General features: G+C 32.8%; 1 protein-coding gene and 1 long non-coding RNA gene across 5 annotated transcripts; one reads left to right on the forward strand and one right to left on the reverse strand.

Moving 5' to 3' along the window:
• Nucleotides 1-12,571: 12,571 nt before the first annotated feature.
• Nucleotides 12,572-18,870, forward strand: LOC117926979. Its single transcript, XR_004653257.1, has 2 exons — nucleotides 12,572-12,971; nucleotides 15,377-18,870. It is a non-coding gene; the product is annotated as an uncharacterized LOC117926979 (long non-coding RNA).
• A 47,835-nt stretch (nucleotides 18,871-66,705) lies between these two features.
• Nucleotides 66,706-71,073, reverse strand: LOC117927081 (transmembrane protein 45B). Of its 4 annotated transcripts, XR_004653285.1 has the most exons (5): nucleotides 70,846-71,073; nucleotides 70,159-70,638; nucleotides 67,808-68,303; nucleotides 67,176-67,240; nucleotides 66,706-66,985 (listed from the first exon to the last, which is right to left on the reverse strand). XR_004653285.1 is itself a non-coding variant. In XM_034846494.1 (4 exons), the coding sequence occupies exons 2-3, from the start codon at nucleotides 70,503-70,505 to the stop codon at nucleotides 67,814-67,816; spliced, it is 837 nt and encodes a 278-aa protein (XP_034702385.1). In that variant the 5' UTR covers nucleotides 70,506-70,632; nucleotides 70,846-71,072; the 3' UTR covers nucleotides 66,706-66,985; nucleotides 67,808-67,813. The 4 variants fall into 4 exon arrangements, 3 of the variants coding, with proteins under 3 accessions (XP_034702385.1, XP_034702378.1, XP_034702392.1); XM_034846494.1 differs by lacking the exon at nucleotides 67,176-67,240 and having other exon boundaries at nucleotides 70,159-70,632; nucleotides 70,846-71,072; XM_034846487.1 differs by lacking the exon at nucleotides 67,176-67,240 and having other exon boundaries at nucleotides 70,846-71,072.
• Between the last annotated feature and the right edge of the window lie 1,016 nt (nucleotides 71,074-72,089).

Below are 72,089 nucleotides of genomic sequence, written 5' to 3' on the forward strand. Positions count from 1 at the left end.
CTGTATGAATGACATTCAAAAGTGGAATAGTTGGACTTGAATGTTATTGATTGAGTTATTTTAGTTGATCTTATGTAAGTGGGAGATGTTGGAGTTAGGTTTGGGTGCTCAAGTACGCTCACGTGACCCAACCCATTAATAAAAAAAGAAGGGAAGTAGTTTTTGGGAGTTTGAATACTACCCAGAAATTGCCACTATAAAATGAATGGTCCTCTCTCTTTAAGAAATAAAAACGGAAATAGCATTCTCTTCATTGCCACTACATGATTCTTCTTTCTAAAACAAAGTCCTTTCTTGAAATTTTCTCATTTTCTCCATAAAAATGAGGGTTAAGGCTCTTGTATTGGAAAACAAAGTGATTTTCGTATTTACAATTCTATTCATGTCTTGGGGTAGTAAATTTATCAGTGAAACAACCAATTGAGATTCTTGGGCATTTCAGAAGGTAACATGACATCCTTTTTCCTTCACTATTAAAAGTGTTTTTGAAGAAAATTGCTTATCCCATATTTGGTTGCTGGAAAATATCCAAAAAATAAATGTTAAAGACAATAATTTTCTTAATTTGGTTTATTGTGCAAAATATAAAAGAAAATTCAATATAATCAAAATTAGTTAAAAAAAATATGTATTTTCAAATTGTTTAATTTTTGGAGAGAAAAGGAAAAATTAGTGGAAATGAATTGGAAAAAGTATGCAAAAGCAATTTATTAGGTTTAAGTATACTTTTTTTTTACTTTTTCTTTTCTTCTCTTTATCCAACCTGTTCATGTTCTTTGTATCATTACTTTTTAAATATAAATTAACAAAGTGTTTTGATATTGTTTTTGGTAACATAGATAATAAAAAAAATTGATTTATGGAAGAATCACCTAATAAGCAAAATTTCTAAAGAATCACTTTAAGTGATTTTTCAGATTTTTGTAAGTAATTTTTAAAAATTTAGTCAAACACTTGAGTGCGTTTGATAGTGATTCTTAGAAGTGTTTCTAACCTTTATAACACTTGAAAATTTTTATTCTTCAATTATTAAAAATGTTAGAAACTTTTCAATAATCACTGTCAAACACACTAGGAAATATTAATAGATCTTCTAACACTTGAAATTTTTTATCTTTCAAGTATTAAAAAAGTTAAAAACACTTCCTAAAATCGTTACCAAACACACACTTAGAGTTCATGTGAGAGTGTTTCTATTTGGAATACTTTTAATTGAAGTGCTTCCTCTAAAAGTGTTTTTAAAATAATCACTAATTAAGTGCTTCTTCAAGAAATACTATAAGTGATTTTTCAACTTTTTAAAAATATTATCTAAATTTTATAATTACCTAATTTTTCTTTAAAAACATTTTTTAGCAACATATTATTAAATGAACTTTCAGTTTCCAAAAACATTTCCTAGTATTAAGAAACACTTTTAACAAAATTACTCTCAAAATAGCTCTTAAGACGTTTGTTTTGGTTCAACTAGATAAAACACAACACATGTAAAAAATGCAACCACAACACATGGTATACCATTTCAAATGTTTGAAAATTAGACTAATAAATAAAAACACAAATGAATGAATTTATGCAATTAGTGGGAGAGTTAATAATAGATCGATTTGAAGTGAGTGAGATATGAATGGATCAAGAAGAGACATTAAAGTAAGTGGGCAATTTTTTAAGTAAATTATTTTAAATAATGTTTAAACATATTTTAAAAATAAGTGATGAGTGAAGAGAAAAAGAATCTCCAAGCTTGGTGAGAGAATTAATATATAAATGATTGTAGGTTAAAAATTAGTTATGAAACCAAAAAATTGATTTTTTCAATGATATGTTTTGAGAATTTCCTCATAAATAAATGTACTATGAAAATGAATAAATATTTTACAAAATCAAATTTATATTATAGGTTCTTTCTAAGAGACAAAATTTAAGTGAAACAAAAGACATTATTGAAACCTATCCATTTATCGGTTATCTTTGATTACCCAAAAGTAATAAGAAAGAAAAAAAAAAAGTAGTAAGATTATATTTGGTTCTTGAAAATTTTGAGGGAAAACACAAAAAGGAAAAAAAAATAAAAAGTTAAAAAAAATAAAAAATAAAAAATAGATGTATTTCCTAATATCATAGTTTTGACATCTTCATCACTTACTTGAAAAATGTAAAGTAATGTAATAAAAGAAATTCCTAAAATTAAAGGTTCAGTCATAAGCATAAATTAAGTTCTAAAACAATAATTATTTTGACATATATGAAAATTTTGAAGTTTGTATTCTATTTCTAATTTACCTTTATTTGCATCGAAAATTTCTTGTCTTGTTTTTTTTATAATATTGAGTAGGGATTATTCCTTCTTATATACAATTCATATCAACTCTTGAATCTACTAGTGCTACCATTCCTACTTCAAAATCTTCAACTATCACTCTTATATTTGCATACCATCTTTGAAAATCTATTTTGGATATTATATTTATAAATGCTTTATGGGAGTTTGTTTATTGGGGATTATTATTCCTGGATTTTGATTATTAGATGTTTCAGTAAATTTTTTTTTGTATATATTATATTAAAATTTTTATTTATTCATTTTTTTTTGTTTTATCTGCTCATTTTCTTATTTTAATTGTTCTATTTCTTTTCTTATTTCTTGTATTTCATCTTTCAAATCTTCAATATTTATGGGTTTTTGAATCTTTTTAAATCTATTAAATATTTCGTCCATATAGCATTGAGTTGGTATGATTTCTTGAGTTTTATTTGTGTTTTTCATGAGAATTAAATTTTCTAAGTTTTGTAAATATTTTCTCTATATCTCTTCATCATCTATTTTGAGTTTTATTTATTTATGATGAGTTATTGTTCTCTATTTTATTTGTTTCTTCTTTTTGAATACTTGTACTATCTCTTTCAATCTTTTCAACTTTTTGAAATTTTTTATCTATTAATGTTGATGGATTACCTACCATGCTTTCTTTATCTTTTTCTTTTTTTTTTCTTTGTATACTACTACATTTACTTCACTTGTCATGTCTTCTTAACTTAATTCAAATTTTCCTTGTTGATAGATTGTATTACTTTTCATGTGAGGAATTTACCAATTATGTCATTGATTTTCTATTTGTGCTATGTTTATTTTTTGACTATTAATGATACTTTGTGTAAGTGACGTGAAGCAAAATTATCAAATGAGGATGTAGAACTATCATTAGCCTTAAGAGATTTAGAAGAACTAGATCTAGTTAATCTCTTCATACTCATTGTCACAAAAAATAATCACAATATTATCCTTGATTAATTCAAAACTACAACTTGCCATCTTGCAAAAATTTATTTAAAAGATTAATTTATAGGACATAAAATCAAAAGATTAATTTTGTCTATGAATCAAAACATAAATTAAATGTCTAATTTATCTAAAATTTAAAACAAAAATTGAATTTAAAATAAACTTTTGTATTGAAAAATTATATCTTGATCATAAAGCTGAATCTTCAGTACAAGGTTGTTGATAACAGAAGGATATGAATACAAAAGAAAGGTTTTTGAAAGGAGAGGGATTACAACAGAGTAGAGAGAATTTTTAGAGAACATTCTTGTTAGCTCTTGTTTGTCTCTTTTCACCTTTGCCTTATGATGATCTCTATAGCTCTATTTATAGATAAATTTGTCAAACTTGAAGCTCGTTTGAATCCATGGAATTGAGGTTGGTTGAAATCCGTAATAATATCGATTGGACAGTTGGAGCAAGAACAGATTATGTTTATAAGAATGTACTAACATTTAAATACGTTTTCGAGAATGTACTAACATTTAAATTTTCTTTACAACTAGAGCAAGAATGGATTATGTTTGAGAAATTCACTCTTCCAATGTTTCCTAAAAGTAATTGTCTTTTCAGATTCATAAAGACAGAAAATTTAGACATATTATAGAAATGCATTTTAAATAACCTTTAGAATGCACGAAGTGATATGATATCCAAAAATTAGAAGCTTTAAATTCATTTTTTATTTATTTATTTTAAACAAGTTAATAATAATTTAAACAGTTTCTCTAACCCTTCAAGTTTTGATATATATCATGCCCCAATAGATATAGATCTTGAAAGTTTCAATTTTAGGAAATAAAATAAAAGTTTTGAAGCCGCATTTATCAAAATGAATTTCCAAAATTGTGAAAAGAAGATCAAGAATTTCAAAAATCAAGATTTTCATTTTATCAACAAAATATTTTAAATCTCCCCCAAGACCTTAGACAAATGATAAGTCTAAAGGCCCAAGCTATAGGGGAAGCTAAGCAAGAGCATACAAAGCAATTTCTTGTTTACTGTAACAATTTTGGAGTTACTATTCAAGGATGAGTTTCATTTGACAATCTTATTATGGCAACACCAATAATGAGTATCCAAGTAGGAAATTTGGCATTACAACCTATTGAAAATTGAATGAATCATGAATGCTAATAACATTGCAAATAAAACATATTGTACCAAGCATCCATTTAGTTTATGTAGTTGAAGCTCATGGGATGGAAAGGTTGACTAAATGCTTTGCCAATGAAAGGTTTTTTTATTCCAATCAGCAATAGACAGGACTCTTAGAATTTGACATTTAAAGAATGCACTTCTTTGAGAATTGTTTTTATTAATGATATGAGTAATTTCTACTGAATCAATATCAACCAAGATTGAATATAAAATAGTTCATAAAATCAAAAAGTTTTATTCAAGCTTCAAAATCAACTTTCAAAATTTTTTATGTTCAAAGTCAATCCAACCCTAACACTATTTCAACACTTTCTTTGTCCTCTTTTTTTTTTTTTCATCTAATCAATATGTTAGAAAACTATGGACCCCGCATTTTGTATGATGGGTTCCCACTCGATGGCGTGACTCGCTTTTTTATTTATTTGGTAAAAAAATATGATTTTTAGAAAAGACTTAGAGTCGCCACTTATTTTTGTTTTATTTTTAAGGGAAAAAAATAAGAAAGAAAACCTTAGTGTGACTCCTTATTTGGAAAAGATAGTCTGTGGAAAACCAAAGTCGATTTTGGGGGTCAGGTTACCTATTAGGAAGGTATGGTGGAGAGCCGTAGCACCCTTCTAAGCCCTATAATAAGGTCTCTACTAAATAAGGTGAGACAAGTGTGGCAATTGATAAGGAAATTAATGGATACCAATGAAATGATCAAATAATAAAACAAATCGAGTATGAGAATGAATAAATAAATGAAGTAGGAGTGGGAGTGTACCTTAGTAGCAAATAAGAACGTGTTATCATGGAAATAAGGTTAGCTCATAATGATAAAATTAACACATTCATGTCAAAGAGTAAGACAAAGATCAAGCAATATTTATTAAGCATAACAATTGACAATTAGAAAAGAATAGTCATATGTAGGGCCCCCACCAAAACCCAATTGATTTTGTATGAATTAATCCCACAAATTCCATTGTTTTGGAATTATGAAAATTGCATTCATGCTTATTTAAAATCAAGATAAACAAAAGATTATTTGAAAATCAAGAAAAATTTGTGAAAGTGCTTACCTGAAGGGAAAGATAGCAAGTTTATTAAAAATGAGATAAAATCCTAATAAATGATGAAAAGTTGTAGAATTAAAAATATTTGAAAATTGGAGTGGAATTAAAACTATTTGAAAGAAAACTAGAGTTTTGAAATTGGAATTTTGAAAATGGAAGTTTTGAAAATTGGAATTTTGAAAAATTATTTGAAAATGGAAGTTTTGAAAATTACATTTGAAAATTGGAAATTTGAAAAATTATTTGAGAATGGAAGTTTTGAAAATCAAATCTAGAAATTGAAGTTTTGAAAATTGGAATTTTGAAAATTAAATTTAGAAATTGAAGTTTTGGAAATTATTTGAAAATTGAAGTTTTGAAAATTAAATCTAGAAATTGAAGTTTTGAAAATTATTTGAAAATTAGAATTTTGAAGATTAAATATAGAAATTGAAGTTTTGAAACTTGGAAATTTGAAAATTATATTTAGAAATTGAAGTTTTGAAAATTAATTTCTTTTTTAAAATGGAATTTTGAAGATTAAAAGATGAATTAAAATAACGACATGTGGTCATTGGATGGTGCACTAGAAGGATGGCCAAGCATGGCCATGCAGGAGTGGGCCTAAAGAGGTAGGACAGTGAGGCCTGGTAGGGGCCTAAGTACACGTGATTGGCTACATGTGACTATTATCTCTCTCTGAATTTCCAAAAGTAGAGATCAAATGCGTCGGGTTGCCCGATATGGAATCGTTACAGACACACAAGCAATGTCAGGTCCTAGGTAGCCATTGATCAAACCCCACAGTAAAACCTACTACAATGGGGTGAGAAGAAACGGAAATGGGACTTGCGAGACCAGAATAAGGAGATGTATTCAATCAGCAAGTGCCTTCGTGAAGTAAGCAGCAATGCACTGCATTGTATCACCATCAATAGAGGCAAGTTGGGAGATTTGCTCCATGGCAATATTCACATTTTCCAGGCTACCAGAAGCTACACGGTTTGCACAAGTGAGTAGCAAATGGATCAAATATAGGCCCCGCTCCTCGGATTTTAGCTCTCTAAGCCATGGATATGGTGATCCCAAGCTAGGTGAAGGCGACATCATGGAGAACAATTGGAGAGGCGAAGAAGTAACAGACGAAGATCTTTCATCCATTGGTGCCATTAACACAAATGGAGAGATGGTAATTGCAATAGATGAGATAAAAAAAAATGGACTCAACAAACCAAAGGAATGGATCTCAAATTCCCCCAACCAAGAACCAAACCAGAATTGAATAAAATCACATCACAAAACGAGAAAAATGTGCATCTCTTCACAGCAACTACTCAAGAATGATCAAATTCAGAGCAGTTTGTAGACCAAAACAGACCCTGGTATAACAAGAACTAGGCAGTGAAGAGCATAATAGGCTAAACAAGAAGCAGAGGGTTTTGGGGTTTTGATTCAGCAACAACCAGAGCCCAAATTTGACAAAATTATGAAAGATGCAAGCATCATAACACAAACTCAAATGGGTACCATAGATTTCATGAACTCATATCATATTAACACTGAAAATAACATTAAGGCATGCATGAAAAAAAATAGAGAACTGTACCAGAGGCAGAAGAGGTGGGAAAACAAAGCAAGAGCCACCAATCCCTTTGTGGATTTTTAAATCAATCAAAACCCCATGAAAAGCCTATGAAAATTAGGGGAAGCGATGCTTGAATCTGAGTGCAGAGCTGCTGTGGTTTGGTATATGGGAGGATGTGTGTCAGTTTGTGGATGTGGTTAGAGGAAGAGAGAGAAGGTGAAAACAGAAGAGTTAAAAGGCGAGGGGGTTCATGAGGAGGGTCCGTTGAGAAAAATGGTGAAGATGGCTTTTGTCATTATTGTCGTGGTGTCCTGTCTAACTAGTGGAATATGGAATTTGTGAGAAGACGAGTCTTCCAATTTCTCTCTCTGTTTTGTCTCTTTCTCTCTCTGGTCCTATCTCGCCAGAACTCCTCCTTCCTCCTTTCCTGCAGCTACCCATCTCTCCACTTACTTTGTTTCTTCTTCTTTTTCAATTCCCTTCTAAAAACCAATTTTCTGCAACTCTCTCATTCTTGAATCCCTTTCTTTCTGACACCCCTCCGGACTCCTCCTTCCTCTCTATCGAATGCTCAAATCATCATCTGAAGCTCCTCTCCTCCAGCCATCCACCCATTCTTTCTTTTTTGCTATGTTTTTCTTCTCTTCCAAGTCTCTACCTGTTCCACTACTCCAACCACCACCATGGCAAGGTGGTCACGTCCATTGCTATGCATCCCATGCAGGTTCACCTGGAAGCCATCCCCCTCACTCCAATAACATGCTGCCAGCTCCTCCCGGGTTTAAGAAAAAAAAACCCTTGGTTCAAGAGGGGTCTAGAAATATGCCCCCTCTTCGATAGAGTTCACGAGTGCAAGGAATATGAATACTATAGTGAAAAGAAAGTGTGAATAATGAGTGGAACAAAGTGAACTCTACTGAAGAAAAAGAAAGACCCTCAAAGGTACACAAGTAGAACACAAACTCGTTCAAACCAATAAAGAACGAAAGGGGTTTTAAAATTCTAAGAGAAGGGTAGCTTTCAGAATGCCTCTAAAGTTGTTATGGATCCAAACTCTCTCTAAGGTGTCTCCAAAAGTGACTTGAAATCAATGTCAAAGTTGAGTAGTAGTCAAACCATCTAAGAGCACAGGAACAAATGCATACAAAGGGAGAAAACACACATCTACTGTACGAAATAAGATGGAATATGAAGTTGCGAGGACAAAGTGTGCAAAGATTAAAGTCACCTAAATCTAAAGGAATGGATGGGACGCGGTCGCAATGACCGAAATCATCAAACCAAAGGAAAGACAAGGCACAGTCACAATGACCAAAAACACCTAAAATAGATGGGACGCGATTGTCATAACTGAAATCACCAAACTAAAGGAAAGAACGGGACGTGGTCGCCATGACTAAAATCACCTGAAATATATGAGATGCAATCACCATGATCGAAATCACCTAAAACAAACAAGATGCGGTCGCCATGACCGAAATTACCAAACAAAAGGAATGAATGGGACGCGGTCGTAATGACCGAAATCACCAGACAGAAGAAAGGAACGGGACGCGATCGCAATGACCGAAATCACCTAAAACAAACAGGACGCAGTTGTCATGACCGAAATCACCTAAAACAGACAAGATGCAGTTGCCATGACTGAAATCACCAAAACATATGGGAATGAACGGGACGTGTTCACAATGACCAAAATCACCTAAAACAAAAGGAAAAATGGGATGCGGTCTCAATGACCACCAAAAACAGACGGGACACGATCGTCATGACCGAAATTACCAGACCGAATGAAGGAAAGGGAAGAGATCGCAATAACCGAAATCACCTAAAAACATATGGGACGCGGTTGTTGTGACCGAAATCACCAAACTAAAGGAATGAATGAGATGTGGTCGTAATGACCGAAATCACCTAAAACAGACGAGATGCGATCGTCATGACTAAAATCACCTAAAACCAAAGGAAAGACAGGATGTGGTTTCAATGACCGAAATTACCAGACTGAAGGAAGGAAAGGGATGCGGTCGCAATGACCGAAATCACCTAAAAACATATGGGGCGCGGTTGTTGTGACCGAAATCACCAAACTAAAGGAATGAATGGGACGCGGTCGCAATGACCGAAATCACCAAATAGATGGGACACGATCGCCATGACCGAAATCACCTAAAATAGATGAGATGCGGTTGCAATGAACGAAATCACCTAAAACATAAAGAAAATATGAGATGCGGTCTCAATGATCAAAATTATCAAACTGAAGGAATGAAAGGGATGGGTTGCAATGACCGAAATCACTAGACTGAAGGAAGGAACGGGACGCGGTCGTAGTGACTGAAATCACTTAAAAACATATGTGACGCGATCGCCATGACCGAAATTACCAAACTAAAGGAATGAATAGGATGCGTTCGTAATGACCGAAATCACCTAAAACATATGGGACACAGTCGCAATGATCGAAATCACCAAACAGACAAGACGCGGTCACCATGATTGAAATCACCTAAAACAGATGGGACGCAATCGCAGTGACAAAAATCACCTAAAACATAAGGGAAAGATGGGACGCGGTCTCAATGACCAAAATCACTTGAAATAGATGGAACGCGGTCTCAATGACCAAAATCACCTGAAACAGATGGAACGCAGTCGTCATGACCGAAATCACTTAAAATAGATGGGATGCTATTGTCATGACCAAAATCACCTAACGAAGGAACGAGATGCGGTCACCATGACAGAAATCACCAAACACAGATGGGACACGGTCACCATGACCGAAATCACCTAAACCCAAAGGAAAGATAGGACGCAGTCTCAATGAACGAAATCACCTAAAACAGACGGGACGCGGTTGCCATGACCGAAATCACCTAAAACATAAACAAGACGTGGTCGTAATGACCGAAATTACCAAACTAAAAGAAAGAACGGGATGCGATCACCATGATCGAAATCACTTTAAATAGATGGGATGCGGTCGCAATGACAGAAATCACCTAAAACAAAAGGAAAGACGGGACATGGTCTCAATGACTGAAATCACCTAAAACAGACGAGATGCGGTCGCCATGACCGATATCACCTAAAACATAGACGGGACGCGGTCGTAATGACCAAAATCACCAAACAAAAAGGAAGGAATGAGATGGGATCGCCACGATCGATATTACTTTAAACAGACGGGACGCGATCGCCATGACTAAAATCATCTAAAATAGATGGGACGCGGTTGCCATGATCGAAATCACCAAAAACAGACAAAACGCGATCGTCATGGCCGAAATCACCTAAAAACGGATAGGACGCGATCACAATGACCGAAATCATCTAAAACATAGACGAGATGCGGTCACCATGATCGAAATCACCAAAAACAAACGGGACTCGGTTGTCATGACCGAAATCATCTAAAACTGACGGGACGTAGTCGTCATGATCAAAATCATCTAAAACAGACAAGATGTGGTCGCCATGACTAAAATCACCAAACTAAAGAAAGGAACGGGACGTGGTCACCATGACCGAAATCACCAAACTGAAGAAAAGAGTGGGATGCGGTCACAATGATCAAAATCACCTAAAACAAATGGGACGCGATCGTCATGATCGAAATCACCTAAAACATACGAAGAATGGGACGCGGTCGCCATGACCGAAATCACCTCAAACAAATGGGACACGATTGTAATGATCGAAATCTCCTGAAACATATGGGACATGGTTGCAATGATCAAAATCACATGAAATATATGGGACGCGGTCACCTTGACCGAAATCACCTAAAACAAACAAGATGCGGTTGCCATGACTGAAATTACCTAAACTAAAGGAAGAAACGGGACATGGTTGCAATAATTGAAATCACCAGACTGAAGGAAAGAACGGGACGACGTCACAATGACTGAGATCACCTAAAAAAAAAAAAAAAACAGTGATGTGACCAATCGTATAAGGTGCGGTCTACGTTAAAGATAAGACTGAACTATCATCATGATGATCTGACCAAATGGCTCGAAGCCAAAGGATATTGGAGATAATGATGCAAACAAACTCGACACAAAAGGGGATATGCTCCAGTATGATAACTCATAAGAATCGACAACTAGATCAAAATGCAATGAAGTCTACTAAAGATCTAATGATCTCAAAGAAGGGGGTATGCCCCAATATGAGCCTCGTAAGGGTCGACAACTATATTGAAAGGTAATGAAACCTGCTGAAGGTCTAATGAACTCAAACAAGGGGGTATGGCCCATCATTCAAATCATGAGGGTCGATAATTAAGTCGAAAGGTGAATGAAAGTCTACTGAAAGGTCTGGTGCCCTCAGAAAAGGTGGTACGCCCTAGTATGTGACGGTGAACAAACTGAGATATGAAATGCCACAAAACTATCGTACTCTGGAATATACTCATCAATCATGTAATGAAAATGTCCAACCTCAAACAAGAAATGCGAAATAGGACCATGTATCGTGATACCATGCTGACAAAACAAAATTAATTGATGGATAAAAACAATGATGATTGATGCTTAGAATGTAAAGTGTAAGCAAGTCAAAACTCAGTATGCCAACTGTCAAAATGAGAGCATCATCATTAATAAATTGACAATTTGTCAGGCCCTGCCATCATGGAAGATGATGAACCTAAAGTCCAAAAGATGTATGAAAGCACAACCAAAGAAATCGAGGACTAATCTACATCCTCTCCTAATCGAGAGAGGGGTGTGAGGTCATGTGTGACGGTGAGATGTGTGGGATGGAAGGAAATGATCAAGCTTTGGTAGGATAGATATAAGTATGAAAGTATCACGGGTGGAATGTTTGAGTATGAAATGAAAGGTAGGTAGGTATTTGAGATCATCCAAGTATGCGAAGAAGACTAAACCTAAGGTGTCAATAGCTCCATAATCCATCGAAAGCAACAATCATAATCAAGAAGTTAAGTCTCGAACTCGAAGCATCTAACAAAGTGGCTATTTCCCAGTATATAATGAGGACAACATGAAATAATCCAAAGATGGGGCATGGAGCTTCACAGTGTCAATCTCAGTCATTGGGGAAGGAAACTGCAGTAGAAGGCCAAGTGTTATCACAAGGGTAGGTGGTGGCAAAAGTTTGAATACTGTTGATAGCTGTCTCCCATGAGCCCTTGTTGCCTCTTCAATTCTTGGGTCATATGAGGCCTTAAAGGAGAGCCCACTTGACAATAAAAACCCAACCATCTAAAGTCCACAAAGACAAGAGGAGGGGCCTTTATGAGGAAAAGGGCCTGAAGTCTCTTGCGGTTCAAGTAACTGAACCATGGGCCTTGGCCCATCGCTTTGGAAGCCCATTTTGTGGAAAGGAGCAAGCCCATTTTGGGAAAAGAGATAAGGCTTCCACTTTGTGAGAGCTCAATGCCTATTTGGTCTCAGGCCCAATGTGGAGGAAGCCTGAATAGAGGGTGTAGTTTTGGGCTTTTTTCTTCTTCAAAAGAAGGGAGCGCAGTTCACACAGCCGCAAGGGCCTTCTGCGAGTCTTTTAAGGGTAGGTCTTTGTCCCCAAATTATCAGGGCATAGCGGTTTGCTTTGCGAAGAATCAAGGTGATGTCGAAGAACAAGAGAAGCCTACTCAATGGGTACTCGAGGCTACGCGAGGGGACAGGTGAAGAGTTGGCCTCCGTGTTTCAGACTCTCGACTGTGGCAAGCAAAAACGATCCAATCTTCCAATCGACTTCCATGGAAACCTTTGTGAGTGAATGCGGGTTGGGTTTGATGAATGGAAGAGAACTAAAGGGTAGCAATAAAAAGCCTCTAGATTTCGTAGGGAGTAGGGGTTGCGAGGGTTTCTTGCCTTGTGGTTTGCCAGGTCAGGTGTGTTCTTCTACCTCCGGAAATTCCGTTGAGGATTGTTCCTTAGGTGGGGCTTTTGATTCAAATTTTCTCTCTCCCTCTTCCTTTTTTGCTTCTCACACTGTTCGGCGTTAGCCTTCATTGTCTAATCTTGTTGAGTCCAACCTTTTCACATAGACTGTAAATCATAAGTATCGGGTGTTGAATCTATCCCTAATGTTGGCATCCCCTCTGTTGCTGGTACGGAAGTCATTGTAGTGGTTAATAATCAAGAGCTAAACGACCATTCTTTTCTTGGGTTTTCACTCTGCCACTCTAGTTAGCATTTTCTCTCAGGGAATGGCTGTTCCAAGGATCTAGAGTTCTCTCCATTGGAAGGTTTTCTGGTAGAGGGTCTTTCACCTAGTAAAATGGTTAAGGTACATTCGATTTTGGAGTCCATGGAAATCAGACTTATCAAAGGCAATGAAAAGGGGCTTTTTGAGGACAAAAGCAGTGGTGGTTCATTCTAGAAGGAAGAATAAGCCTTTTCGTAGACCCAATGGGTTGTTTTAGGTTAGATGTGGTAACTGGAAGGGCTCTCATTGGTTTATATGAAGATCATAAGTGGGAATATTAGAGGGTTGGGATCTAAGATGAAAAGAAGGACAATAAAAGGCTTTTTCAAATCTATAAATCCGAAAGTCATCATGCTCTAGGAAACAAAGAGGGAGACTTGCGATAGGAGGTTTGTGGCTAGCGTATGGAGTGGAAGAACCAAGGAGTGGGCTGCCTTTCTAGCTTGTGGGACCTCAAGAGGTGTTGTGATTATTTGGGATTCATGTAAATACAATGTTCAGAGGTTGTTTTACGATCCTTTTGAGTGACTGTTAAGTTGTGCTCTGAGGAAGAGGGTTCTTTTTGGTTAACTTCAGTCTATGGTCCAAAGAATTCTAATTTGAGGAAGGATCTTTGGGTGGAGCTTCAAGAGCTCTTTGGTCTAACATATCCAAAGTGGTGTGTAGGTGGGGACTTCGATGTCATAAGAAGAATTTCAGAGAAAATGGGTGGTTCTAGGTGAACTCCAAGCATGAGTTGTTTTGATGAGTTCATAAGAGAAAATGAGCTAATAGACCCCCCTCTTAGAAACACAACTTTTACTTGTCAAATATGCAAGCCTCTCCTATTTGTAAAAGGTTGGATAGATTCTTGTTTTCAAATGAATGGGATTTTTTCTTCCCTCAAAGCCGTCAAGAAGCACTTCCTAGTTGGACTTCGGATCATAGCCCAATTAGTTTAGACACAAACCCTTTTAAGTGGGACCAGAGTCCTTTTAGATTTGAGAATGTGGCTACTCCTTCCTGATTTTAAGGAAAGATTTAGATTCTAGTGGTAGGAGTGTCAAGATGATAGTTGGAAAGGTGATAGAGTTTGCTAAAACTAAGTTGAAAGAATAATATTCTTTTAGACATTGCAAGGATTGATGTAATTGAGAAAATAGTGGATAAGAAGCAGTATTTCTGGAGCTGCACTAATTTGTTAGAAAAGGATCTGTACAACTGCTATGAGAATGATAAAATTGATGGCTACTAAACAACATGGCTAATACTTCTCTTCTGATATATTACTTTTTTTTCCTAGTCTAAAATTTATGAGAATGCAATTGTATTTTGTACAAGAAATGGAACTTTATTTTTAACCTTAAAATATATAGAATAAATATTTTGATTTTATATATGAAATGATAAATTTCATTTTACATATATTTTCAAATAAGCACATGGAAATATACTCTTCCCATAAAAAAGAGTAATTGTAATTTTCCTCACTAGGTATTAAAAAATAAAAAGTAATATTAGGCATATTGGGGACCCTGGAATGACTAAGGAAGAAAACCTAACTTGGAAATTTTGAAGTAGCCTACCTTCTCAACTCTGCTTCCTTCTTTGACACCCTTTATTTTCCAAATTCTTGAATCCCTTAGATCAAGTTTTCCCAATTACTCAGAAGGAGAATTCAGAATCTCGGAAACCAAACACGACCCCTCTGTTGATGTGTATTTGTGTCCAATGTGTGTGCCTTTGATTTTCTTGGATCTTCATTGCTTTCTTCTTTATTTCCTTGAATCGTCTTCATCACAGAATGTAGCTATGAAGTAGCTTCAGAGTGTATTTTGTTTGATCTTTAATGTCACAAGTTTTTGTGTTTGTTTCAATGTTCATCAAAATTTTCAAACGTATTTTCATATGAATGTTAGGGTTTTGTAGTTCAATTTTGGATACAAATGTACAACTTTTGAGTTAGCAATGGAAAAGGTATGTGGTGAATCTTAGGGTTTTGTTTTATTATGTTTCCCTGCTGGTTATGTTTATGTTTTGTTATTTTGATTGTACTTTATTTTACACTAAAATTTGATGTTCATTTAGAGATTAAAGCTTGTAAATTAGAACCACATTTTCGGAAGAGGGCGATGAAGATGGTATGCAGGCAGATTGTGTGCCCAATGACTGCCCGGCTTGTTGCTGCAGATGGATTTTGTGGTTGTAAATGATGTTTGCCTTACTCATCTGTGTGTACTGTCTTCCTATTCCTGTCCTTTTATCTCTTTATTTCAGCCTAGTTCTAAAACTTAAAAAATTGATTGAATTTGCAGTTGGTTCAATACTGTTAACTTGTTAGCTTTCATGATACTGTATATTATTGACTCATAACTCCATTATGTTGGAATGTGTTCTTAATGAGAAATAACACTTGTTGGGTTAAGAGTAGTAGTGTTGGCACTGCCATATAATTCTGGGGTTTTTCAGTAAATTTCAACGTTTAGGTCACTACTGACCATAGGAGAACAAGAAAAGGATGGGTTCATAAGGTTGGTGATTAGTGTAAAACTGACCCAAATTCTTATAGATATATTGGGCTTGATCTATTATCTCAAAATTTGATACTTAAAAGTATTGCAATTAAATATGGAGATAACTAAACAAGGATAGGGAAGAAAGAAGATGATGAACTACAGCAGGTACTTATGACAGCTGCCATATCAAGATGTTCTCCTGGTGCAGCAACTTGTTGTTGTGCTGAGCTTCTAGGATATGCCTGCATGACTATACAATGAATCTGTTGGCTGATTCCTTCTCTGTTCCCAGATTTCTTCTCTGTTCCCAGATTTCTAGGTTCAAATTCTGAAAATGCAAAAATTTATTTCCCTTCTATGATTTATTTTTTCAAATTTGCAGTTTTTTTGTTATCTTTTTAATAAGAATGTGTTTATTAAATTAATTTAACTCGTCTTATTTAGGACTGATTGTGATGCTTATGCAAGTTGTTAATCAATTTAAGTGAATTTTTCTTATGCAGAAATATAGTAATGACCATTGAAAAAACACGTGTTTTCTCTGAGTTGGGTGGGTTAAATGAAGCCTTTTGAATCAATTCATGAAGGCCAAATCCATTTTGTCTTTAAGGAGTTTTATTAATGGCTGGTTGACAAGTTAATATCTTACACGAACTGTGTGTCCTGTTGTGAATTCCTTGTATTTGGATTGGTGACAACCTGTGTTACGTTGACATCTTAGGTTGTAGTTTATTAGAGTACCTTGGGAGGGATGGGAAGTATTGTGTCTATGGGAAGCCCTCATCATTGCATTTGGGTTATGATGCTAAAGGTCATTTCTAGAAGAAAACTAGCCTAGTGGGTTGTGGACAAAATTATTCATGCTGAATGGCTTCTCATAATGGGATTTACACCTTATATATTCAAGACTGCCGACTGGAGTTGAGATACTACCCACCCTTGGTCTATTGATGATGAGACTTCATTGGCTTCTCCTCTTGGTGAAACTCTCAGAAAGTTTTAATGAGATTGTGTGCTTTATCTATCTCTATTCTCTTGAATGGTTAAATTTCAATATTTTCTCTTTTAGGTGGGACTTTTAGAGGGCTTTATCGAGAATTTAAGGTTTTCTCTATCTCTTTCTTCTCCATCTTCTTCTCGTGTTTGGCTTTTTGCCCTTCTGCTCTAGATAACCCAACCTCAATTACTGAATCAACTTCTCTTAATCACTGAGCGTAGACATTTGGAACTTACTGAGTTATCAACTTTAATTCTCGAGTCTATTATAAATAGACCATCATTTTATCTCTCTCTCTCCCTATATATGTGTATGTATGTATGTATGTATGTATGTATGTATGTTTCATATATAGAGTTTTCTCTTTGTCTCCTTCCTCTGCAAGTCCCTGTTTCTTGAAAATTTAGAAAATTGTTGATGATCAGCTACAAGCCTGTTATACATATGAATTCCAATCAATGATCAAGTCTATCATAGATTCATATATGCAGTTTGATAGTTCTATCTCAAGGTATTAGGCATGTGGCTTGATGTTCCTGCAGATGGTATTATCAGCAGACATGTGGAATTTAAATTCTTGATCTTGCTGTTAATGCTGTTTTCTTCTGGCATGACATCCCTTTTGCTTGTTTAATGGTTTTCAATACATCATGTTTCTTGTGATTAAAATGTTCTCCTAGCTTTGAATGGTCTTTTTTCTTTATTGTTTGTTAATTTCCACAGGTCACTAGCCAAAGTGGGCTATTATCTTTCAATAATTGTTATTGTTCTGTTAAGATTCATAGTAGAATGACTCCCTCATCCGGATGTAAATTGTTTGGTAGGAATTTCTTTTCTTTTTTTTTTTTTCTTCCTACACTAAAACTGTATTGTTGTGAGCTTCCACCAGTTTTTGGGTAACAGTGAATTTAGCATTTGAATACATTGGTTAAACATTGTGGATGCTGCATAGGAACGATTTAGCAATTGTTTAGTACCCATACCCTGGCTGGGTCACAGTGTTTGATCCTTTTAGAAAATCTTCTTGGAAAATTAACCCATTATTGTAAATTTAAACCATTACAATAATAATGATAATGTGATTTGTTCCTTAGATTTCAGTTCTTAGAAAAAAAATGGATGGGTTGAATGGCCGAACCGTCATCTCCTTGAAGCAGATACTTCTCCCTCAATGTATCCAAAAATGTTGTATTATGTCCCCACAAAAGGTAATGTCCTGGGCTCTTTATAACAATGTATTACTGGTTGATAGTAAGTCATGGAACATTGTGAATGATAACAATGCATAGCTCATCCAGTGTCATGTGTGAACTCCTTCCTTTTGGTTGCTTCTCGTCTGTTGGAAACAAAGGGATCATATTAGATTGAACAGAAGTTTTAATGGGTGTCCGGATTTGATATATAAAGGTCATTTTGGCTCAAAATTCACAAAAAGCTTTGAATCACCCATTGATGGTATTGCACAAAGGATGCTATTGATAAGCGGAAAGCAAGCAACATTAGTAATTGTTTTATTATTTCTTTACCCCTGAAGCAAACTCTCCATTTTGTCATCTTGGATTTTTTTAATCAAACCCATCATCTAAAATTCAGGGTTTAGTTTCCACAAGATGAGAAGCATGGACTAGGCTTCTCAAGTGAAAGCTGCTTGAAAAGTTTTGAACTACCCTCTGGTTTCTTTTGTGTGCTCTGTATATTTGCAACATTACTATCCTGTTCTCTTCTTCTGAATTAAATGTTCCCATTTCAGTTCTTCTGCAAGGTAACATTTGAAGGATTGGTGATGAGAAATCCAGCTTTTGGATTGATGATTGCCCACTGCTCACTGCCATACCTGTTGGGCTATCCTCTTGTTGCGTGAATGTTAATATGGTCATGGGAATTGCTTCCAAGGTCTATCAAGAGGGGGAAAAAAGACGAAAATGAATTAAAAACCATGGTAGAGTTTTAGGTTCTTTAGTCACAAGGCACATGCTGTTGCAAGTAAATGTTGGTGTTTCCTTTCAATCACCGATTTTGTTGAGATATTATAATACCAATGCGTTGATAAAAGATCACTCCGGAAATTAAGATTTCGTCTTTGAAAAAAATTCAAATCTATTGTCCAAGAAAATGAGAACTTGTAATTGAGTTTAGGCTATGAATTGGAATTAAAAAATAGACCGTATTGATGATATAGAATAACGAATCAAACTGGTCTAGAGGGATTGTATTATTTTTACTCTCCAATTTTGTATAGGGGTCACAATCCATGCAAGTGTATTGTGTTTGTGTAGTCTCAAGCCTAGGCATTTTACTACATGGGACAATTCAAACTGGATAAGAATGATAATTGTGTTAAAAATTATAAATCCAAATACTAATAATATTAAATAGGTAACAAATGCAACCCATTTAATAGTGTATTGTATAAGTTTATATGATTAATCTCTACATAAACAAGTTTATGACTTACTTAGCTTATTGTGGACCTACATTTTCCACTCAAATGGTGAGATTCACTTTTTATTTGTGAAAAATTGATATATGTATATATACGTAAAAAAACTTGGGAGTTGTTACTTATTTTTGTTTATTTTTAAAAAGGAAGGCAAAATAAGAAAGAAAATCCTATATAATTCTTTATTTGGGAAATATGTGTTAGTAAAAATCGAGTCCAAATCTAGGGTTGGATTATCTATTGGAAAGGTACAATTATAAGACGTAACATCCTCTGAGATGGTATAACTAGGGTCTCTATTAAACAAATTAAAGAAATTATGGTAATTAATTAATTAATTAATTAATCATGGATAGTAAGATTAAAGGAACAAATTAATATACACAAAGATGATAATAAATCTAATTTAAGAATTATGCAATATGATTTATTGAATTAAAATTTGTTTAGAAAATTAGTTTTCAAGAAATTTCAAAGGATTTTATTAAAAATAATTTTGAATTAATGATTTAAATTTATTTATTGTTTTAATTGATTTTCAATAAGTGATTTGATTTAATTTTATTTGTATTCAATTTTCAAGAAAGTCATTTACATTCATTGTTTAAAAAAATTATTAAAAGAAAATCAATTTGGTTTTATTTAAAATAAAAAGAATTTTTATTTATTTTGTAATAAAAAAGATGAATTTTTATAATCTTATTTACAAAAGCATTTTTATTTATTTTCATTTAAGAAAAATGATTTATACAAATTATCTTTTTAAAAAATATTAATAAAAAAGTGAATTTTTACAAAATTATTTACAAAAGTGTCTTAATCTCTTTTTCATTTATCAAAAATAATTTATTATTTGATTTTTGTAAAAAGAAAATTATTGAAGAAAGATTTTATCTTGATTTAAGGGAAAATATTTCAAATTTATTAGAATTAAAAAAACGTTAATTCTATTTGTCTTTAAATATTGGATCTTATAAATAAATAAATAAAAATAAAATAAAATTTTAAAATTTTAAAAAAAATTATAAAAAAATTGAGTTTATCCAATTTTATTTAAAGAAAACTAATTTTTCATATTTTATTCATGGAGGCATCCCATTTTGAATTTTCAATTTGATTTCTGATTTCTTTTAAAAGACTTTATTTGCTTTTTAGAAAAAAAAACTATTACAAAAATTAAATAATCCAACATAAGGTAAATCACCTTAGAGGGAGGGAAGGGGGAGGGACGGAGGGTGGGTGAATAGGGTAATGACCTCTTTTTTGTAAATTTAAATTATGTGAATGCAAGAAACAATTATATGCAAATATATAATAAAATAATATAAAAACAATTGTATATGAAGTAAGAGAGTAGGGAAAAAAGAATGCAAATACAAGATTTTTATAGTGGTTCGGTGTAACCTGACCTACGTCCACTCTCCTCTAGTTTCAATCCCAAGCGTCGTTCCACTAATTCAAGGCTTCCAATACAAACTTTTAAGCAATACAATTGGATTATGATTTCAATTCACTTTCTTGGACTTTTTGCTCTAAGCACTTTTTACAATTCTCAAGAGATATCCTACTCTTGAACAACTCCTTAAGTGATACCCCACACTTGAGAATCTTTAAGTGATACCTCACACTTAGACTTTTTTTCTTAAATATTTACAAATGAGGATAAGAAATATTCTCACAAAGTTCTAACACAAACCTTTAGGCTCAAACGATACAAAAATAAAATAGAATTGAACGGTGCACTAAAGATATGCAAGTTTTTAGAACAATGGTGCACTAAAAAAACACTCTCCCAAGTCTCAAATATATTCAAGAAAAGTTTAGGAAGGTTAAACTCTTGAAACAATGAAAATTGGAGCCTTTTAATAGAGGAAAAAAGCCAAACTAGTTGTTGGAGGTTCGTTTGGTTGAGCTCTAGTTCAATTGGTTGACTAGCTGTTAATATTTAATGCTTGGTTGGTGACCATTGGACCTCGATCGTCCCTCGATTGGGCGTCTATTGGTTGAAATTCAACCTCAACCGGTTGAACAAGCATTTTGAAGAAGAGAAAAGGTTTTTGCACCCTTCAACCAGTTGAGTTGAATAGGTTGACGTGTTCCTCATTCGGTTCAACCGGTTGAACTTTTTTTTGACTTAGCAACCATCTTTTTCAACTTAAAACCTTTTAAATAAAATTGAAAAGCATTTGACACAAGGTTTTAGTTGAAAACATGAAATCATTCAATTTAAAAAGATTTAAAACAAAATAACTCTTGGATGATTTTGGTGCATAAATAAAGAATGCAATGCATGAAAAACCTAGTGCACCAACAACCTTACAAAGAGATCTTATGAAGCTTAGGTTTTGAAAAACACTTCTTTTTGAGGTTTTTTTCTTATTGATTTTCCTTTGACTTTGACTTGATTTTGTCTTTGTAGCTGCCACTTTGGAAATATTTTTGGCCAATCACACTTGAAATATAATCATTAGTTCCAAACCTTGTTTGAACCTTGTTTGTTATCATCAAAACCGAAATTAACCAAACCTTGATTTTACAATCTTCCCCTTTTTGATGATGACAAAACCAAGGTTGCTAAAAAGCTCCCCCTTAATATATGCTCATTTGAATTTTTTTTTTTTTTTAAATATTCAGGTTTAGAAACTTCAAGGAGTATATTAAGGTTGCTCAAAATGATATAATCAAACATAAATAGTATAAAGAATAATTTAGTAATTGGCAAGATATTATTATTAAAAATGATGCATGCAATTATAACAAATAAAACACATAGCATCAATATAGATAGGATTGTTGAAACAATATAAACAATTCTTCCCAAGTTAGCAACCTACCATTATTTTTCCCCATTTTTGTCATCAACAAAAAATCTAAATAAAGAATATAAAGATAATCACATGATATCAAAAGTTTAAAAAATAAACAATAAGTATAATATGATTTCTCATGGAAATGAATCTCCTTATTTTTCATTTAAGAACATTTTTCAAATAAAGATTACTCAACCTTAGAGCATTCCTAATTTAAAGCATGATTTGGAAAGATATATGGGAGAACATATGCATCTAAAAAAAATATATAACATGCATTGAATTATACTATTAGAGTATAGAAGCATATGATCATTCAATTTTACCTAGGTATATAATTTTTTTTTTAATCCAAACATTGGTTTAAAATTATATCGATTTTATCAATGTGATACCAAATGTTATATTATTAACAAAAATTATACCAAGTGTTAGCAAAATGATAAAATGATATTGCAAATTAGGCTTTAGAGGGGATATTATTATTGATATTATCAATGTATTTTTTACAAGGTAAGCATATCCTTCTTCTTCTTGAATGGATCCCTACAAAACAAATTAAGTAACTTTTGGTACCCATATCTTTTTGTGTCCTAAAGGGTTAGTCTTTCCTCCCTTTGGAATCCAAAATAATTTAGAGTTTTGAAGAACATGAGGAGATTTTCTCAAGGGATAATTATCACAAATGTGACCTCCTCTTCCACAAAGATTATAAATGGTTGAAGGTGAAAAACTAGAGGCTTCCTTTACAAAATAATTCTTAAAATATTTTTTGATTTTTGTAAGGCTTGTAGTCTAGCCCTTTCTTATCAAAATGCACTTTTGACTTGCCAAAATCATATCAAAAGTCTTTTGACCATTTGAGAACTTTTGTAGAGATGATATTAAACATTCATTTTTCTGTTTCAACTCCTCATTTTCCATTCCAAAAGAGATTTTTGTCTTCTCAATATTTTCAAATTTTTCCTTAAGCTCATTGAATTGTTTTTGAAGACAAGAAATCTTTTTCTTGAGAGAAACATTTTTTAACCCAAGATTTTCAAGATCAAAATATAATTCTTGAAGTGCATCTTGAAACTCATTATAGTTAGAATTGGAATTTACCTCATCTTCATGTTCCTCCAAAGCCATGAAGCACATGTTGGCATCCTTATTTGTGCATTCTTCTTCTATGGAGTTTTCATCACTTTCACTTTCACTCTCTTCCTCATCATCATCATTTGTTGAAGCCTTAAATGCTATTGATGAAAAATAAGGTTTCCAATTACCTTTTGAAATGTTCAAGATCCAGATTGGTTGTTTCACTGACCAATTTTCTCACCTTAAATCATGAATGAAACTACGAATACAAGAACCATTCTTCTCTCACAACATAAGGGCCTTGACATTTTTTTTTACAAAGAAAAATATGAATAACTTCATGAGAAAGGTTTTTTTTTTTTTAGAAGAATTGAATTCTCTCTTTTGGTTTTCAAGAGAGAAAAGAAAACATATTTCTTCTTTTGTTTTCAAGGAATAAAGAAAACATATTCTTCACTTTCGTTTTTACAAATCTAGAGAGATAAAGGGGAAAAAATGCATATTTTTCTCTGGTTTCTTGGGAAAGAGAATTCTCTCCATGAGAGAATAGAAAAACATTTTTTTTAATAGTGGCTATTTCTGGATAGTTTTAAAACTCCTAGAAACTGCTCCTCTTATTTCTCTTATTTATTAGGTCGGGTCGGGTGAGCCCGCTTGGGCACCTAAATCCAAGTCCAACATCTCTCACTTGCACAAGGTGGATTGAACTAGCCCAATCACTCATCCAAGTCCATCATATTCCACTTTTGAAGGTCATTCATACAAGTAAATGGGTCGTGTGACCATTCGAGCACACTTGCAATTTGGGACCTATAAACTTATGCACCTGTTAGGGATACATGGTAGCTCAATCCAAAAAAAAATATGAGTGAACAATAATAATCATGTTTTGCTATACCCTAGACTTATTTAGTTACATTTTAATGTATACACTTAATCCCTCGAAGTTGTATGCTATCTAACATTATAAATGTATTAACAATTATATAGGCTACAAAAGCAATATAACCTGTCGACCATGAACACATCTTTATCAATGTAACTCAAAAAAGTCTTTCTTATGGGCTCATGCCTTTTAGATCCAAATGAATAGTTTGCCTAATATGTCCCATAAGGATAAATTATTTCATTTTTGTCGAAAACATACCAAAGTAGCAACATTAATTTGTCACCTCAAAACATAATCAAAAGTACAAAGAATACAATAATGAGCTATTATAATTGTAATTAGTCCTAAGGGTCTCACATAGTGAGGATGCACAGATTAATCACTCACTTTCCTTATTAGTCGCATTTAAACACATGTAGTATAAAACACATGCTATGGTGATTTCTCTCCACTTAGAGAGTATATGTCAAACTACCACCATACAAACCTTAACTAAGAGCTTCACACCAATAGTTTGTTTGAGTTTTGCATCTATGGTTCTTCTTAAACCTTTTATGCTAAAACTCAAGTCTAGTTCAAACAGGCAAATGTAATTATGGGTGGTTACATTCAGTCAAGATGTTATTTATTATAAACCTCATCTTGATACTTATTCAAGGCAACACTCATCATCTCTTGTATACTTTTCACTCATTTATCATCATTAGTATACTGTCTCATCTTAACACATAAACATATTGACTAGGGCGGCTGCTCATGTAAGAGAGTCAATCTCTGCCCGTTGACATAATATATATGTAAGTACCAATTACATATTCAATTATATGAATAACAAATACTCATATCATTTTATCATATATAAAGCATTGTATATCCAAGTAATAATGATCCACGATATATGATCCACATAGATCATAACCTATGCAATCCCAATGACTTTACATGTACAAAAAACATGTTTCTTATAATGGATTTCATGAATGGATCAACAACCATTTCATGTGTGGGTAAATATTTCAAGATCACCTCCTTTTGTGCAATAATATCTCTAAAAAAATTATTCTTGGTATCTATATGCTTAGTTCTTCCATGATATTTAAGATCTTTTACATAAATGACCACAAATTGACTATCACTATAGACAATCATTAGCTAAAAAAGATCCTTGACTATTCCCAAGCTTTGCAAAAAACTTTTCAACCATATGACTTCTTATATTATAGCTGAACAAACAGTAAATTTAGCTTTCATGGTTGACCAAGCTGTACAAGTTTGTTTCTTGCTTTTCCATAAGTTGGCACCATTATTAAGCAAGAATGTGTATCTAGATGTTGATTTGTGCTCATCTAGATCACTTATCCAAACTGCATGTGAATAACCCACTGAGAGCAATTCTTTGCCTTGATAACAAAAGGAATAGTCCACAATGCCTATTAGATACCGAAAAATTCTCTTTATTGTTTTCCAATGCATCATTCTAGGATTTTCTTGGTAATGACTCACCATCCCAACAACATAGCAAATATATATAGTTTTGTACACATCGTAGCATACATTAGACTCCCAACAACATTGGAGTAGGGAATATGAGTTTTTTTATCTTTTTTTTTTTGGAGTATTTGGACCCATTTTTTTACTTAGGTTTTTACTTCTTGCAAATAGAGTGTCAATGGGATTGCAATCTTGCATATTAAATCATTCAAGGATATTCTTAATATAGTGGTCTTGTAAAAGAGTCACTAGTTTGTGAGAACAATCTCTATAGATCTTTACTCTAAGAATGTAAAATGTTTCTCCCATATCTTTCATCTTAAAAGTAAATGACAACCATCTTTAAATGATTTGAACAAACTCCAAATCATTTCCAACTATAAGTATATTATCCATGTATAAAGATAATAACATATATTTATCTTTATTTTGCTTAATATAAACATAACGGTTTTCATCAATCATTGTGAAAACATAGGAAGTTATTGCACAATGAAATCTTAAGTACCACTACTTGGATGATTGTTTAAGGCCATAGATCAATCGATTTAACTTGCACACTTTGTGCTCTTGGACTTGGATAATGAAAACTATTGGTTGTTCTATATAAATTTCTTCATTCAACTCTCCATTAAGGAAAACTGTCTTAACCTTTGTCTCGTGTAGCTTTAAATCCATATGAGCTACTATAGCTAGAATGAGGTGAATTGAGGCAAACTTAATTACTAGAGAGATGGTGTCCTCATAGTCTATATACCCTCTTGTTAGGTATACCCTTTAGCCACTAATCGAGCTTTATTATTTTCAATGGATCCATCTACCTTTCATTTTATTTTAAGAACCCATTTGTTCTTAATGGCTTTTCAATTTGAAGGCAGATCAACCAAATCCTAAACTTGATTCTTTCACATCGACTCCAATTCTTATTCCATTGTTTTTCTCTATTCATCCTTAGCTGGACAAGTAAGAGTCTCTTGAACCGACTTAAGCTCAACATCATCATATTAGGTGACAATATGAACTTCCCCTTTAATCTCAAATCATCGTCGAGGAATAATTTATTGAGAGTTTTTTCTCAACATCGACTTTTTTACTGTATTTGCTATAAGTACTAGTTCATTCCCACTCAATTCAAGCATCAATTGTTGTTCGGGTATGGATCTTATTTCAAGATCCATTACTTCATAAAAGATGTAAATCCTTATCAATCTCACCCATACAGGGAAAACTGTCTTCTAAGAATGTGACATCTTGTGAAATGGGAGGATCTGCTTGAGCATTATTGACCTAACCATGTCTAATGACATTCTATTCCTCCTCTCAACTACATCGTTTTGTTGTGGAGTCCTTGGAATAGTCTATTATGTACCAATACCATTTTCATCACATAAATCTTCAAATTGCCCTGATAGATATTCTTTACCCCAGTTTGTTCTTTATGTTTTAATCATTTTTTCTAATTGATTCTTAACTAAATTAATGTAGTGCCTGAAACAATCTAATGTTTTTGACTTATGGGAATTCAAATAAACATGACCGTAACGAGTAAAGTCATCTATAAATGTGATGAAGTACAAGGCCCCATACCTTGCTCTAATAGTCATAGGATCACAAATGTCAAAACAGATCAATTGTCATGGTGCTCTAGTTTTAGTTCCTTTCTCGAATGGTTTTCTTCTAGTTTTATTAGTTAGACAGTATTCACAAGTTGACATATCAATTTTAGTGAATTGATTAAGAAGATTTTCTCTAATTTGTCTATTCATTCTTCCTTGTCTAATAAGCCCAAGTCAGCATGCCATATGATCACATTATCACACGTATTTCTAGAAGTAGTCATTAACGAATAATAACTATTATTAGTATTAGACAAAACATAGTTATCAATGGCAAGAATCATAAAACCATTCAAAATAAATCCAGAACCAAAGTACGTTGTTCCCAAATACAACTCCATTACTAAATCATGAAAATTTAAATTGAAACTTAAACCAAGAAGGATGAACATAGAGACTAAGTTTTATCAAATATCCGGAGCATAAAAAACATCATGTAGGAATTGTGTACGTCCTCTGCACAATTCCAATTTACACGTTCTAATACCCTTAACCTCAACTTCAAAGTTGTTTCCAACATAAATTCATCTTGTACCGAAACTAATTCATCAAAACTTTACATATGCTCCATGGTCTTTATATGGTTAGTGGGAACTAAGTCTAGTTTTACTTAGTGCACTCACGAGTAAAGTGACCTTAGTTGCCACAATTATAACATTTGAACTTGCACTTATCCTTCTTAACACGCTTAAACTTCTGGCGTGTCTCAATCTTTCCTTTCTTTGAAGCATCATCAAATCTCTTGTTCTTCTTAAAGAATTTTTTGTTACACTTAAAGTCAAAAATTTTGCGTGAACTAGATCCAACTACATAAGCTTGTTCATTAGGCCTAACAACTACAAGTTGCTTGATTTCCAATTCAAGATGACAAACATTACTATCAAAGGCCATGACACTCATTATGTGTCATATTCACCACCATATGTTCCTAACTCTTTAGTAGAGATTTGATGATTGCCTCAACATGTTGATCATTAGTGAAGGCATGCTTGGATGTCTTAAGATCTCTTCATTCTTTTTCATCTCCTTGAGATATTGTTTCATTTTATGGTTCAATCACATCTTATAATTTCCAAATTTCATTACAAGTTCTCTCAGCTTTGTTGCTAAAAGTCTACCACACTTTTTTCCTTTAGAGCTTGCCACATTTCATGAGCAGTTTGGTAAACCTCATACTCAATCAAGAGATCATCTTGAATACAATTTAAGAATGTAATGCATGCTAAAGAACTCTTTTTCTTCCAGGCCATATAAGCCTCATAATCTCTTCTATGTTGAGCAGAGTTTCCTTGTTTAGATTCTTACATGACATGATTAAATGTTTCAAGAGCCTCTTGTTCTTCAAGGATATATTGAACCTTACGATGCCAAACCTCGTAGTTATCGCATTCAGTTTCTCATTCTTGTTTAATTCTACTATGATGTTCCTGGTTGTAGTCGACATATTCAACTACTTAGAGATATTGCACAATCTTATTAATTGGTACTTTTATGGATATTGATACTTTTACTTGCTTTAATCATCTTCTAATTTATAATAACCTTAAATTGAAATAGAAATGAAAGTTCACTATGTTCCTAATCAACTCCTATATACTATTTAATTATAACCAATTAGAAATAATCTATGCAAGTATTTCTAATTTTAGGCAATAAATTACTTAAATTCTTTTTAACCTAAAACCTCCCACTCCATAAAAATATTATACAACTAGCATGTATCAATAACATATACAAAAGAATTAAAGACATGCATGTAAATAAAAGACATACTCATTTATCGAACGATAAATATTCATGCCATATTTTGCATATAAGATAATTACATTTCATGTACAAAGCATAAAAAAGTAACATGTAGAAAAATAACTATTCTTTCTTAAAGTTAAAAGGAACAACAATATTAGGATTACTCACATTGTCTTCCATAACTCTTAAAGTTGTTTTCAATAATCATAGTCTTTTATGAAAACCAAAAACATCTAGCATAGTTGGTAGAGTACAAGACTCATATATATATTTGGTTAAGGGATCAAGCCTCTTCATGGGCAATCCCTCCTCCATTTTTATTTTTTATTTTTTAATGAGTAAATACTCGTATTTAAGACATTTTTTTAATAGTCTAATTATATTTGAATATATCAACATAATTTTACTACAACTAAAAAAAATTATATTAGATACTAAGTAAAAAATCTTGTAATAGGAATGAAGTCATCAAAACTTGAAGTTGGGTCTTAAGTGAGCATAAGAGAGGTTCTAACCAACAAGACTAATTCAACTTTGATGTTAATAAGTAGATTAAAACATATTTAACTTGTTTGTATTATTATTACTTTTTTTTTAAAAATCCCATAAAAATATTTCACTTTATTTGTCTTCGAGATGGGCTTTTCTAGAACCATAACTAGAAAATGGTAGGCCTTGTCTTTTCCCATTTTTTTAATTGTCCATTTCAATTTCGTCCAAAATAGCATGTTCCTGCAGTGAGTGCACTTTGCACTTTTTATTTTATTTTTTTATTTTATAGTTTTTCTAGAACCATAACCAGAAAAAAAAAAAAAATTTCCTTTTTTGTTTTTTTTTCAGGAAAAAAAATTCTTCTTCCTTTTTTGAAACATAGAAAAATAAACAAGAAAAAATAAAAGCTAGAAAACAACCTAATAGGGCTATGATAATAATGATTGAAAATAAGGTTTCTAGTTACCTTTTGAAATGACCAATATCCAGATTGGTTGTTTCACTGACCAATTTTCTCGCCTCGGATCATGAATGAAACTACGAATACGAGAACTATTCTTCTCTCACAGCACAAGAGCCTTGACTTTTGCTTTCATGGAGAAAAATAGGAATAACTTTAAGAAAAAGGACTTTGTGTTTTTTCAGAAGAATTGTATTCTTTCTTTTGGTTTTCAAGGGAGAGAAGAAAACATATTTCTTCTTTTGTTTTCAAGGAAGGAAGAAAACATATTCTTCATTTTCGTTTTCACAGATCTAGAGAGAGGAGAGAAAGCATATATTTTTCTTTGGTTTCCAGGGACAGAGAATTCTTACCAGGAGAGAGAAAAAAAAACATTTTTTTTAATAGTGGTAGTTTTTGGGTAGTTTTAAAACTCTCAGAGACTGCTCCCACTATTTCTCCCATTTATTGGGTTGGGTTGAGTCAACCCACTTGGGCACCCAAACCCAAGTCCAACAACTATAACTTTTTTTATTTTCTTTAACGCTTTGATGATTGTTCAATTTTATCTCATGAATCATGAGTGACCCAATGAGTTCTTCAAGTGGGAGCTTGGTGAGATCCTTTGCTTATTGAATAACCGTCACCTTTGCTTCCTATTTCTTTGGTAGAGACCACAAGATCTTCATGAATTTCTCTACTTCGGTCTAGGTCTTTCCCAAAGCTTGAAGTTCATTAATGATTCTAAGAACCTAGAAAACATCTCTACAATAGATTCAAAATCTTTCATAGAAAATAATTCATAATCATGCCAAAGGATGTTGATTCTAGACTCTTTAACTTGGTTGGTTCCATCATGAGTGATTTCTAATAGTGTCCAAATTTCTTTAGGTGACTTACATTGCCAAACACGATTAAATTCATTTATATCAATAGCACAATATAAGATATAAACAGATTTGGCATTTAATTGAACTTTCTTTTTATCAAGTTCATCCCATTCTTGCTTAGGTTTTGGAACCATCACTCAATTTTCTAATTTTGAAACAATATGAGGACCATCTTCAATGACATCCCATAGATCAAGATTAGTAGAGTTTAAAAACCAAGTCATTTTTGTTTTCAAATAGCAATAATCGGTTCCCGTAAAGAATAGAGGTCGGGTGGTTGAAAAAATTTCAATATGAGACGAGCTTAATGGATTAGCCATTACCTCTTTGACGGTTAAGTCTTAAACAAGAGGCCTAACTCTAATACCAATTATTAGAAAAATTAGCTAATCGAATCTAAGGTAATCACCTTAGAGGGGGGGGGGGGGGGGGGGGGGGGGGGGCGAGGGGAAGTGAATAGGGTGATGGTCTCTTTTTGAAAATTTAAATTATGTGAATGCAAGAGACAATTATATGCAAATATATAATAAAACAATATAAAAATAATTGCATATAAAATAAGAGAGTAAGGAAGAGAGAATGCAAATACAAGATTTTTATAGTGGTTTGGTGCAACCTGACCTACGTCCACTATCTTCTAGCTTCAATCCCAAGCTTGAGGTTCCACTAATTCAAGGCTTCCAACACAAGCTTTCAAGCATTACAATTGGATTATGGTTTTAATTTACTATCTTGGACTTTTGGCTCTAAGCACCCTTTAGAATTCTCAAGAGATACCCCACTCTTGAACAATCCCTCAAGTGATACCCCACACTTGAGAATCCCTAAGTAATACCTTACAATTAGACTTTTCTTCTCAAAGATTTACAAATGAAAATAAGAAATATTCTCACAGATTCCTAATACAAAACTTTAGGCTCAAATGATACAAGAAAACTAGGATTGAATGGTGCACTAAAAATATGTAAGTTTTAGAACAATGGTGTACTAAAAAAAACATTATCCCAAGTCTCAAATATATTCAAGAAAGGTTTAGGAAGGTTAAGCTATTGAAACAATGAAGATTGAATCCTTTTTATAGAGAAAAAAACCAAACTAGCCGATGGAGGTTTGTTTGGTAGAGTTCTGATTCGACCGGTTGACTAACCGTTAGCATTTAATGCTTAGCAGGTGACCCTTGGACCTTGACTGCCCCTTGACCGAACCTCGACCGGTTGAGGTTCAACCTTAACCAGTTGAACAAGCATTCTAGAAGAGAGAGAAAGTTTTTGCACCATTCAACTAGTTGAGCTGAACAGGTCGATAGGTTTCTCATCTTGTTCAATCAGTTGAACTCTTTTTGGCTCAACAACCATTATTTTCATCTTAAAACCTTTTAAACAAGATTGGAAAGTATTTGACACAGGGTTTTAGTTGAAAACATAAAATCATCAAATTTTGAAAGATTTTAAACAAAATAATTATTGGATGATTTTGGTGAATAAATAAAGAATGTAATGCATAAAAAACCTAGTGCACCAACAACTTTACAAAGAGATCTTATGAAGCTTAGGTTTTGAAAAACATTTATATTTGAGATTTTCTTCTTCTTATTGATTTTTCTTTGGCTTTAACTTGATTTTGTCTTTGTAATTGCCACTTTGAAAATCTTCTTGCGTAATCACACTTTAAATATAATCCTTAGTTCAAAACCTTGTTTTGTTATCATCAAAACTGAGATTAACCAAACCTTGGTTTCATAGAAAGAAATTTGCATTTTTACAATTTTAGTTTGAAAGAAAAGAAATTTGATTTACTTTTGTTATTAGAAGAAGATGATAACAATTTGTTTGTTTGTTTTTTTTTTTTTTTTTTTTAAATTTTAAATTATTTTTATTTTTATTTTATTTTATTTTATTTTTACAAAAAAAGAAATTTTATATAAGGATCTTTCACAATTTTATTTTATTACAAAGGATCTATGTTGAACTTTTCTTGAAAATGAATTTTTATTTACAAATTTATTATTATTTTTAAAAAAGAAAAAGAAGAAAAAAAAATCATTTTATTATTATTATTATTTATTTTTAAAAAAAGATTTCTTACAAGTTTATCTAAAAGGAATTTTACTTAAATTTTATTAAGAAAATATCTTTATTAAAAGGATATTTCAATCAAGAATTTATTATTAATGGAGCCGCCCTGCTCCCCTCCTTGTATTGCTGCCATCTTCTTCCTTTTATCACAAATAAAAAAAAAAAACAAGTCTTCTATCAGACCCATGCCTTGTCTTTAATTGCTTCAACTACCCCCAAACATACTATGCCCCTTTGCCTTTTCTCATCCTCAAATATAAGGCTACAATCCAATAACAAGGAAACCAATATGAATAATTTTCAATAGTCTAAATCAATAATACATAAACTCAATGCGAAACAACAACCCGAATCAACAAAGCCCAAATAAAATAGATGTTCCAAACACAAGTCCAAGTAAACGAAATTCCAACCCAAACCCATAAATCAATACTGTAGAAATAAAATAAAATAAAAGTGAAACAAACTAAAATAAAACAAGAACTTACCCATATACCAAGATTATTGAAAGAGATGTAATAATGGGAAATTGGTGGCCATGGAAAGCGGTGGTGGAAATAAAGGTTGTTGTCATCGGAAACAGAAAGACGCATGGTGTTGATGCACGGTGGAAAAAACGGGTGTAAAAGATGAAATGGTGAGACCGTGAGAGAGAAAGAGATAAAGAGAGAGAAAATAATGGAGAAAATGAGCGGGGAAAAATGGAAGTCAACTGCTAACAATGATTGGTTTCATCGGTGGCGATGCATCAACCGATGTTGCTAGCATTAGAGATGTTGGGTGTGGAGGGTCCCTCTCCACGTGTCCCTTTCCAGCTTAGACACCTTGGCCGTCTAAGACAAGTATGTAACCTATCCGGATTGATTCCGTCCAGACCAAGACAAGCTCTGTTTGGCACCAGAAGTGAGAAGGTTCCTTTCACCCACAGGGCCAGATAACATTGGGAGCCCAGACTCTCAAATGGGAAAGACTGTCCAATCAAGTCTTAAAGACCTCTTGCATGCATGATCATTCACGCCTGACATTTGAACGGTCGTCTGGACTCCATTTGGCCCACAAGTCTATGTCAATTAATGGCTGCACATAACCTCAGACGCTGATAGGCTAAAATGAGAGACAGCTGCACGGTCTTAGAGCTTGGCACGTCAACTCATGGCACCTACTAGCCGTCCTTAATTGAGATGATTGCCCATTTGTCCTGTGGACAATCATCATTACAGAGGAGTTCAGAGTGCTTAGTCAACACTACAATGATGGTGTCATCAGCTCTATATAAACCCTAAAAAAATGTGCATATATGCTGACTCTCTTCCACAAAATAGTTAGAGCTATTCTTGTTTGACTTAAGCTTCAGAAGGGCATGCCTAGACTACTCGTCCGGATATCCTTTTGTGTAGGAAAGAAGCCAGTCTGGCTCCATTACTGCTAGATGGATTCTTCAAGAGGCACAAGGTAGGGAAGAAGTTTGCCAGACTTCAACGAAACTAGACAGACCTAACTCCAGTGAAGCTAGATGAACCTGACTCTAGTTGGCTTAGCATCAACATTGGCGCCGTATATGGGAAGGACTAAGGATGTCAACACCCTCTAGAAGGCAGTCATCAACTATGGGAAGCAAATGCTACTTTACCTAGCATGAAAGTATGGAGAGACACCAGCAAGAGAGTGATCGATAAATGTAATCTTTGTTCCGCCAAACAAGGTGACTCAAAGAAGAGAATGAAGAGTTGCGTGCCCAAATGTCATTACCAGGCCTCTCTCAAAGTTGACAACCACAAAGCTAGAGAACAACCTCAAGACATACTGATGAGGCATATTTCCCTGGGAACGTAGAGTTCCCCTCTAGTAGCCATATGACATGGTTTAAGAAGGAGTTTTCACCAGCTCGCCAAGTGCATTAGGACGAAAACATTAACTCTACCCGGGTATTAACAAAGAGGAGGCGCGATAGAAGGTCACGTTTATTAGATGCGATGCAAGCCCGACCAGGACCTCAGACGCCAGGCATAGAGGGAAAGCTAGGCATGGTAGAAACCCTGGAGGCCCGCCTAGGTCCCTCAGCTGCAACAATTATGTTGGAGTAACCCTATCATCCGTCGAGGCAACGACAGGCAAGGGCCCTAGCAGATTGAGCTCCACCCGACTCCATCAGCTGACGGTTAGATGACATGCTCTCCACGCCGTTCAACCCCCACATTATTAACTATGAGCCCTCAAGGGGTTCGTAGTGCCAAAATTCATGACATATGATGGAATAAGCGATCCGTTCGATCACATCATGCAGATCACTTGATCACATCATGCCTTTAGGCAGCTCATGACCTTGGATATATGGAATGATGCACTGTTATGCAAAGTCTTTCCAGCCAGTCTACATGGCCAGGCTCTCTTTTGGTTCCACCATCTCTTGAAGAATTCCGTGAATAATTTCTGGGATTTATCTATCCTACATGTACTGAATGTAGTGTAAGATCATCTTCATGAGCTGTTAAAGAAGGTACAATAGGATTATAATCAGCTCTGAGACTAGTATGAAGTTGTAAGATTTGATCACGTTCGACCACTGGTTCTCCAATGGCAGCAAGACTATGTGTGATTGTCTTCATTTTTAGGATATGTTCCATTATGGGTAGAGATCTTTTTTGGGTTGTTTGAAATGCAAGTCTGAGAATATTTTCTCAAGGGTTGCCCAAGCTATGTTGGATGTTTGGTATCCAATTATCTGTCTCATAATATCGAGAGTAAGAGAAGAAAAGATCCAACTCAGGATCATGCAATCGAAACGCTGCCAGGTGAGAAAATCCGGGTTAACTTCACCTGTTGCAGTCATTTGAGAAGGACAAGGTTTGAGTCCTTTAATGTGTTCTTCGAATCCATTTGCATATATGACGTTCTCCATTTGAGTTTTCCAAAGAACGTAGTTGTTACTATCCAGGTTAATAGGGAGAGGATGATTCAGCATGTGCAGTGATTGAATCATGTTAAGTTGATGTGATGAGGTGATTTATGGACCATGGAATTGTTGCAGATTAGAATTTTGCATGGATTTAGCTAAAAGAAAATTTGGATGATGATGATGGACAATTGCTCTAATACCATATAAGAAATTGGATTTGCAGTAAGTTTTCTTTTCATTCCTCTATCATTTTCTGCACTATTACAACCTATTTATATATTTCTTGAAGAAAAGATAACTAAGTAATAGTTTACAAGTACATTAGTTAAGCTATAACAAAATAACAAACAGGATTGTTATCTGGTGTAGATGAGGAGTATTCTAGTGCAGTTTGATAGTTAGTTTTAAGCCTATTATGAGGTTCATCACTAAGCATTTGTCTTCAGTGCTAAGCATTTGTTATGTGTCCCAAACCCTTCCTCATTATTGCAACAACACTATGCTCGCGTCCAAGACCCAACTTGGTGCAATAACATGCCATGGCATTATGCCCATAACTTGTCTGTCCCATACATTAGTCACCCATCTGAGACATCCTTGATGTTGCATTAGCACCATGTCATGTCTAAGGCCTTCTTTAGTTACAGCAATAGAATTCCATGGTATTATGGGAGGAGGGGGGGGGGGGGGGGGGGGGGGGGGGGGAAGGGTACATGGGGGTGTGCAGGCATGCACACAAGGAGGCGCAAGAGTACCTATAAGGGTCCATGGTATTGCATAGGGGTGTGTGAGCTGGCTGGCGAGTGCATGAGCATGCAAACATACGTTAGGGCGCACGAGAGGCGTGCTTGTACCTCCCTTACATTGTATTAACCCTAGTGTTGCCTTCCTCAACACTTTGTCACCATAATTTCCTCAAAACCTTCCAATACCTTTCCTTTTCCTCGAGATGCCCTCATGGATATAAGGTCCCTGCCCATGAGGCCCTTTTCCATAGTGTTAAGGTTAAGGGCTATCACTAGGCCACTTGATATAGATGGATTTCCTCATTGATATGGGTGAAGCTCAAAGGTTTATGGGGCACTACTACAAAAAACACAATTTATGGCGCTTGATTCCTTGGCGCTTTCAAGAAAGCGCCATTACTTGGCTTTTAAAGGAGTAGTTGAGTAAATAAGTGGTCCAAGTTGGCGCTTAAAAGAAAAATGTTAGACCATGGCGTTTTATGCAGAAGGATAATGGTGCTTCCTATAGCACGACGTTTTCTGTAAGCGTCTTTATTATTTATATTTACCTTGACACTCTATAAAAGTGACATCAAAATAACACTTTTATATATGGCTCACATATTTCCCATTCTCACCCATGACCTCATAGTGCGCCAAACATTCTCTCTATTTTTGCAAAACCTTGACAAACCCTTGGAGCCTAGTTAACTGCAATCGATATTGATCAATGACTCAAGATGAGGCTCTTGACACTGGAGATCTTGTCACGGTGTGTTTCCGTTATTGCTCACACAAGAAACCTTGTGTCAATGGAAGACTTGAAACTTTATGGTATTAAATCCCATGAATATCATGCATTAATGAAATAATTATTGACAGTGTCATTACGATAAGTTTTTCCAAAGCATGTAAGACATGCTATTTGTAGATTGAGTTTTTTTTTTTTTTCAATGCTCTTTGTAGCAAAGTGGTTGATATGCCTGCATTGAATAAGTTACAAAATGATGTAGTGGTGACATTATGCTTACTTGAGAAGTTCTTCCCACCTTCTTTCTTTAATATCATGCTTCATCTTACTGTGCATCTTGTAAGAGAGGTTAGCCTTTGTGGACCAGTTTACTTAAGGTGGATGTACCCTTTTGAAAGATTCATGAAAGTTTTGAAAGGGTATGTACGAAATTGTAACCTGCCCAAAGGTTGCATCATCGAATGCTATATTGCGAAGGAAGCTATTGAATTTTGTATAGAGTACTTATCAAATGTAGATACAATTGGGATTCCTGTTAGTGTAAAGATTAACCAAAAAGTTGGGGCACCCATACCTGGAGGTCAAGTTGTGATCATTGATTCTAATTTGTGGTTGCATGCATATCATTATGTTTTAAAGAATACAACTATTGTCAACTTTATATCAAGTAAGAACTACTAACACTTAATATTTATCTATTATACTTAAATTAACTATAGGACAATAACTTTGAACTTCTTATAAATAATTGCATAGAGAGCACATGGAATGGTTGAAATTGAAAAATCCTCATCAATCTAAAAGACAAAAGTGGCTCCAGGATGAACACATGCGAACATTTACTTATTGGTTTTGAAAAAAGGTATCGAATTGGTGTTTAAATTTGAACTATTCTTTTTACTAATGTTGAACATACATAGTAACTATTATTTATAATTATAGATTGAAGTTTCAATTGGTAACAATGAACCTATATCTAAAACCCTTAAGTGGATAACTCATGGTCCTAGCCACTATGTCTCGAAATATCATGGATATGTCATTAATAGATATCGATACCATAGCAAGGAGTGTGATGACTTACAAGCTACCCAAAATAGTGGAGTTAGTATTGTAGCTTCAACAATGCAAATTGCAAGTGCCAAGGATCAAAAGCCAATGTTTGGTGAGCTTTGTTTTTATAGGATTATTAATGAGATTTGAGACCTTGATTATACCATGTTTAGGATACCAATTTTCAAGTGTGATTGGGTTGAAAATAAGAATGGCATAAAAGTTGATGATCTTGGCTTTACATTAGTTGACTTTAACAAAATTGCTCATAAATCAAATCCTTTCATTTTGGCATCTCAAGCCAAGCAAGTATTTTATGTGCAAGACCAACTTGATCCAAGATGGTCAGTTGTTTTGTCAACTCCTCAAAAATATTTCCTGGATAAGGAGGGAGGTGATGACCTTGTGGGCAATTCTATTGAACACCATCCCTTTAAAGGGACTTTGCTAGAAGTTGAAGCGTTTGATGCAATGGATGACTCAGATGCAATATGCATAAGAGGTGACTGTGAGAGGATTAAGATTGAGAACAAATCCTCTATGTAGCTAAATTTTAAACTTTTAATAATGATGTACAAATAAAGGATGTCGAGTGGGTTGCAAATCCCACAAAATAGGTGATTTTTATTCTTTTTGTTTCCAGAGAACATCAAGTTGATTGCCTAAGTTGATGCCATTTTGATGTTATTATTATTATTATTGTTGTTGTTGTTGTTGTGGTTGTTGTTGTTGTTATTTGCTTCTACATTTGACATTTCTTGTCATTATAATTCGATATACTAAAGCAAATATCAAGTATGATTATTGTAAAATTCTTGTTTGTAAAAAATAAAATGTAATAGTTCAGTTATATGCAATTTTTAGTTTTGATATGAACAAATTAACAATTTAGTAAGTTAAAATATGCAATTCTAAAAGGCTTTCATATGAAAATGCAAAAGAAAATGACAATGGATTAACAAAAATAATAAGAGAAACACATATTAGAATATACAAATTCATAAAATAAAAAATTAAATTAAAATAAATCAAATGAGCAAGAAAGAGGGAGAAAAAAATAGCTAAACTGAAATCTCAACTTCGTTATGTGATGAACCATTCCAAAAAAAAGTCCATGAAATTTATGATTTGAATACATACAATTCACTAATATATATATATATATATATATATTTGAAACAACAAAAGGTATAAATAACTAAAGCACACAAATAAATGAAGCTAATTAAACACTGTCTTTATCTCACTTTTATGGCACAGGTGAATAAGAAACTGAGAATAGATTAGGCCCTTTCATTGGTGGCATTTCATTATGCAATGATGAGGGATTGTTTTGTCTAAAATTTTCTATTTACAACTCTTCTCTAACAATGTTATATCTAATATAATGTTAACTAATCTTTATTAGTTTTTTGTTTTTTGTTTTTGTTTTTTTTTTTGTTTTTTTTTTGTTACAAGAATGGTTCCAGAGAAATGAGAAAAATCCACAAAAAGGAAGTACAGAGGAATGACATGAAAGTCCATGATTGCCAAGAACAGGAGCAAAGGGATCAAGTTGCAGGTTAAGTACAATCTCGATGACATTTTCATAGGAGAATCGACAGTTCATCTAACAAGCTATTTAGGAGCATTAGTACACACTATGGTGCCAATAAGATATCAAACTTGGCATGTTGTACCTAAACAGTTGAAGGATAAGTTATGGGACAACATTAAAGTGACACATTCTTACCTGCATCACCTTTATGCAAAACATCAATCATTCCTAACCACATGAAGTTACTAACATGTATACTATTAATGTGTAGGGTGCTTTTTCATTAAATCACAAAAGTAGGAGGAATTGTATGCTAACAATTGGAAAATGTTTTCGATCATTTAAGAACATGCTAACAATGAAGTACATTCTTCTTTTCAAAGACCATCCGAAGCTCCTAAAAAAAACCTCAAATTCAATATATTTTTAGTGAGGATGAAGATTGGACAATGTTTGTTAAATATTGATTGTCTGATAGCTTTAAGGTATAATTACAACTTTTTACATATCTTGTATTCACATTCATTAATTATACATTTTTAATTTATAGGAATATCAAGAAGTTCAAAAAGAAAGAAGAAAGAAACACATTTATAATCACCATCTAAGTAGGAAATGATATGTTGGTCTTGAGGAAGAGATGGTAAGTTTATACTAATTTATAGTTTTTTTGATTTATTTTATACATAATACATAATAGTGTTATATGCTTATTACATTATACATTGTCTCCTTTTAAAAGATGGTTGCAAGTGGGTCAACTGAAACTATTGATCGAAGCATATTATGGAAGAAAGCAAGAGAAAAAAAGGATGACACCTTTGATGAAGTGGCCATACCAGTGATTGAGAAAATAGTAAGTGGATATTTTCAACCTTAATTTTATTTATTTATAATAGCTAATTTATGATAACAAAATTGTAATTGAACTTCATAATTAACATTTTTTTAAGGATAAGCTATTGAAAGAGTCTCAAGAGAATGGTAGGAGTGTCAGTGGGAGTAATGATATACTTATAGAAGCATTGGGTACTCCTGAGTATAGTGGTCGAGGTAGGGCCAAAGGGAATCACCACTCACCTCGTCAATATTTTAATAGTGTTGTAGATCGTGCTATCAGGGATTTTATAGCAGCATCTAAAGAAGAACAAAGAAACTTTCAAGCAGAAGTGCTAGCAAAACTATCTTAAGTGGGAACAGTCACTCCCCAATATGATGTTAGTAGTTCGAACATGAAACAAAAAAAGTTTCTCGTACCAGAAGTAGTGGAGAAGCCAATTCGTAATGGTGAAGATGCAGCCCCACCAGTGCCAATAGAACCAAAGAACAAGGTATTTATCTAGTTAAGCTAATTTGATGATAATGCTTGTTGTAATAGGAGATATAATTTATGCAAATTTTGTTGTTTGAATTTAATTCAATTGTTTCTGGCACATATATGGTCTTCTTTTATGTGGTGCAATATAAGAAAATCAAAAAGTCGTCAAAAAAATATTTTAGCATTTTGTGCATTCACAAAATAGATAATATAATTTTGTTGTCTACATAATTAGATCATATGGGATTTTTATTTCATATATTATGAAACTTTTTAATATTCAATAATTATTTTGGTTTATTATGCATTACTAACCTATTTTATTTTAAGAATAGCTATTCTTTATATAACCACATAATAATTCGCATGCCTCAATTCAATCTTTCCAGTGTTATTTAAAATTACTTCATATCTCAAATTTTGCTTGTACTTTATAGATGGTTTTCAATATTCACCAATGTTAATTTGAAGATGTATACTTGAAAGAATGAAATAGAGAAATATTGGCTTATATATAAAAAATATAACTTCATTTTGTAGGTAAGAAAAAGTGAGTTAGCCATGGAGACCAAGGAAAATATAGTGGCTGGTGGCACAATTATACTTGAATGTGGTCCCAACTATCTAGCAGTTGTTGATGCTCCTTATGACTCAAGTGCACCCCTTCCCATTCATATTCCTAGACAAACAACTACTGTTGGGCCTGCAATTGGTTACCAAGTTTTGTGGTCAGCTCATTTAGTCATCATTCGTATTCCTATCTTGGTAAGTAAATTTAATTACCAAGCTTTATGATAACCTTAATTTTTTTTTCATTTTTTTTGTATATTTGGCTAGTTGATTTGATTTGTACTATGGTTCTTAATTGTATAGACATCTAAGAAAGGAAAGAAACAAAAAGAAAATGAAGTTGAAGTCAGATCTAAGGGTGAGAAAACACAAGATATCAAGAATTTGTAGGCATTGGTTGGCCTCATGCTGAGTACCTTAAGAGTACAACCTATTGACTTCCCAGATGATGTTTTTGGCGAGAGTTTCAAGACCTTCCTAATCAAAGAAGATATGGACATGATTATATCATCAAAACAAGTATCATCCAATTGTATCTTATACTACATTTGGTGAGGGATTTTATAATTTTTTTAATTACTCTTCACACTTTTTTGAGGTAAAAGGTTATTTGCTAATGACCTATAATGATTGTTGATAACTTATTATGCGGGATTTAATTAGGCACATGCATAGAAAGTTGATTGATGGAAAGTAGGTTGAATGATATGTTTTTGTCAATCCAGCATTGCTTTCAAAAGCTGGAATGGGAGAGGGAAGTAAAGAAAACAGGTTAAGGGTCATTACGGATTGACTAAGGAATGCAAAACATGTTGAATATATGCTTATTCCATACAATCCAGAGTAACCTTTTATCCCAAATCTCGATATGGTGTATACAAGTTAGTTTGTGATGTATTAATTTGTGGATATTATATTACAAAATTAATTTTTTTTTCTTTTTTCTTTAGTTTCCACTGGGTCTTAGTGCCACTAGAGATGAAGAGAATGATTGCTTATCACCTTGATCCAATGGCTTGTCAACCATGTGATGATCTTAGGAAGATAGTTAACATGTAAGTGTGTACTTCTCATATTTTAGTACAATGCATATTGTCTATAGAACATCATTTCTTTTTTATAGGGCAATTGGAATCAAACCATCAGAAAAACAAAAAACATCAAAGAGAGAGCCGACTTGGGTGAAAGTGGTTGTAAGTACTTATTCCTTTAGATTAAAATATATTGTTTGACCACTTAATTCACTACACAAAATTAGGAAATGGATGGTTATTAATATGATGATCAGTTAGACACTAAAGAAGTAAAAACATCATTCTACGTTTGTTGTACTTGTTGATACTTTTGCCATAGTGTCCAAGACAACCAGGTAGTGTGGAATGTGGGTATTACATGATGAGATACATGAAATAAATCATTGCTAATCCAAACCAACTAACATCTAAGGTTTGTACGTAATGTAATTCATATGGTTGGTCATTTTACTATAGCACCTGATTTGTCAATTCGACTTAGTAAAGGTGTATGCTATTCCATTTTAGTTTAATGGGAAAAAAACATATGGAGATTAATGAAGTTCGCTTAGATTAGGTTATGCTAATGACTCAATTAATCATTACTCATGCTTGAAGGTACCTTGTATGACCTATAATCTAATATAACTTCATATTATTCTAAAGATCTAGTGAATATTTTGTTAATGTTAATTTTATAATTTATTCTTAGTCATGATTTGTTAATGTATATCTTGGTACTCCTATGACAGTGTTTTCAATATGGATCATGCAATGGTTGCTCTATGTTGATGGATGTGTAATTGGCAAATTGAAAGGTAGACATGGTAGGTGTCACAACCTTTGTGTATTTCCTATACACATTCTTATTAGTTGGATTTGTAGAAATCCTAGTGTTGTAATGGTATGAAAATGCATGCATTTTCAAACTCTTTTTTGTAAAGTCTTTAGTCTAATTACATGTGCATGCATTAGGAATATGTCTATCCTAAAAAAAACCATTTTGGATCCTTAAGATCACTTGTTTTATAACTTTTTTTTTATCTAAATTTGTAGAGGCCTCCTCCTAAACTAATGGGCTTAAAGTTTAAAATATTTTGTACTTATATTTTCTTTGACATTAAAAAATAGGAAGTTAGATTAAGACTTCTTACAAATAAGCCTATGGAAAAAAAGAAAAAAGAAAATAACACCTCCTTCTCCCTAAATAGGCCTCCAAAGCTTCCTTGTCTAAAATAAGGTATCAACTTGAATACTAGCTCCTTAATCTAAATACAATTGTAAGGAAAGAAACTAGTCATTTTAACATAATAGTTTTTCCCTCCACCAAGGCCCTTTTACTTTTAGTTTGTTGATCACTGATACAAAAATAAACCCTTTGTCCATATCATGTTGTTTTTGCTATCTTTGGTGTTATTTTACTCTTTTAATCAATAAAGTATTGTCAATGTATAATTTTTCATGGATTCATAACATGTCAAGTTAAAAGATCAATTTAATTATAATGTTTTAGCTTAAATTAATTTCTTTTCATTCCTAGTTTCTTTATCTCAATTATTCTACTACCTTTGGCTACCAACCTTCTTTGAAATTAATAAGCTTATTCGAATTTAATGTGTTAAAACTTTTAAGAATCTAATTTGTTGCTAAATTTTTTATTGTATATTCTTCAGGTTGTACTGAAAGACATAGGTCATTCTCTTAAGTACGTCACTACTACTCTTGCTTATTCAGACCTAAACATGATCAATGACATGAAGGACACCTTGCAATAGTTGAAATTTTTCATAAAGAATATTGAGGTAAGATGTTTAGGTTATTGTTAGTTTTATGAATATATTCCATGTTTAGAAAATCATTTCATGTAAGTTTCATATTTAGGATGTATACTTAGGATAATAGATATCCTCACATGATTAGATGTTAATGTACCCATGCAAGCTAGCTTTTCTCTTGACATTATACTTCATACCGACTACATTAATTGGTTCAATAGATAGAACCAATAAATTGTAAATTTCATGTATAATAGATATTAACAATAGGAAGAACATAGATATTTTGACATATAATTTCACAATTTTACATAGATATTTTAACTTACAATTTCATAATTTTTCAGACTTATAGTTTTTTCCTTTTAATTCCTTACTTGCTTCCTTTGCAAAACATCCAGTTTCTTGTAGGACCTATAAGAAGGATGAAAAGATGTTAATCGTTGAAGTTTCATATATAAGATATAAAACATACCAAAATAGTCACTAAGATCAAGACTTTTCTTTTTTTGAGTTTTTTAAGAGTCAGAGACATTAGTTTATACATATAATTCATTACTTGTAAAGGCGAATTGGGTGGAAGGACTAAAAGACCATTATATAATGGAGATAGTTGATGAACAATGGGTCCTTTAGCTAATTGTAATTCATAGTAATGCCTAATAAGGGAAGAAGGCAACCACATGGATATACCATCTTCATTGATGAAGGGAAACCACCTAACCTAGTTATTTAATTGGTTCAGTTCTATCCATAATGAGTTAGTCCAAGTAAATGATTAAGTGTATACATGCTTTAAATTTAAGACCTACTTAGACTTATGGGAAGCCCCAATATGTTGATAGCTTATTTCGATAACCATAGCTGCAAGTCATCATCCACTCATGGTTACAACATGTATGATAACATGAGTTGGATGAAATTAATTATTGCATTCAACCCAAGTTAGATATACTTATAACATATTTTGATAACCATGGGTACAAGTCATCATTCACTCATGATTACAATATGAGTTGGTCAAAATTAATTATTGCATTCAACCCAAGTTAGACAAAATCAAATATTGCATTTGGGAAAACACTAGAAAGTGGTTTATTGTTTGTTTTCTTAAACACATAACAAGAGTTCAAGGAATATTTAGAAATTTGGTGTAACAAAATTATTGGGGTTTGTTCAGTTCTTCCAACATGTTGAAATTTATTGCAGTGGAAGAAATATATCTTGGAAATTTAAAAAAATTGGTATATACACATTTCATTTATAGAGTTATTTTTTTCTTTACTATTTGTCAATATTAGTTATATGTAACCTCTCAATTATTTATGCAGGTTGAGCATCTAGAACGTGAGTTGTAACCATCCTTATGCATTTTGAAGAAAGATGATGTAGAACTAGATGTAGCAAAAGACTATGAATAACTCAAACTTGAAAAATAAGTTGTAAAATTTTTGGTTTTTTTGAACAATTTCAACTAAATTTAATGCTAAGGAAATTCATAATTGATTATGTCTAATGTTTATTGGTAAATTTTAATAGTGAAATAAAGACACCACAATTAGTACTTTTTCTCCTAGGACTTTCTTAAATTAACTTTTTATTACTCATTCATTGTTTGGGAAAAATTATAAAATATGGCATAATTAGGACTTTATGGGTTATCAAAATTTCGAATGAGATAAGATGACACTTTTTTAAAGCGTCATGCTTTGTTCTCATAGGATATTAAAGGTAGAAGATGACACTTATTATGAGTGTTAACGTCACTTTAACCTATACAATGACGCTTTTCATAAGCATCAAGGTTGAGGATTTCATAACATGATGCTTTTTTTGAGCATCAAGGTTGAAAATTGCTATAAGATGACACTTATCATGAGTGTCGATGTTGCTCCTACTTGTACAATGACGCTTTATCGAGTGTCAATATTGAGATGACTGAAATTGCAGACCTATAATGACACTTATAGAGCACCGAGGTTTAGAATAATGACGCTTTCTATGAGCGTCATGGTTAACCACCAAAGAAGATGGTGCTTGTGAAAAGCATCAACAATTGGAAATTCATAAGATGATAGTCTTGATGCTTAAAAAGCGTCATCTTTTGATATTTTCCTGGGGTTTCAAGGTTTGAGAAAATAAGTCTATGGATATGGGATGATTGGTCGTCAATGAGTGAGTTTTTGATGGCTTGTCATTTCATTGTCATTCACTCATATTTGTATCAATGACACTTGTATAAAGTGCTAAGGTAAAAAAAATAAAAATAAAAAATCAATATTAATGTCACTTGTAGGAAGCCCCTTGATATGGGAATGGCATTATCTTCCCTTAAAAAAGTGTCATGGTTTGTGCCCTACCATTCAAAGTGCCCATGTTGAGCCGCTTTTTCATACACGTCCTCAGGCTACTATAAACAATGGAACTTTTAAAAAGTGCCAATGAATTAAATATCTTTATTTTTAATCTTTGTAATAGCGAATCCACAAGTGGGTTAAGGCCAGACCCAAGCATAAACAGTCCCAACCACCCGATCATAGTTAGCCAACCATAGGTGAGCAACACGATACAAAAAGGCAGATGGGTGATAGGAAACAACATATTCATCTTTGCAAGAGTGTCGTTGGACTTACCATTTTGTTAATCCACTACGCACAGGACCTTCCGCACAAATAATTATCACCTTAAATCTCTCTTCATCATGCTCATCGATCCATATGGTATTTTCTCTAGTCGATTTTTCTAAGACTTAAAATGGTCCATAATTAATATACTTAAATAAATTCATCAAAAGTATTTTTCAAATTTTTTACATACTTAAACATCTATAGAACACAAATCATAAATATGAAGCATAAATAATTTAGACTGAACTTCCAGTTTGACAATTTTATGTTAGTACATATATTATTGTTTTTAGAATATACTAGATTCCTCCTTGGATTGAAAGAAAAAAAATAGTTAATTGTAATAATTAATGTATTATTTTAATTTCTTATTACTATAATTATGAAGCAAATTCACCTTTTTTTTTTTTCTGTCACATGAGAATATTTGTTATATTTGTGTTAGTCTCTATATTTTTTGTAAGTTTACACCTACATCTAAGTTATTTGATTAAAAGAGATGAAATTATCCCCATTTATAAAACTAATCCTCTATTTTTTTATCCTAAAAATATCTATTTTAGACATAAATGCCTCGCTTTTTTTTTCTTATAAAAATAATTTTTTATTATAAAAATAATTTTTTATTTCAAAACACGCATGTAAATAATTGAAATATTAAAGGTTATTTATGTCAAAAATAGATTATTTTTCAAGTTAAAAAAGGGAGATGTTAGTTTTATAAATTTGGGATTTTTTTCGTCATTTTTAATCAATCAATCTTATTATATTTGATTTCCATGGAATTCTATTACATTTCTTGCATTTTCAATTAATAATGGTGTTAACTCATTACTTTTTTTTAATAGAAGTATGTTTTCCCCAATATATTTAACAAAGTTATTATTTACCAATCAATTCTTATTTGATCATATCTAATTTTAAAATTTTCAATAATTTCATGGAGAATTTAAAGGCAAAAATAAATGAGGGTTTATCTACAAAGTTATGAAATCACTTTAAAAATACAAAAATTGAAACTTTGTGAGCAAGCATCGATTGTGATTAAATAGGAAAATGCCTTTCCAGGATCTAAAAAAATCTAAAAAAATTGTAAAAAGTTCTTTTCAGTGATTAGTAGACAGATAAAAAGTACTTTTTTTTATTTATGAAGTGAGAGAAAAAAAGACTTTTAGCTATGTTAGTAGACAATTTTAATGAGAGAAGCATTGAGATATTAGGAATATGGTCCTAAAGAAGAAAACTCTGCTAGCACTTAAAGACCTTTTTTTTTTTTTTTTTTCCTTTTTTATCATTATTTTCCTTTTTTTGCAACTTTTTATTTAATAATTTTGTAGTTCAACCTGAATCTCATTTTATTATATTTTTAATCTTAAATATGAACAACTAAGATTATGAATTAACTAATCTATAACATAATATTTTCCATTTTCTGACCCCAAAGAAACATCCCCCCCATTAAGATACCCATGAAATTTCTTTTGAAGTTGTGTAAGAAAGATTTAGATTATATTTGGTTTTAAAAAATTTGAGGAAAAATGCAAAAGGAAACGAATAAAAAGGAAAAGTAAAAGGTGAAAGAAAATAAAAAAGAGAATTAAATTCGATAAATCATTTTTATTTATTTTAACTCAATAATATAAATTTTAAATAATTTAAAAATACATAAATTTCTAACTAATTTTAATTATATTTAATTTTTATTAAAATTTTCTATAGGATAATTAAACATGAGAAAACCATTTTCCTTATTATTTTTTTTCCTTAATACTTCAATTAACAAACATAACCTTAATATATATATATATATATATATATAGGAGTAAAAATTTGAAGCACACCCAAATAAAATTTTATTACATTTCCGAGGACCACAACAGTCCAGATGTGTGACAACATGAAAGCCCAATCTTCAAAATGAGCGATTACAGAATGGGCATCTTATGACATCGCCCGGCACTAGGAGATAAGTAGGACGACCATAGCAGTTGGTAAGAAAGATACGGAATGTGCTATGTCTTGCATCAACGTCCACAAAGGGAATATAATGTACATTGCGTTGGATAAGTTGGTCAAACAACATATTATTGTAGTAAATTCCACCACCTTCGAGGTTGACACACCTCCTAAGATCAACTATGTTTTCTGCCGAGCCCTCCACATTTATGTAGAATAAAGTCCCACTCTGCTAGACATGCACCCACCAAAATTATATATCATCATAACTAGAATTAATCATACAAAAATTATGCTTGTGTATGCGGATGCGTAAAAGATAACCTCCATATCAAGATGGCGCGCCCAAGGGTAAGGAAGGGGCAAATGAGGAGCAACCGAAAGAGAGTGCCAAAGAGAATCCATCGATGCGGCAAGACAAACTAGGTATGAAGTAGCACAAGAAAGAAAGAGAAGCGGAGAGGTGTGAAGGTAAAGGGATGCCGAGGTATCATTTTATAAAGAATTTTGAGTGGAGGTGGCTTGTCTTCACTGTCTTTATCCTCATCCATCCAAGGTAGTCACATAAAGTGTATTTGAGCATATGAGGCGTGTGATGAAATATTTAGTGTAGTAGTAGTAAGTAATCATTATTCTTCACTATTGAGTAAATGACCTATTTTTCTTAATTATCTATATTATTAAAATTAGGATTTAAAATAATAGTAAAAATTCTAATCATTAAATTTTATTTTAGTTTAAAAATTTAAACTTATATTGAGAGATTTTGCAAGTGATAAGAGGACAAGCAGTAACTTTGTAGGATTTTAAATGAGAAGGGCCCATATAATGAGAGAATCATTAGCAATTTGCTAATTTTCATTAAGTGGTCTTTCCAATTTGCAACTTTAATTCTATCAAATTTTTCCATGTTTTCATGTCAATAGTCTTTCTATCTTTTTTTTTTTTTTTTTTTTCTCTTGTCACTTTGGACATCAACATAGGTATATTTTTAACTATTTAATTATGACTTATTAATATTTAATTCAGGTTAATAATTATGTTTTACTTAATTAATTAACTTTTTCCTTTGCTAGCCAAATTCATGTGCAATGCAACTGATATATATATAAATTATAATTAATGGAATTATATATATATTTAAAATATGTAAAAAGGAATGTTAAACTTTACTAATACAATTACTACGTAATCCAAGCTAAAATAATTTTATTGATAAAAAGAAGTAAAAATTATATAAAAAATAAGTAAATTATTTACTGTTCATTAAGTATATATATACATTTCTCTTATTATTATGACTATTTTTTTCGAACTTATAGATGACTGCAATTTTGTTGTTTTTATTTTGCATCAAAAATAAGTGTGGAAGCATGAGAGAAAATATTAACTAATTATGACAAGGATTATTAAGAAGAAAAAAAAAGAAAGAAATCATTGTCTAGTTATCAATTTTGGTTTCATTCCTTGTGAAAATGGGAGGAATTTTTATTTGTAAAGCAAAAATCCTATTGAATACATTGATGAACTGCAAAATAAACAAATCCATCCTCATTGTTTCCATGTAACAACTGGAGAACTAAGTCAGTTTGTCCACACCAGGGACTAAAAATGCTTGAAACCCATTATCCTAAAATGCAATAGGTGGTTCCAGGGTATACAAATACTTCTTTTAATGTCATGTGTTGAAGTCATTTTAAAATAGTAAGGTTGTGTTTGGTTCTGAACAAAATTGGAGGCAAAATATGAGGGAAAGAAAATAGAGAGAAAAAGTTAAGAGAAAGAAAATAGAGAGAAAAAGTTAAGGGAAAGAAAAAGTAAAAGAAAATAAAAAGTATATTCAAAGTCAATAAATTATTTTTAGATGTTTTTTCAAACTCATTGAACTTATTTTTGTCCATTATATAAAGATTAAATAACTTTAAAAAGCATAAATTTCTAAATAATTTTAATTTTAATTTATTTTCTTTTGCATTTCCCGTAGAGAAACCAAATATAAGAAAACCATTTTTCTTATCATTTTTTTCTTTTCTTAATACTTTTTGGGAACCAAACATGGCCTAAGGATTTGTGTGTCAACATCATTTGTAACATGAAGCACATCACGAATAAAGTATGAAGCTATAGAGAAATTACAAACTAATGTAATGACATCTCATAAACTTTAAATTGTATAACTTTGTAGTATATAACGATACATTCTTGTTCACCAAAGTACTTAAAGTTTGGAAGATGGAGTGCTTAAGGTTCATCCACAAAACTTGAAAATATGTTCATGAGTGTCCTTGTGTTTTGGTAACTCTGACTCAAAATTTTTATTGTAATCTCCTAGCACAATTACTTCAAATCTTCCTTCAAACTCTTATCATTTCTAAGATGATCATAATTGAAGCTTTCTAGGGGAAATGGTAAGTATTTTGAGATGGTAAATATTGATCAACCAATTTCCAAATATGTATACTTTTATCAAAATAGGATTTAGACGCTTATGGCGTCAAAACTTTTTGTTTTAAACCAATTGGTGCAAAATCTAACTAATCACATTAAAAGGCAATTAATCATTTATAACCCAAACAATTTACATCAATAAAAATAAAATAAAATGCAAACATTGTATATGTGAAGGGATGTATAATAGTCGTTTTAAATAGAAATGCAGTTGATGGAATTTTACATTGACTTCAAGGTAAGTAGACTTGAGCTACTCTAAGGGTACTGTATGAGATCCTTAGAGTTGCCAACTCAATGACTTAACAATGCACTTTTCATCCAGGATGAGGTTGAAGTATCTCTTAGATATCTAGTTGATTGATATTAGAGTGGCAAGGAAGTTAAAGTCAAAGTCGATATCTATGTTAGGGATAAAGGGAAAGGGATAGTTAGGACAATCAAGACTTGAGGAACAACCCTAGTTCAGGTCAGCAAAGGATCAACTCAAGTGGGCTCCTTCCCAAGAGAAGTGAAGTGAACAACAATAGCAATCAAAGAGTCATAAGTAGGTGTACCCTTGAAGGAGTGAGAAGTATCTAGTTTCCTATATGTTAAAAGGAATTGGAGGTGAAATGCTTGACTTTGTCAAACTAGTCAAGCTATCACAAGAAGAGGATCCTCAACAACCATGTAGCTGAATTCAAGCCCCACTTAACGAGCATCGCCCTCATTTTGAAAAACTAAAGCATCAACTTGCTTAAATAGTGATTTTACTAAGGATTACTTCTTTCATTCACGTCAAACAAAGAGTATATGAAAGTTAACTTGTAACAACCCACTCTCAACCATGTAGATATTGTCCACTTTGAGCCCAAAGGACCCTCATAGATTTAAAATGTATCTGCATGGTTAAAAGAAGCCCTTACATATGTAGCATTAGGAATTTTTTCCCCTATCCAATGTAGGATATCACAATTACTCCACCAAGTAGACATAACATCCTCATTATACCCCACAAGATAGTAGGGTCAAACTTATAGTAGCCCAAGTAACCTTGTTTTTTATCCTTTCAAAAATCTCTTTTTACTCTTAATTTTTGAAATATTTTAAGGGTTGCATTCAATTTCCAAATCTTTTCTTATCATGACATTGTGTCTTCTAAACTACACTTGATCTTATTGCATAGGTTATGATTCTTTAAAGGGTGATGAGAGGCTTTGGGAAGATGATGACGTGTTTAGATCTGATTGCAACCAAACAGATTTATAGCAAAGGGGTCAAGAGCACTTAGTTTGCAAGTTACATAAATCCACTAATAGATTAAAGTAAGAGTCTTGCTAATGGAACAAGTGTTTTCATTAGATAATCAAAACTTTTGGTAATCAAAATAAAGATGAGTCGTGCATGTACAAGAAGGCATAAAGAAGCATTCGTGGTCTTCTTGATCTTTTACATTAATTGATGACATACTACTCATTGGTAACAATGTAAGGTTGTTGTCTATAGTTAATATCTGGTTATTTACTCAGTTCTAGTTGAAACATATGGGAGAGATGTAATATATTCTTAAGATTAAGGTCTTGAAGGATCATAGGAATATAAAGATTGCATTATCTTAAACTACCTACATTGATATGCTTTTGGTCAAGTATGTGATGTAGGATTCCAAGAATGGTTTGTTACATTTTAGGCATGAAGTTCTTAAGTGTTGGGATAGTTACTAGAAAGCATCACAAGATGAAACAATTTCAAATTCATTAATAAATTTATTTATTTATGTAGTCAACTCCCTTTAATATCCCATTTACATTAATCGGTTATCTAAGCATATATGCCCATATCACTTGCATTGTACATGACTGGGGTGCATTACCAATTTCATAGAGGATACAAGTCATAAGTTCTTTACAAGATGATAAGTCATTCACAATCAATTCATGGATTTGAGCATTTCAGTAAAGACTATAGTGCACTACCTCATAATGGGAGGGATAACTTGTCTTGGCCATTGGGATAGGTTTCCCATGGTAAGTGCACTAGTGTGTATGACTACAAATTATACAGGACCTATAGTGAATCATGACGCAAGACTATTGGTTGTTATGATTTATCAAGCTACTATACTGCATAGACTCATAGCCTTGAGAGGATATTGATCCTATGATGAAATCAACATGGGGCTTTAACCTATGGGTGAGACCCTAATGTGGTCATATATCCTTATAAATTAGGTTGTTGTTAATGAAGGCTAATGACAATAGGTATTTTCAATAAAGGCACCATGATATCTCATGGGATTGAGATGGTGTGTCCCTTTGGGTGATCCAAATGATATGTGATAAAAAAGACTATGGTCATGGTAATTCCCTAAATGGAATTTGATATATGCGCCTTAGAGTTAAAGCATGTTAATTGATCACATAATAACTATTAAGATAGAACTAACCCTTAAAAACATGACATGATGTAATGGATTTGGAATATATCATTTATTTAATGATATTTCAGGTTCACTTTTATCTATCCTTATTCCGTGTATTATTCTTTATGAGTATTCTCACCTAGGATTTCTTACATTGTACATGTCTTAGGTGTATTAGGAGCTACATAAAAGATCTAAGTCATGAGTGTTAGGATAGAGCCATTAAAAGCATAACATGATGTAACAAATTTGGAATTCATTATTTATTTAATGTTATTCCAATTTCACTTTTATCTATCTTTATTTCATGCATTACACTTTATGAGCATTCTTACCCACATCTTTTGCATTATACATGACTTGGGTACATTAGGAATTGCACGAAGATCCAAGTCATGGGTTTCTTGTAATTAAATGACTTATTCACAACTGGTTTGTGGATTTAGGCAGCCCATTAGAAGTTGTAGTGTATCACCTCCTAATTTGAGGGATGGTTGGTCTTGGCTATCGAGATGAGTTTCCTATGGTGTTTGAACTAGTGTGTATGGTTACACATTGGACAGAACCTAAGGTGAGTCATGACTTAAGGCTATCAAGTAGTGATGACTTCACCAGATGCTTCATTGTGTTATCTCTCAACCTTGAAATAATATTAAGTTTGTGCTAAAGTTACTAGTGGCTTTGACCTATGAGTGAGATCATAAGTTGATCATATATTCCCTATAAATTGGGTCATTATTGATAGAAATCGGTAACAATAGGTGTTCTCAATAGAGGCATGATGATATCTCATGGGATTGAGATAGAGTGTCCCCTTAAGTGATCCTAAGAAAGTGTGTTCACGAAAACTATGGTCATAGTAATTCCTTGAATGGAACTTGACATAGGTTATTTGAGAGCTAAGACATGTCAGTTTAACACATAATAAGAGGATCTATAACTCAAGGATGGTAGAAGTAGTCTTGAAAGATTGATATCTTTTACCTTGTTAGACTACAAACACCAATTCATGGGGAGATTGAACACAATGGATAATAGGTCACGAACCCAAACACATAGTGTCTTATTATTATTTACATAAGATATTAGAGTTTAGTTGATTCTCTATAGTAAGATGTTGAATCAACTTCAAAATTGGATTTTGAGGGATTCAGTACTTCTATGGGTCCTAGTGATCCCCACTCTAATCTCATATACCTTGTTGGCATAAGTTATGAGGATTGAATTGTCTATAGGTTCACTTTTGTGAATAAGAGTGTTTTGGTAACTATGCAAGGTTGCATAGGGGTAAGTGAACAAGGTCTCTAGATTTGACAAATTCATTAATTAGTAAGCTCTGTTAGGTTAATTAATCAATCAGAACCTAATTTAGGCTAGATTAAGCAATGTTTTAAAAACCGAACCGGTCATTGAACCGGAAAAGTTACCGGTTCACGGTTCACTGGTCAGACCGTCGGTCGAACCGCTATTGAACCGGTGACGTCATAAATATATATTTTATTATTTTATATAATTTTAAAAAATAAAAAATTAATAAATTCTATGTAAATTTTGACAGCATCTACTTTGTTTATTGAGTAACTTGAGTTTTGTCACAAATTTTTTTACCTGTAGAAGTCATCAATTATCATATATGATATTTATAACACAATATAAGATGTTAGACATTCATAATGTCAATAAACTCAATATTTATCAAATAATCAAACCATTACTATCCTATAACAACCAAATTATCAAAGAGTTGTTAACTTAACACATTGTCCATAACAAATAATATAATATCAACCATAGGTCCACAACACTTAAATAATTACTCAAAATAAAAACATAACATGTCAATGTTTGAATATTCATGAAGATTTTTGCATACTAATAAATATAAAATTCATGTCTTCATTTATTTTGGAAATTGGAATATGGAGATTGAAAATGAGCATTTGGAAAACCAAAAAAAAAATTAAAATAATTTGAACTGGTTTTTTCCCTCAGAACCGGCCGGTTCGTCCGTTCACTGGTTGGACCGCCGGTTCAAGCGGTCCAATCCCGATTCGGTCTCCATCCGGTCTAATGACCGGATCGAACCGGAACGATGACCGCCTGGCGGTCCAACCGGTCGGACAGGCCGATCCGGTCCGATTTTTAAAACAATGAGATTAAGTGACCTAAACTCATGTAGGCTCAATTTACTTGAGCACAATTAGGAACCCTATAGGTTAGGGTTTCCATCATTTTTTGTCTTCCACCATCCTAAGAGAAAGAAATTCATAGCATGCACCCTCATTTCCTCCCCATCAAAAGTGTGCCAAGAATAAGGTTGAGTCATTGAACAGAAGATTGTGGATTTACAACACTTCCAACAACTTCAAAGTCGTCTTCAACACTTGGAATTTAAGGTTTAGGAACATTCAAGACTAAAGTTTAGTACATTAACACTAAAAGATCAATTTTAAAAAAATTGGTATTGTTTTCGTTGCTTAAATCTAAGATGCCAACAATGGTTCCTTGCAAGTAGATGATTTTTTCACAATCAATTCATAGACTTAAGCAATCCATTTGAGGTTGTAGGGAACCACCTCCTAATTGGAGAGATGACTTGTTTTGGCCATTGGGATGGGGTTTCCATGATGAGTGTTCTAGTATGTACTATTACACATTAGACAGGACCTATGGTAAGTCATAGCGTAAGGCTATCAGGTGGTCATGACTTCACCAAGTTACTATACTACAGTGTCTCTCAACCTTAAGAGAATACTAAGTTTGTGCCAAAGTTAACAGTAGATTTCACATATGGGTGAGATCTTGAAGTGATTATATATTCCTTATGGGTTAGGTCATTTTTTATGGAAGTTAATAGTAACAATTATTCTCAATAGAAGCACTATGATATCTTATGGACTATGAGATAGTGCGTCCCCTTAGGTTATCCTAAGGAGTTATGATCATGAAATATGTGGCATTGCAATAATTCCTTTAATGGAATTCTCTTAGTAAGCTAGAATATGTCATTTGATCATGTAATAGAGGATTTATAACTCAAAGATGCTAGAGGTAATCTTGAGAGTCTAATAACTTTCACCTTGTTAGATTAGGTACACCATTTCATGGGGATACTGTATACAATAGATAACAAGTCACAAACTCAAGCACATAAATGTCTCGTTGTAATATACATGAGATATAGGAATGCAATTGACTCTTTGTAGTAGGATGTTAAGTCAACTTCAAAATTGGATTCAGAAGGATCCAATATTTTCTTATAGATCTTAATGGTTTCTACTTGAGCTCATTACCTTGACGGCATGGTTTATGAGGGTTAGATTGGTTTCTTAGTTCCCTTATGTACATAAGAGTGTTTTGGTAATTATGCAAGGTTGCATAGGAGTAAGTGAATGATATCTCTGAACTAGGTTAATTAATTAATTGGAGTCTTATTAGGCTAATTAATCAATTAGGACCCTTTTTGGGCTAGATTAAGTGAACCAAGCCTAAGATAGGCTTAAGTCATTTAAGCCCAATAAGAAGCCTACAAATACACCCTTATGGGTTAAGGCTTCAAACTGTTGTCATTCTCTCATTTCAATCTAAAGAGAAAAACCCTTACCTCTCAGAGATTTCCACCATCTTAGTGCCTAGACTCAAGAAGGAATCATTGGTTGGCAGATCAATGGTTTATGAAATCTTTTGCAGATTTAGAGTTTTCTATACCAATAGGAATCAATCTGGGAACATAGTGATCGCAAGTATGGTACTAATCTCTAGATCTATGGGTTTTTATTGGTTTTGAATACCATGCTTCCATTGTGCTAAGATCTAAAGAGGCTAGGATAAGATTGCATGCTAATGATCCAAGGTTTGGGAACAGAGTAATTTGGGGTTCCCCACAATTGGTATCAAAGCCCTAGGTTAGGTTCTTGTATGTTGTATGTTAGATCATTTCTAGGATGTGCTCACTTTGTTTTGCAAGGTGTGTTTATTCATCCCATGGTCCAAAGAGATAAATGAATGTGTATAGATATTAATATTATAAATGTTCTTATGAATGAATAATTGTTTCTTTCTCCAAATTGGGTTGTAAGCTCCACATTTAGGAGTATAGGATTTTTATTCCATATGTAAAAATCAATTGTACATAGATGGATTGTAAGCTCTATTTTGTTGGAGCATAGGACTTTTCTTTGTAAAAATCATTTTTTTTATCCATCTATAATGACCCAAAAGTGGAGATCGAAGGGTCCAAGATTCAACAAAATCCATGGTGCAGAAACCTTTATGAAAAGGTGAGTTTTTTTAATGGAAAAGTGATCAAAAAACGTGGAGAAATAGTCTCGGTGTGTGAGTGCGAGTTGTACCACTCAAGGGGCATATAATGGTCAAACTTTTCAAGTGCTTGAGCAGAAGGCTCAAGTACTCCAACTTGTTTCTAGCATCGTTGCAAACGGATGTTTGGCAATAAGGGTAATTTTCTATTTCCTAACCCTTTTTGGTTGTAAAGGCATTCTGGTAAAATTTGCATATTTGATATTCCAAAGTAAGATAACCAAAATTTGTGAGAGGATCCCTAGCGGTCATGGGAAATATTTATTTAATTATTTCTTTGTTTATTTATTTTGTACTCTTTTTATTTATTCCATGCTTAGCGAAAAGTTGGATATTTTGGTATTCTTAATTGGAAAACTTATTTGAATTGGAATGTGCATGGTAAGAAAATTTTATTTTAAGAAAAAAATAAATCGGAGAAAGATTAATAGCCCATTTTCCTTTTTTAAAATTAATTCTTAAAGATTTTAATTTTATTAAAAATCTTCTCAGATTTTTTTGGTCTCTAAGAATAATTTTTTTCTTTTTAAGAGCTCTTAATTTTCCAAATATTTATAAAATAAGATTTTTCTTATTTTGCACAAGATTTCAATTTAAAGAAAATTAGTTAATTTTGGGAAATTCATGATAGATAATTTATAATTAAGAAGATTGTCAAAATAAGTGTTGTAAAATAAAATATTTTGATTTTCTTATAGAAAATAAATTTTTATAAGAAGATTATTTCCAAGGTTAGTTATTTAAATTGGATGTTGGCAAAAAAAATTATTATTTCTTTTAGAATTATCCTTTTAGTTTGGGATGGGTGGGTTTCCAAGCCATGCCCACCCCTTGAGAGGAGAACAATACTTATAATGATCCTCTAGGCTCTCCCACCTTGAGAGAAGAGAGATAGAACCAAGTCTTTCAGGCTCCCCCTTCCCTCGCTCCTCTTCCCTAGAGAATATAGACTATGTTTATATAGAGATAGTTCAAGGATAAAAAATATGAAAGCAATTCTTTTAGCACAACCATTCCAATTTAGAAAATAAATAAAGGGTTTAGAAAATTTCATAGTAGAAAACTTATTTTCAGAAGGATTACCATAATATTTTTTGGAAGTGTTAGTAATTTAATGGGAATAAAATGTTTTAAAAGTACTTTCCAAAATAGATTGTTTGATTCCTCTTAAAAAATAAGCATTTTTTGGAAGTTTTTCATAGAGAATATTTTATTCCTTAAGGAATTACTAAATGTTGTGATTTTGGTAATTTTAGAAGAATAAATTATTATAAAATAAGATTCTATGTTTAAGAATATTTATTAAATTGGAAAGGTGTAGGAATAAGAAAAGTAAATTTATGAGGAATTTTGAATATGAAAAGTTAAAGTTCCTTTCATGGATAAGGTACTTTCAATGTTTTCAAAATATCGTAAATTGGAAGTTTTCATTATTACACTAGAGTTTTCAATTTGGAAAATAGATATTGTGGAATTTTTATTAGAAATAATTTATTATTAAAAGTTATTACCAAAAGGCTTAGTAATTTGATGGAAGTAAATTTCTTTGAATATGTTTCCTTAATAAAATATTTATTAATTGGAATTGTGTCAAGAAAGAGAATTTTTATAAAAATAGATTTTAAAATTTGAAATTAGAGATTTTATCAAAATTTATTTTTGGATAAAATACTCTCATGAAAATTTTAAAATTTTCATGTGCACATTCTCCTAATACAGTAAGTTTGCAAATAGGAAATAAATATTTTTGGAAAGTCTTAAAAAAGATAATTTATTCATCAAGGTAATTATCAATTTTTTAAAGAAGTCTACTTTACAAAATATCAAGAGGGAGAGGACTACAAGCAAGCCCATAGCCTCTAAGATCAAGTTCATCTTGATTTTGGGTGCATCACCATTGTAAAGATGGGTTGGTCCAATGAATAAGGAAATATGGACTTGCCTTTATAAACAAGACCATATATGTTTGTAGAAGTGGCTTATCGTGAAGATGAAACTCTTCACTTGGTAACATTGAAGTCATGGATCTTGGTTACACAGTTAACTTGAATGTGATGTAGTAGAATCACCTAAAGTGTTCTCACTTGCACAATCCAAGGACTAAAGTAAAAGATATGTTAATCATTATCTTATGATAACCCTTTAAGGTTCAAGGTAGATGATTAATTAGAAAGGGTTTTTACCCTAGTAATGAGAATCATGACGTACCTAAAGTAGGCTTGATTCTTATGATACTAGGATACCTTACAAAGAGACATGTTGTTTGAGAGCACTACATGTTTGCTAAATCATTGCTATATTGCCTTGAATGCTCAGTTTATTTTATTAATTCATGGAACTATTGTATCTGTCACGATTATCATGTCTTTAGTTTAATTACCTATTATCTCATTTTTTTAGTTGGACCTAGTTTTAAACTAAAATAAAAAAAACTAGATATAGTATTAGTTGTATAGAAGCTAATAGAGCAAGTTATTTCCTTTGAACAAACCTAATAGAAACAAAAAGCAACATACCAAAAATGACATAAGATGAATTAAAAAACCAAGTGTGTCATACTTGGATCTATAGGAAATGTGTTGTAGAAGCAACACGTGTCTATTGTCATGGTCTATGATATTCTCTTTAAACTTGTAAGGATTATTTGGTGATAAGGGCAAGCCACATAGACAAGTTATTCTTAGGACTATTATGAACACCAAGGTTTATATGATCTTAAAGACCTTACCCAAATTCCTTCGGGATAGTTAAGAGAATTCTCAACAACTCATATGATAGTCAAAGGTTCTTTAAGCTCTTTTACTAAGGAGAAAAAGAATAACACCAAATAAGAAAGTTCAAGAAAGGAAATAAGAGAGCAAGCTCAAGGGCATGTGATCCATTTATGGCCTTCTAGTATACTAGAAGAGGAATGTCTAATTTACCTAAGGAAAAAGGAAAACACACATGATATTCTCATTGTTAGATATATAGTGGTGGATTTTACTAATCATGGTGGATAGGTTCCAAGGCCACTATTTATAGTTCTTTATAGAGTTTTCAACAAGTGAGAAGGTTACATGATGGGACTATACTTACCTTAGCTTTAGTTGCAAGGTTAGTTGTGCATGATAGTAGGAGGTATTACCTTTCTTTTATGTGTGACTCTATTATCACTTTGTTAAGTAATGAAAATTATCATATCTCAAGTGTTAGTATTGAGCTCCTAAAAGCAAGACATGATATAACAAAGTTAGATTTAATTGTCCCTTTGTTATCCTTTTGGTGTATTGAAATTGATTTGAGCATTTAGCCCATGTCACATACATTGTACATGACTTGTGTGCATTAGGAGTTGCATGAAAGATACAAGTAATGGGTTCCTTATAAGTAGATAAGTTGTCTATAGTCATTTCATGGATTTAGACAATCCAGTAAAGACTGTAATGCACCACCTCCTAGTAAGAGGGATGACTTGTCTTGGCCATCGAGATGGGTTTCCTATGGTGAGTGCAATAGATGATGCACACTAGACAGGACCTACAATGAAGCATGACGTAAGACTATCAATTGTCATGATTCATCAAGCTACTATACTACGTGGACTCTCAACCTTGAGAGGATATTGAGTCTGTGTCAAAATTAACAAGAGACTTTAACCTATGGGTGAGACCTTAAAGTGGTCATATATCCCTATGGATTAGGTCATTGTTGATGAAGGTTGGTGGCAACAGGTATTCTCAATAGAGACACCATGATATATCATAGGATTGAGATAGTGTGTCCTCTTAGGTGATCCAAATGACATGTGATCATGAAATCTACGGCCACAATAATTCCTTTAGTGGAATTTGACATGTGCTCCTTGAAGATAGAGTATTTTAATTGATCACAAAATAAGTAAGATTTGTAATTCAAGGATTGGAGAGGTAATTTAGATAGGTGATAACACTACCTTGTTAGATTATAGATACCAATTCATCGGGAGTCTGCATACAGTGGATAGTAGGTCACAAACCCGAACTTTATCTCGTTGTTATTTACATGGGGTACTGGAGTACAGTTGATTCTCTTTAGTGGAATATTAAATCAACTTCAAAGTTAGGTTCTGAGGGAGCTAATATTCCTATGGGTCCCAATGGTTCATGCTCTCAGCTCATATACCATGTTGGCACTATTTATAAAGGTTGGATTAACTTTAGGTTCATTCTTATGCATAAGGGTATTTTGGTAACTATGCAAGGTTGCACAAGAGATAATGAATAAGGTCTCTAGATTATACTAATTGATTAATTAGATGACCTTATGTGGTTTATTAATCAATTAGGACCCATATTGGGCTAAATTAAGTTACCCAAGCCTTGATGGGCTCAAGTCACTTAAGTCTAGTGGGAAACCCTATAAATACCCTCTTATGGGTTAGCGTTTCCTAATGACTTTGAGTTAGTTGTCTTCCACCTCCAGGGGGGGAAAAACCAAAAATTCCTCTCTACCATTGCCCACACTTTAGAGTGTTAAGATCATGGTTTGAGTTATCGGGTAGAAGATCTTAAGTATACGAGACCACTAAACTATTCAGACATATTCTTCACCACAAGGAATTGATATGAGAACATCCAGATCCAAGTATAGGATTCATATCTCTAGATCTATAGTTAATAATGGTTTTTATTGTCATTTTATTCTATTGTGATAGATTTAGAGATGCTTATGAATAGATGCATGCACCTTACAAGATCTAAAGTATAGGAACAAAGTAATCCAAGGTTCCTAACATCAAGAATGAACCTAGTACAAATCAAACATTTGGTATCTAGAACTAGGTTATATTAATCTAACTAGGGTCCAAAGATTGGTCAAGCCTAAACTTTTTTATTCTAGAAGATCTTCAAATCTACGAATCCTATATAGATGGTAGAATGAATAAGAAGTTGGTCATGGCCATAAGATGCTCTTTTCCTAGACAACCTTTCCCCAACCCTATCACTTTGACCTTTTCTTTTAAAAGACTAAAGTCATGGAATGTTTGGAGTTAGTGCATACTACCATTTATGAAACTTTTAAATTCATAAATAGGGAGGGTAGGAATACTTTATTACTTTTATTGATGAATACTCTAGGTTTATATATGTATATCTAGTACATGGGAAATTTGATGCCTTGAATAACTATATTGAATTTAAGGTGCAATTGAATAACCAATCGAGTAAATATATCAAGACACTTCAATTAAATCGAGGTGGTGTGTCGAGTAAGTTTGATTCATGGATTATATCCTAGTTGTAGGCACCAAGAACTTTATTCTGAAATGGAGCAGAGGAAAGAAGAAATCAAACTTGATGGACATAGTGAGATTGATAATTGGTTTCTCATCACTTTCAATATTCTTTTAAAGATATGTCTTATAGACTATGTGTTACCTCTTTTTCCTAAGAGGTATATCAGTTTATAAGATATTCAAGAGGATTTCAGCGTTATTACTTTATAGTTAGGATGTAGAAGGTGTTTGTTAGTACAAAAGTCAAATTTCTAATAAAGACTATATGATAAGTAATAAGGCAAAGAGTGATATAGATTAGTAAGCACTAGAAAACAATCCCACTTTTGCTTAAGATATTATGGATCCAAAAATATAGAGATATATCATTCTTATTACTTCTAGTACACCAGTACCTCATCATAATGGGAGTTTGTATCCCATGAATTTTGATAAAGCAATGAACAATATTGATGCTCATAGCTTAGCAAGGAGCTATGAAGGGATAGTTAGAATCCTTATGTTCTAACATTGTCTGAATTCTTATAGAAACACCCGGAGAGATAAAACCCATAGGTGTAAGTTAGTCTATAAGAAGAACAAAGGAGTAGATAGAAGAGTTGAGATTTATGTGTCTAGATTGTAGCTAAAGTTTATAGTTCAAAACATTGTTTCAAGTATAAGAAACCTTTTCACTAGTAGTCATACTTAAATCCATCAAAGTACTTTTATCCATTGCGGTGTATCTCTTTTAGGAGATTTGATAATAAGACATCAACATAGTGTTCTTGAATGGTTATCTTGATTATTAGAATCTATATGATGAAACTAAAGATTTTCATAGCAAAAGATCTTGTGTACAAGAAAGTGTAGGGAAGCATGGTAGTGTTCTAAAATCTTGTATTATAGATGACAATCTACTCATTGAGAATGATGTAAGGATACTATCATTAGTCAAGATCTATTTGTCTATTCAATTCTAGATGGAAATCTAGAAGTGGTGCAAGATATTCTTGGATTTATTGTTCTTAAGGACTATAAGAATAGGAATATTGTGTCATGTGTACCTACACTAACAAGCATTTGGTCAAGTGCATAATGTAGGACTCTAAGAAGGGTTTGCTACCCTTTAGTTTTAGAGTTCCCCTTTTAGGATAGGTGTTCAACAGTTGAGAAAAGAAATCGCATTAAGACGGTATGCCTCTGCAATGAGTAACCTTATATATGCAATTTAGATCAGATATTTGCTTTACTAAGGTATGGTAAGTAGATATCAGTCAAATTTAAGTCCAGAACACTGAACAACTATCAAGCATACTCAAGTATTTTATGAGAATGTGGGATTATATGTTTGTTGTCAAAAGATTGAGTTAAATACCCCAGGGATAAATTTAATTCATCAAATAGTTCATAGAAGTGATGTGACAGTTGAAAAGATACCTTCTATGGAGAACCTGACAAATCCCTTTAATAAGAAATTAACGTGAGAGTCTTTAATGATCAAAGGGATTACATAGGTGTCAAATATGTATCTAGTATGCTTTGATAATATTATGCTTTAAGGGCTAGTAGAAGATTGGTAGGATGGAGTTATTAAAAGCATAACATGATGTAACAAATTTGGAATCTATTATTTATTTAATGATATTCCAGATTCACTTTTATCTATCCTTATTTCATACATTATACTCTATGAGCATTCTCACCTAGCACCTCTTGCATTGAACATGACTTAGGTGTATTAGGAGTTGCACAGAAAATCGAAGTCATGGGTTCTTTAAATGTAAATGATTTGTTCATCGTCAGTTCATGGACTTAGTCAATCCATTTGAGGTTGTAATGCATTACCTCATAATTGGAGGAATGACTGATCTTGGTCATCAGGATAGGATTCCCATGGTGAGTGCACTAGTGTGTATTGTTATACATTGGACACGTATTACAATGTCATGATGTAAGGCTATTGGGCAGTCATGACTTTATCAAGTTGCTACACTGTATTATCTCTCAACCTTAAGAGAATATGAGTTTGTGTCAAAGTTAATAGTGGTTTTAACCTACAAGTGAGATCTTAAAGTGATCATACATTCCTTATGAATTAGGTCAATTTTGATGGAAGTCGATAGCAACAAGTATTCTCAATAAATGCACCATGATATCTCATGGACTTTGAGACAATGCGTGCTCTTGGGTTATCTTAAGGATGTGTGATCAAGAAATTTATAGCATTGCAATAATTCTTTCAATGCAATTTGACATATTCTATTTGTGAACTAGAATATGTTATTTGATCACATAATAGAAGGATTTGTTATTCAAGGATGTAAGAGATAATTTTGAGAGGTAAATAGCTTTCACCTTGTTAGATTACAAACACAAGTTCATGGGGAGACTATGTATACAGTGGATAATAGGTCACGGACTCAAGCACCTGGTGTCTCATTATATAGGGTACTAGAGTGAAATTGACTCTATATAGTGGGATATTGAGTCAACTTTAAAATTGGATTTTGAGGGAGCTAGTACTTTCTTGTGGGTCCTAGTGATTTTTGTTTGAGCTCATATACCTTGATGGAATGGTTTATAAGGGTTGGATTGGTTTTTAGTTAACTTATGTGCATAAGGCGTTTTGGTAATTATGCAAGGTTGCATATAGGTAAATGAATAGTATCTTTGCACTAGGCTAATTAATTAATTGGATCCCGATTAAGCTAATTAATTAATTATGACCTTTTTGGGCTAGTTTAAGTGACTCAAGCCTAAGGTGAGTTTGAGTTAGTTAAGGCTAATAGGAAGCCTAAAAATACCCCCTTAGGGGTTAAGGCTTCAGATTTTGTCATTCTCTCCCATTAGTCTAAAGAGAGAACCCTAGCCTCCAACCTAAAGATTTTTACAATCTCAATGCCAAAACTCAAGAAGGAGTCATCCAGTGGAAGATTAATGGTTTAGGAGATTTTCTGCTGATTTGGAGTTTTCTACACTAACAAGAATTGATCTGGGAACATTCATATCGTAGGTATAGTAGTACTAATCTCTATATCTAATTTTTTTTTATTGGTTTTGAATACACCATGTTTTCGTTGTGAGTAGATTTAGAGAGCCTAGGATAGTAAATAGTAAGGCATGGACCTGAGCATTGCCTTGTTATTGTAGCAACCCTACTTAAAGGGTTCACTAAGAGACAATAATCCCATTATATATCAAAAACTAATAATGAAACCATTGGCTTAAATGGAGGAATAAGGGTAAACTAATGTAAAGAGAAAGAGAAACATGTTGATAAAACAAAACTAAATTCTAATCAGAATAAAAACGAAATCTTCAATGGAGTAATAGTAGACCAGGCCTTAAGGTCGAATACATCTCAAAAGTAATAATTGCCTGAAAAAGTAAAGAGAACTAGGATCCACAAACTAAGGATAAGTAAATAATGCTGAAGGGTCATTCCCTACATAACATTTGCATTTATATAAGTAATGTCCATAAGAATGTGGTCTACATTACTTGCTTCCCCAGCAATGAATACTTAGACAAAAAGAAAAAGAAAAGAAAAACCCTCTATGTTAACTTTAATGTGAATCACTTGCTCAACATGTATCAGAAACCTGTAGAAACAAAAAAATGCTCAAGTCATCATCACTAGCAGGAGGAAACATCTTCTTTAACACCAGTACACTTCTTCAATCTCCGAAAAAAAAACCTATCCAACTCCATTTATTATAGTGGAGATTAATTTTAACCATTTGCAAAAGGGTTTATAGTATTATTGCAAATGGAATTCAACCTAAACCTTACTCATCCCATCCAAACCCTCTCGCATACATGATCTTGAAGGGAAGTGATCTCTTTCCTTATTTTTCCTGGTTTACACAACATTATTTGGTGGTTAGCCCATGATCCTTTACCCCATGAAAATTTAACAAAAAAAAAAAAAAATGAAAAACTGTTGCTGCTAAGCGGAGTTTTGAAGTAAATCAAAATTGGCAAATGTGAATCTAGAACGGTCCTACAATGAATAGAAGTTTAGCTGCTACTTAATTATATCAAGTGTGAAAATTGTTACAAACAATAAATTTGTAATCATGAACCAGAATATAACTTTAATCCAAAAAAGGGCCAAAATTTTAGCATTGTCTAACAGAGGGAAATGAAACCAATCCTCTTTGTTTTCTATGGCAATTCAAATTGCAAATATAGGATCATTTTTTAGATTCCAGGAAGTGAAGTTCTTAATTTTTGTTAAATTTTAACTGATGTTCTTATATAAAATGCACCTCCACCCTTCAATGGCATGCGGACAAATTGTTAAATTTCATGAGTTCTCTAAATGTCTTTGGGAGAAACTCATAAGCAAATGGAAGGCAGGATAAAGATGGCAGACCCTGCTTCAGTCAGAATGAATGGGATACAGAATGAATATGACATACCGCACTTTAATCTCGATCTAGTTCATTCTCTGCTACACACAAGCTCCTAAGATCAGGATGCCCAAATCTTGAAGCAGCGAAGCCATATGATCCTACAACTGCAACAAGGACACCAAATGCTATGATAAATAGCTGGAAGTTAGCCAGCAACTCGCCCCGAACTTGATATTCTGGTGAATGACATGATATCATATTTTCTTTAAGCCGGCAACCTTCTGGCATCATAGGCCCATAGAGAGTGAAGGCAGTCTGATAAAACCAGAGGCCTTGGAGGGCTATAGCAATGCCACAACACAGATCAACTGGAAAGCTGGTTGGCATGAGGGCCCCAAAAATAGTGGATAAAATGCATAGGCCGATCAGGATCACAAGGAGAAGGTGGTAGTACCCCTCAAGTCCTTTATGGGTTGTTGAATGAAAATAGAATAGGAAATACTCTGCAGAGAACGCTGTGGCAGCAATCAAGCAGAGAGCTCCTTCTGGCAAGGGAACTAAGCTGAAAAAAAGGGGAAAAAATATGGTCAGCCATAGTTACTGATGAAAATCTCATTATTGCATTGCTGTTTCTAGTTGTAAAAAGGCCGATCAAGAGCAATCACAAGAACAAGTTCCAAAGGTAATGGGCAGAACATAAGGTTAACAAGAAATCAAGATTTAAGTAATGGCATATGAGTTACCTGTTCTTTAATTATAATGTCCATATAGCTTCTATTTTAAAAAATGTGTATAAATCTTTCTCTATTATCATTGTTTAATTCTATGTAAGCAAAATGCCTGCAACAATCAATGCCTTGAGACTTAAATACTTATGGGAAACATTTTTTATGTAAGATACTTAACAGGAACTTTGTAAGGTACATTGTAGACTGTAAAGGCTCCAAAATTTGACCAAGTAGTAAAATATGAAATAGTAATGATGAATATGCCTTGGGCTTGAGACGCGCTAGATCTTAATTTGTGCATCATACTATTTTCCCACATTTTATAAGAGAATTTATTGAGAAAAATGAAAGGATGTTTATTTGATTTGCTTAAGTTGCACTTTATTTTCATGCATTTGGTGTTGAGAAGTCAAACAAAGGGTTTACTTGAGATTAAAGATAACCCAAACAGATTTTTGTAGTGGTTAGAGCCACTGCTTATGATTTTCTTGGGTTCCCCATAATCATTTCTGGGAAACCAAATATAAAGCTAAAGTGGGTCATTAGTAGTTCACTATGCTGTTGGCCTTAAATTTGTAAAATGTGGACAAATGATACTTAAACAAGGTAAGGTGGAAAGGGTTGCACTCTCGGTAGTAATCAGAGTAGGTGACTAGAATAGTATCCAGAGAAATGGATTCCAGTATTTTTTTTTTAGTAACTGGAAAATGCATAAATATGTAAAGTAACAACCATCAAATCACTGATAAAAGCCAAGGAAATTCATAAGAAACATTAGGATAAACACACAAAGAAAAGCCTGATAGAGTTATCCAGTGAAACTGCCATCGACTGAGTTTGGGTTCTCTGTTTCATATCCAACAGCTGATAATTATGAAGAAGTATCCAATGTACTGATGATCCAAACCAAAGGATAACTGACGTGGGTCTCACAGCTAATAAGTTCAACTACTAGTGTAAATTCTGCCTGGAGGCACACAGATACAAATCTATCACACTAATCACAATTTTCTAAATATAAAGATTAGAATGAATGATTTTCTTAAGATATAACTACCTCCAGTCTTAGTACCAAGATAATTCAAACAAACTGGTTCCCCCATAGGGAATTAACAATGCTATTTGGATCCTACTTCTATTATCTTTTTCAATCAGTTGCATCCAGAGAAAATTTGGGGCACCACCTCCTGCATTGATAATTGCAATCATATGGAAAAACAAAATGAAGTATGATGTGGTATTTCATCTTGGACCTTACATGAGACAAGCAAAAGGTCTACAAATTATACGTGATAGTGTAATATAAATGCAATTTCACAGTGAAAATAACAATGCTAACATTTCTTAGTCCAACTACCAATTCCCCTTTGCACTCAAAAAAGTAATCGAAAAGCGATTCACAACTAGTCATTGCCATCATTGTCATCATTGCCATTTGTAATACTAGACATTGCCATTCCAAAATTTTGAAATCTGGAAACTTTTACCAGATCACCACATCTCCACCATTATTTATGATTCAAAATTCACCAAAAACAAATCAAATTAAAATGTCCAAACCTGTTCCTCCATGATATATATTTTTTTTTTCCGGAGAAACCAAAACCTAAACATATAGTGATAAAATTGCACAACACCGAAGCAAAAAGGAGGAAGAAAATCAAAAGTAAACACAAAACAAATACCAACCCGGTTTGCTGAGAGAGCAAGGCGACGACCCCGAAAATAAAGAACATGAGAAGCATCCCAGAGTGCTCAAAGTCATTCATGTGAGATGGGTTCAAGACCCCATTCACAAAGAACTGGAGATGAGTTGAATACAAAAGCTCTATGCACATATCAATAAAAGCTCCGATTGCCACCACATAAAGCTCCAAGTATCTAAGCCTTCCATTAAAACCAGACACAGGGTTCCAAACCCGAACCTGAAACCCCTTTGGGTTCATCACAAATCTCACCACTGCGCTCCATATGTGCCACAAACCCACTGCTAGAAACAGCGTTCCTGGCAGAACATGCCCCATGAATGAACCCATCCCTCTTCAATCAAAATCAAATCAGAGCAACAATTGATCTCTCCAACCAGTTTTTCCTATTTCAACAATATCTTCCGCAGCATCAAGAAGAATTTGGAGATATATCAGCAGCCATGGATGAAAATATCTGTGACTAAGACCAACTCGGTCAACAAAGGAAACCCACAAATCAACTTTTCTTAATAAGAAATACATCCAAAAAATTTAAAGAAAAAAGAAACCCACAAACGAAAAAGGAGAGGGAAAACAAAGGCAACTTTGAATCACGCTTTCTGCCTGAGATTTTTGAGTTGTTGATTGGGCGGAAAGGGGGGGAAGGGGAGGAAGAAAAGGAACTTACAAAATTTAGAACGTAATGAATTACTTTGGAAGCATAGAATTCGAAGTCTTTGCGCCTGCGATGATTGCAATAAAAAAAGATGGGGTGAAATGAATGACTCAATCAACCGGGTAAAATAAAATACTGAAGGATCTGATTCCCATAAAACCCAGTGCTGTCGCAGCTGCCGGTGCTGGGTCCTTGTTGAATGGAAAGGGCAAAAGGCAAACGGAAATAATGACGACATCATTTTCAATCTCTTTTACATACCCATCCGCGAGAGACAATTAAAGAAACAATTTTCTTTCACATGTTTTTTCGGAACAGTCTCCATCTGGCCCATCCCCACGTCCTACACTTTTCACATTCTCAGGTCTGACCTTTTCTACACTGTTTTAGCAGACAATTTTCTCTGAGGAAAATTTTGAAAATAATTAGGGCTGTACTTAAAAAAACATAGGGTATGTTTGGCCGTATTTTTTAAAAGTTGTTTTTAAAAAATGTTTTAAAAATAGAGAATAAAAAACTATTTTTTAGAATTTTTTAAAAAATTAGTGTGTTTGACAAGATATTTTAAAAAATAGTTTTTTAAAACAAAAAACAAGAAGTTTGTTTGAATAAAAGAATTGTATTGATTTTAAAGACAACGTATTACTTTTATTTTATAAAATTAATTTATAATAACGTGAAATCAAATTTTAATTAATTTTTATTAAAAGTAAAAATTAAATTTATAATTATATATGAGTTAAAGATAAATATATTTTTTGAATTATGAAATATTTTTTTTATTGCATGAAACCAAAATTTATATAAGATAAAAATAATTTTAATATTCATTTTTAATACAATTTAAATAAGTACTTTAATTATTTTATTTGAATTTTTTGTTTGATGGTGATTTCTCATGCTTTTTTTAGAAACTTTTTTTAAGTTAAAGAATAAAAAAAAAGTTTTTTTTAATGTTTTATAAAATTAAAGATATTTGTAATTTACTTTTATAAAAGGATTTTAAAAATTAAAAACAAAAAGACTTGTTCGAATAAATTTTTTAAAATTTTTTATTTTTTATTTTGTAAAAGCATTTTAAATTTAATTTAAATAATATTAATTAATTAAATTTAATTGAAGTCTTATTGAAAATGAAAATAATTTTGAAATTACAAATAAATTAAAATATATATAATTCTTAATAAAACATAAATAGTAATATTATAATAAAATTATAAGTTATATTTTTAGCAGAAAATATATTATTTTATTAT

Source organism: Vitis riparia, chromosome 2 (assembly GCF_004353265.1).
Source record: "Vitis riparia cultivar Riparia Gloire de Montpellier isolate 1030 chromosome 2, EGFV_Vit.rip_1.0, whole genome shotgun sequence".
NCBI classification, from domain to species: Eukaryota; Viridiplantae; Streptophyta; class Magnoliopsida; order Vitales; family Vitaceae; genus Vitis; species Vitis riparia.

Coding starts and splice junctions, on each gene's coding strand:
- LOC117927081 (XM_034846494.1), bottom strand. CDS start 70,505: ATGGGTTCATTCATGGGGCATGTTCTGCCAGGAACGCTGTTTCTAGCA. Junction 68,304..70,158: donor TTGCTCTCTCAGCAAACCGG/GTTGGTATTTGT, acceptor CCTTTTTTTCAG/CTTAGTTCCCTTGCCAGAAG.